We start from the raw sequence: 72,089 nt of genomic DNA, 5'->3' as shown, positions 1-72,089 counted from the left end.
TCAAGAGCTTCCTTCGAAGTTGTCAGAATGAAGCTGACTAAACTAGAAGACTCCTTCAGAATTATACAAACATAACGAAGCTGACTAAGAAGGAACTCAGCATGGAAGTTGAACATTCGAAGATAACGAATGAAGCTGAGTGACAGTCAGGAAAGCATGAAGGATTCGTTTACTAAAGGACAAAGTCTGCCACTCTTCTGCACCAATAATTGAAGTCTCAAAAATACAAAGAAGACTAATTCCAAGAAACATGGGTCAATGGATTATTGGTAAAAGACAACTGGCACAAAAAGACAAGTCTGATGCATGAAGACAAAACCTGACGCCTGAAGAAAACAGAGGAAGGGAATGGCGGAACAGACTGAAGCTGACCAGAAGCTGTCTGCTAAAAGAGCCGTTTTGGACTTAACGGCTAAATCATCTCAAATGATCCAATCTTCAGAAATTCATCTATAAAAGGACAATGATAGTTCTTGGATCATTTGCCGAAGTATCAAAAGAAAAATACAAGAGAGAAAATCTTGAAAGCACTCAATTACAAAAAGATCTTACACCAATTTTTCTATTCTCTGTGTAAATGCTAGATTGATTGTTTTGTAATCATCTAAGGTGTTCTTTAGTTGAAAAAGAACAAGTGTGTGATCAATAGGAATATTGAGAGTGTTGAGCTGACTACTTGGTTGTAAGTATTCAGTGGTAGAAAAATCTAAGTGCTGGGTTGTAGTACTTAGTAGGAGCTGAGTAGACGAATAGAGGACGTACTCTTGCATACTCACTGCCTTGTAAAGGGTTTGTGCTCTACCTTGAAAGAGCTCAGTATTAGATTGAAAATCCCAGGAGGAACTGGGGACTGGACGTAGGCAGAGAGGCCGAACCAGGATAAGTCGTGCTGAGTAACTTCTAAACTCTCTCTCTCAATATATATATATATATATGTGCATGTGTTGCTTGTTGTATTTACTCAGCTTATAAATTGTTAAAACTGAAACTGAGTAAATCTGAGTGCCAAGTTGGAAGCTGACCTTTCAAGTGTCAATTCCCAACTCTCAAGTCAAGCAGTCTTAGTCAGCATATAACTAAAACTATCTGACTAATCAAACGCCCGTGCTGACCAACACGCTGAGTTATCAAACTCTTAAAATAACATTAAGTCAGCATAATTAAAAGCGAAAAAGTTACATTAGTTCCTAATCCCCCCCTTGGAACTAATCACTAGGGACCAACAAGTGGTATCAGAGCCTAAGCTCACTACTCAAAGATCTAACAATCTTGAGCTGATCCCTAAAAATGGGCGAGAATAGCACTCGTTTCCTTCCAGGAAACCAAACAACACAGATACTCCCCGAGGGATTATCAATCACTAGACCTCCCCTATTCTTTGGGTCAAATTATACATTCTGGAAGAATAGGATGAAGAACTTTATACAAGCCACAAACATGAGTGCATGGCTTGCAATTGTTCAAGGTCCACATGTGCCATACAAAACTGTTAACAATGAGAAAGTTGTTAAAAGTGAAGCTGAGTGGACAGAGGATGACCTCAGAAAATTACAAAATAATGCTTCGGCTATCAATATGCTTCACTGTGCTCTAGATGCTGCAGAATACAATAAGATTTCAGGTTGTGAGTCAGCACAGGAGATCTGGAAAAAGCTGGAAGTAACTTATGAAGGCACCAGCAAGGTTAAGGAATCCAAAGTGAACCAACACATGCGATTGTATGAGCTGTTCGAGATGACCGACAATGAGGACATCTCAGCAATGAATGCCAGGTTCACCAACATAATAAATGAGCTTAAAAGACTCGGTAAGAATTTCACTAAAGAAGAACAAGTGAAGAAGATCTTACGAAGTCTTCCCAAAAGCTGGCAAGCCAAGAAGACAGCTGTAGAGGAAGCTCAGGACCTGACCACATACAAATATGATGAGCTGATCGGTTCCTTGCTGACCCATGAAATCTCCATGAAAAACTTTGAAGCTAAAGAAAAATCTGAGGACAAGAAACAGAAATCACTAGTGATGAAAGCTGACTCCACAGAAGCTGAGTCAACTGATGATGAGGAAATGGCCATGTTTACTAGAAAAATGAAAAAGCTGTTCAGAAGAAATGAAAGAAATAGCAAGTGGCCATACAAGAGAGGAGACAGATATAAAGCCGAGTCTAGTGACACCAGATACAAAAAGGACAGCTCCAAGCCCATCACATGTTATGAGTGCCATCAAACTGGGCATATTAAGTCAATCTGTCCTAATCTGAAGAAAGATAAGAATGGAGGCAAAAAGGCAATGGTGGCCACGTGGAGTGACAGTGATGAGTCGACATCATCTGAAGCTGAGCAAAATGAAACAGCCAACATATGTTTCATGGCAGATGATGGAGCTAACCAATTTCAATCTGAGCAAGCTGACCTCTGTAGAGATTCTGAGCAGGAGGAAAACAACAATAAGGTAACATCCTTACTTTTGCTTAGAAACGAAATGGTAAATGCCCTGAGTGACTTATATACACTAACTAAGAAGTGTAACAAAAAGATTAAGGCACTTAGCAGGCGCTGTGACGAGATTGAGGAGGTCAAGCTGAGTGACCTCCGATATCTCCTCTAGGACAACTCAGATTTACATACCAACATGCAAATCTTACATAAGTTTGTCACAGAGGTTCAAACTGAGTCAAAGAAACTTAGAAAAGATGTCACAACTTTACAGAACCAAATAAAAGGTTCAACTAAGAATAAACCCCATGCTGAGTACTCAGGTACTGGTCAGCATAAATAGTTTACTCAATGTAGCTGTTGTGGGAAGAAAGGACACACAAAAGCTGTGTGCTGGCATAACAAACAGACTGTCCAATGTGACTTCTGTGGTAAGAAAGGTCATACTACCAAGGTATGCTAGCATGCTCAGCACAACAATGCTGACCAGACTCAACATCACCCTCAAAGGGTAACTATGTGTGGCTTTTATGGTAAAAGTGGCCATACTACAAATGTATGTCGTCACAAGTTAAAATATGACTTTGCACCTGTTTACACTAACAAGAAAGGACCCAAAAAGAATTGGGTACCTAAAAACGAATAGTTTAAAATGCAGGTCAGCTTGACATGCGTGGAGAAATCAAAACTCTGGTATATAGACAGCGTATGCTCAAGACACATGACAGGTGATGAAACTCAGTTCATCACATTAGAGCTTAAACGAGGAGGTAGTGTAAGCTTTGGAGACAACGAGAAGGGCAAGATAGTCGGCTCATGAACTATCAGAGGTAACCCTAAAATTGAGTCAGTCTCCTTAGTTAAAGGTCTCAAGTATAATCTTCTAAGCGTAGCTCAGCTTTGCAAGAGTGGAAGGAAGGTTATATTTGATGATACTAAGTGTCAAATACTCGAGGGAAAAACAAATGATTTGATTTTAACAGCCCCTCGTGTAGAAAATGTTTACATGTTGAGTTTGGAAAAGGAATTTTCAAAAAGTATATGCTTGGTGTCAAAAGAGGACAACTCCTGGCTATGGCATAGGAGACTTGGGCATGTCAGCATGGACCTCCTTGCCAAACTAGCTAGAAAGCAATTAGTTGAGGGATTACCCAAATTAAAGTATGAAAAAGATCAACTCTGTAATGCTTGTCAGCAAGGTAAACAAATCAAAAAGTCATTTCATAGCAAAAAGGTTGTTTCAACCAAAAGACCATTGGAATTACTACATTTGGATCTTTTCGGACCTATCCAGCCACTCAGCATGAGAGGTAAGAAATTTTCCTTAGTTATTGTAGATGATTTCTCTAGGTATACTTGGGTCATCTTGCTGAGTAGCAAAGATGAGACATTTGATATGTTTGCCACATTAGTCAAAAGGCTTGAAAATGACAAAGACCTAAGAGTAGCTCACATTAGAAGTGATAATGGTGGAGAATTCAAAAACCAATTGTTTGATGAATTCTGTGAAACTAATGGTATTGACCACAATTTCTCTGCCCCTAGAACTCCTCAACAGAATGGAGTTGTTGAAAGAAAGAATATGACAATAGTAGAAATTGCTAGGACAATGCTGAGTGAAAATAGGCTTCCAAAGTATTTTTGGGGAGAAGCTGTCAATACAGCATGTTATATATTGAATAGGGCATTGGTAAGACCTATATTAAAGAAAACCCCTTATGAACTTTGGAAAGGACGAAAGCCCAATATTGGATACTTTCGTGCCTTTGGGTGTAAATGTTTTATACTCAACACTAAGGATAATCTGGCAAAGTTTGATGCCAAAGCTGACGAAGCGATCTTTTTGGGATACTCAACAAACAGTAAAGCATATAGAATTTATAATAAAAGGACCCAGGTTGTAGAAGAGTCAGTCCATGTAGATTTCGATGAAACTGACCCTGCAGGAAGAACAACTCAACACACAGAGGAAGAACCCAACTCAGCTCCTGCTGACCAGAATGGACATGCTGAGTCATCAGTACAAGAACTGACCAAAGGTAAAATCGAAACTGAAATTACCTTTGCTGACCAATCTGTCCATGCAGAGATTGTAGAAACACCTGTTCCAAACGACTCAACATTACCCAAGGAGATAAAAATTCCAAGAGGACATTCAGAAAAGTCCATCCTTGATGATGCAAACAACAAAGTAATGACTAGAGATCAGCTTAGGAAGTTCCTTAGCAACGTTGCTTTTGTATCAGTCCATGAACCAAAGAACTTTGCTGATGCTAAGCATGATGAGTATTGGATCAATGCTATGCAAGAAGAGCTTGGCCAATTCACGAGAAATGAGGTATGGGATTTAGTACCTAAACCTAGGAATCAAAAATCCATTGGAACTAAGTGGGTTTTTAGAAACAAACTAGATGAGCATGGAAATGTAATTAGGAACAAAGCTCGACTTGTAGCCCAAGGCTATAGTCAGCAAGAGGGAATTGATTATGGTGAAACCTTTGCACCAGTTGCTAGGTTAGAAGCTATACGTATATTGTGTGCATATGCTAGTTTCATGAACTTTAAATTGTATCAAATGGATGTTAAAAGTGCATTTCTTAATGGTTTTATAAACGAAGAGGTATATGTTAATCAACCTCCCGGTTTTGAAGATCCAAAATTTCCAAACCACGTTTATAAGCTTAAGAAGGCCTTATATGGCCTGAAGCAAGCTCCAAGAGCTTGGTATGAAAGGTTGACCAACTTCCTGCTGACCAGGAATTATGTCAGAGGAAAAGCTGACACAACCTTGTTCATTAAGAAAAAGGGTAAACATACCCTACTTGCACAAATCTATGTAGATGATATAATATTTGGTGCTACTGACGAATCCTTGTGTCAAGAGTTTAACAAACAGATGCAGACTGAGTTCGAAATGTCTATGATGGGAGAACTCAGCTTCTTCCTTGGACTTCAGATAAAGCAAGGTAAGAACGATATCTTCATTAGTCAGTCCAAGTACACCAAGGAGATGTTAAAGAAATTTGATATGGAAGATTGTAAGCCCATATCAACCCCTATGGGTACTGATACTGTCCTATGCAAAGATGAGAAAAGTAAGTCAATAGATAGTAAACTTTATCGAGGTATGATAGGCTCCTTACTTTATCTCATTGCTAGTAGACCTGATATACAGTACTCAGTATGTTATTGTGCAAGATATCAAGCTGACCCGAGGGAATCTCACTTAATTGATGTAAAAAGAATTTTTAGATACTTGCAGAGCTCAGTTGATGCAGGTTTATGGTATCCAGCCTCAAATGATTTCACACTCATAGGATACACTGATGCTGACTATGGACGGGATAAGCTAGAGCGTAAGAGTACTTCAGGAGGATGCCATTTCCTTGGAAGCTGTCTAGTATCCTAGTTCAGCAAGAAGCAGTCATCAGTTGCTCTGTCTACAACTGAAGCTGAGTATGTTGCTGCTGGAAGCTGTGTAGCTCAAGTCCTATGGATAAAGCAACAGCTTGAGGATTATGGAGTAAGAACTGAGACAATAGAGATCAAATGTGACAACAAAAGTGCCATTGATCTATCCAAGAATCCTATTCAACACAGCAGGATGAAGCATGTCAGCATAAGGCATCACTTCATTAGAGATCACGTACTAAAGGGTGAGATCAAGCTGACTTATGTACCAACAAATGAATAGCTCGCAGATATCTTCACGAAGCCTTTGGCTCGTGAACAATTTAACATACTAAGGGAAGCCATCGGTATGTCTAATCCTCTTCAATAATTCTAAGTATTTGAATAAATGTTGAGTGATTGTCATGCTGACTGATATCAATCTAGTAACTACTGCACATTGAGCTTAATAGTCTATGCTGAGTAGATACAAATGCTGAGTAAATATTCTGTGCTGAGTAGATAGACATATTGAGTAATCACCTTATGCTGAGTGAATGTACATGTTGTGTGATGAACGTATGTTGAGTCACTAAGATATAGGAAATCCATCTACGTAGAATTAAATACTCAGTATCATAAACGATTCATATTCTGGCAAACTGAGTAAATGCCCAGTTGCACCGATAAGCAATGACACGTGTAACAAATCATACCTAGGAAAACGCAAGTAATGATGAATACCCATGCGCCGAACCTGTCATAAATGGCAGAATCTTTGTCGATTAAAGTCCCAAGATGAAAACGGCTAGTTCATTAATGACTAAAAACTCTATAAGTAGTGGAAGGATCCCCACTCATTACTTTTTACGCTTACGATCTTCTGAAATCGAATTCTCCTCTCTCCCTAAATCTTAAAAAAAAACATTCCTCGATAACAATGGCTTCCGGCAAGAACGAAATCCCTAACCTCACCACTCAGCCTGGCCAAACCTCTGGCAAACCCACTCAAGCTGACCCCGCTGGTTCTTCGAGGCAAATCGAAAGGAATATGATCAAAGTCCATAAAAAGGTCAATAACTTGGAAGTATTGAAATGTAGATGGTTCTCTCCAGGTTTCGTCACTTCAGAGAAACCGTTCTGCGATTGGATCGAGAAGAACAAATGGACCAGTCTCTTCTCACTCGCCGGAAAAACGTACCCCAGGCTGGTCAGAGAATTTTACTCTAACATGCTTGTTGATGAGGATGATGCTGACTACTTGGAGACTACAATCAAAGGTCAGAAAATCACCATAAGCCCTGCCTATTTAGCTACTTTGCTTGATTTACCTGATGAAGGAATAGAATTTAGGACAACAAAAGAGAAAGTACCAAAGGAAAAACTTGACAAGATCAAGGGGTTCTGCAAACCCAAAGATCATAAAGGGGAAATACCCAGCACGTGTATAGGGAAAGACCAGAAGATGGCTCACTACATGCTGACCAACTTCATCTTCCCCAAACTCAACTCAGCCTCATCTGCCTCAAATTTCGAACAGTGCTTCATATGGCACATGTTGACCTACACTCCACTAAACATGCCCGTCTTTCTGGTTGGGGCTCTTCAACGCAGTGGAAAGAAGCTCAGGCTGGGTTCTTTGATCACTAAGATTATTGAGGACAAACAGATTGAGACAATCAATGAAACTGACACTTTGGGAAGTGAGATCACAGCAGCTCTGCTGGTTGGACTGTTGTACAATCAACCGTTGAAGGGATATGAAGAAGTTGTTGATGATGAAGCTGAGCTAGATATTGAGCCTGAAAATGAGCCTGAGAAAGAAGTGGAGGTTCCTGCTGAGTCACCTAAGGAAAAGAAGACGAAGAAGAGAAAGGCCATTGAAACATGCTCCAAAGACATCTATGCTGTCCCAAAGAAAGTGAGACTAGTGTCTCAAGAAAAGGTTAAAGCTGACAAAGCTAAGGAAAAAGCTGAGTCGGCAGAGAAGAGAAAGAGGCTAGAGGAGCCTGAGGATGAAGAAGAGGGTACTCCAGAATCCCCCTTGATGAAAAGGAAGAAGGTTAATTCCTTAAAGACAGTTGAAGCTGATCCCCTAGATTGGGTTGTATCGTCCAAAGGTCATGGAACTGACCTAGAAAAGGAAGCTGAGAAAGAAACGGAGCAACAAGCTGAGAAAACAACTGTTGAAGTAGAAAAGGAAGCTGACAAAGAAACTCATGTTGAGGAAGACATCCATACTGAGCAAGAAGAACATGCTGATGTTGAGCAACCTCAAGGTGATGTTGAGAAAAGAGTTGAGGAAGAAGAAAACGTTGCTGTTGAGGATCATGCTGAGCAGTATGAGCATCCAACCATGGTAGAGGAGACAGTTGATACTGATGAGGAAAACATTGATGCTGACCCTTCTCCTCCCAAGGAACAAAGGTTCAAGCGGCTTAAGAAGAAAGCCCATAAAACTCAAGTTATTGATCTTATTGCAGATTCTCCTCTTCCAGAACAATTCACTGTCATGTCTGAGCTACAGTTCGCATATTTTGCCAATGACCCTGAGTCTCCCTCAAAAGAAAAACAAGCCTCTGTTACTCAGGATGAGGAACAAGCCAAAACCCTTGAAGATCCAAATCCAACTGTTCAAGAAGGAACAAATACTGCTTCAACTTCACCCACTCAGGATGAGCAGGTCAACATGACTAACCAAACTCCACCTCCAACTCAGCATGTTGACAACTCAGCTCGTGAAGGTAATCTGCATCAAAGTCCAGTCACCAATCAAGGTGATCAATTTGGCAAAGAGCAAACTCCTCCACCATCAAGCTCAATTCCAGCCTCTGAGACAAATACGGCTCAATTCGCCTACTTGAATGCCACTGAGTCAGGCCGACGCATCATTGCCTCTGCTCAGTCCTTGCTTCAAAAATTGAACCCTCCTCAAGCTGATGCTGCTAGATCTTCTGATACTGAGTCCTCTCAACTTCCTGGAATTACTCAGCTTCTCACTGAGCTAAAAGGACTCAAGGATCTAGTAAGTATTATGACCACCATTCAGACTTAGCAACCAAAGCAAGACCAAATCACCAAGCTGACTGAATTGGTTCTCACAATGATGAACCATCTGAACTCGCTTGAAGGTAAAATTCAACAACCCTCAGAAGTCAATCCAGGGTACGCCACTTCTGCTGAACTTCAAGGATATTTTGCCAAGTTAACTGCAGAACTGACCAAATCAAGCGCACCTGGCAATGCTGAGTTTGCTACCTCTGCTGAACTTCAAGAATGCTTTACCAAGCTTACTGCTGAGCTGACCAGTACGCGTGACTTAGTATCTTCCTCTTCTCAGTGTACAATTGACCAACTGAGTGAAGCAGTCAGCCTACTCAACATCAACAAAGCACAGATGGATGTTGATCCAGTCTCCAACAGTGAACTCTTGAGCTTTTTCCAAGCAATAATGAAGGCAATGCGCATCAACAATGCCCAGCGCATATTTTATGACTCTGCCTTGCTCAAGATGTACCACCAATCTTTTGGTCAGCTCACCAGCTCGCTCACCTGGCTTAGCAAATCTCATGAATGCCTGCTTAGCATGATTATCAGTTCTCTTCGGGTTCCTCGCCATGTCCAAGATGACAGTGTTCCTATAATTGATGGCTTGCGAGAAAGTACTAAGCGGCTCCAGCGTTACTCAACTCACCTCTCCGCTCATGCTCGCACTGACACATTCATTTATAAACCCGATGATGGCAAAACGGGAGAGACAAGTCAAGGAGGAACTCAGCTTACAGGAAATGCCTCAGGAAGTAAAGATAAAGGCAAAGGAATAGCTAAAGCTGACCACCAAGCTCAGAAGAAGAAGAACTAGATATAGTCTAGTAAAAGTTTAGAACTTAGCATAGAAACCTTCATATATGTGTTTGCTTTATTTTCTTGTTTAATCTATGCCAAGTACTATTTTCTCAATATAGTCGATAAAATTGAACAAACAAATTAAGAAGTAAAACATACTCAGTATACATTAACACTAAAACACTTAGGTAATAAACTGAGTAACAACATACTTCTAATATTTTTGAAAGCTGACTTAAAATTCAAAAAGTTCAGATCCAACATTAAACTAAGTCAGTATACACAAATGTCTTAAAAATAATTCAATTAAATCTTGGAAGGTTTAGAATTAAGTTAAGACAATATGTGCAACCCTTACGGGGGAGTCATTTCAAAAATATATCAATCATGGGGTAACTTATAACTGAGTTCCATAATTATGTATTTTGCCAACATCAAAATGGGGGAGTTTGTTGAAACACCTTTCCACAAGATTTTGATTTGACAAAATCATCCATGATTAAGAGGCAATTAAATTTAAATGCTTTGATTTAATTGTACTAATGTGTTTGTTCAATATTGAGTGCAAAAATATATATAAAGTAAGACAGGTCAAAAGTCAGCATAAGCCAAAAGCTGAGTGGAACGGAACTCAGCATGAAAGAACTGAAGCTGAGTGAAGTAGAACTCAGCATCAAGAGCTTCCTTCAAAGTTCTCAGAATGAAGCTGACTAAACTAGAAGACTCCTTCAGAATTATACAAACATAACGAAACTGACTAAGAAGGAACTCAGCATGGAAGTTGAACATTCGAAGATAACGAATGAAGCTGAGTGACAGTCAGGACAGCATGAAGGATCCGTTTACTAAAGGACAAAGTCTGCCAATCTTCTGCAACAATAATTGAAGTCTCGAAAATACAAAGAAGACTAATTCCAAGAAACATGGGTCAATGGATTATTGGTAAAAGACAACTGGCACAAAAAGACAAGTCTGATGCATGAAGACAAAACCTGACGCCTGAAGAAAACAGAGGAAGGGAATGGCGGAACAGACTGAAGCTGACCAGAAGCTGTCTGCTAAAAGAGCCGTTTTGGACTTAACGGCTAAATCATCTCAAATGATCCAATCTTCAGAAATTCATCTATAAAAGGACAATGATAGTTCTTGGATCATTTGCCGAAGTATCAAAAGAAAAATACAAGAGAGAAAATCTTGAAAGCACTCAAATACAAAAAGATCTTACACCAATTTTTCTATTCTCTGTGTAAATGCTAGATTGATTGTTTTGTAATCATCTAAGGTGTTCTTTAGTTGAAAAAGAACAAGTGTGTGATCAATAGGAATATTGAGAGTGTTGAGCTGACTACTTGGTTGTAAGTATTCAGTGGTAGAAAAATCTAAGTGCTGGGTTGTAGTACTTAGTAGGAGCTGAGTAGACGAATAGAGGACGTACTCTTGCATACTCACTGCCTTGTAAAGGGTTTGTGCTCTACCTTGAAAGAGCTCAGTATTGGATTGAAAATCCCAGGAGGAATTGGGGACTGGACGTAGGCAGAGAGGCCGAACCAGGATAAGTCGTGCTGAGTAACTTCTAAACTCTCTCTCTCAATATATATATATATATATGTGCATGTGTTGCTTGTTGTATTTACTCAGCTTATAAATTGTTAAAACTGAAACTGAGTAAATCTGAGTGCCAAGTTGGAAGCTGACCTTTCAAGTGTCAATTCCCAACTCTCAAGTCAAGCAGTCTTAGTCAGCATAGAACTAAAACTGTCTGACTAATCAAACGCCCGTGCTGACCAACACGCTGAGTTATCAAACTCTTAAAATAACATTAAGTCAGCATAATTAAAAGCGAAAAAGTTACATTAGTTCCTAACCCCCCCCCCCCCCTTGGAACTAATCACTAGGGACCAACAATTTGAACATTAATAATTTGACAGAATTTAATACAAATTACGTCATGTGAATTACACTATAACGACAGTCACGAAAACAAAAATTGTCATAGCATTAACATAACAATTTCATTTTAACTTAATATTTTGACAGATTATTTCAATATGGTGTCATGAGAACATAAATACGGTGACCGTTATTATTAGATAATCCATCATATAATTAGTAGTTAGATGACTGGTAGCAATTTGGTCACAGTCAAGTGACGTTATTTCAGATGACAGATTCGAACCGTCATCTGAAGCATCATTAGACGACAGTAAGCTCCGTGACAGTTTTATTTTCATTGGGATGACGGTCGAAGAGAATGAAAAAGTTTGGTTTGCTCCCTTTTGGATTCTCTTGGTAGGTCGAAGAGAATGAAAACTTCTGAGCATGAAGCAAACCTAAACTTTTCTAATTTTTGAGGAAAAGGTAGTTGAGATACACAAGTTTTGATTTGATCTTTTATCTCTATCACATGATTTAGAATTTCAAATTTTGAACCGGGGTTGCTTACCGCTTCCGGTTCCTCACTTACCTCGAGTGATGCATGTGATAGTGGACTTGGTTCTACCTTTTTGTCATTCCTCAAAGAGATGGCTTGAGCTGATTCCCTTTGTGGGATTTCTATGTTTTCCTTTATGCTTGGGAGGGCATCTCGGGAGTGCTCTTGCATCTCATGGTTTATTTGAGCCAATTGGTTGCTCAAGTCCTTGCAAACCTCCTCATTGATTGTAAGTCGGGCTGATATTCCTTTCAAAAGGGACAGCACCTCATCTCGTGAGCTAGAGGGTTGTGGAGGAACTTGGCTTGCTTGCTCGTAAGGGAACATTCCCAATTCGTTTTCCCTGTGCTCATTAACAAACCTATTTGGAGGCCTCAGCATGTTAGGGTTCCCGTAGGACAGATTTGAGTGTTGAGGTCTCCTCCAATCACTACCATAAAAGCTGTAAGAATTGGGGTTAGAATTATACCTTTGGTGATTACCCACAAAACTTACACTTTCATTGGTGTTGAGGCTCAGTTTCGCCATCAAGATATCCATTTTCTCATTTAAGTCGGCCATGGAGGGATTGGGAGCCTCATTCTCCAGGGCATGAATGTATTGTCTTGATGGGATAGTAAACTTTTGAGCTTGCCACTCGACGTTTTCTTGCCAATTCATTGATCAGAGAATGCTGAGAAAAAGTGAAGTTCTAGCACAAAAGTTGATAAGTAACAGTATACAGATATGAACAAGTATAGAAAAGTATAAAGAAATTATATATCAACAAGTATAGACGATATAAACAAAGATATTCACAAAGGAATGCCTAAACTAACAAATCGACATTTGGTTCGATATTGCAGAAGAAATAAATCCCCGGCAACGGCGCCAAAAACTTGATTATTGGCGGTTGTCGGGATTTATAGAATTAATCTACTCTCCCCGGCAACGGCACCAAAAACTTGATTATTGGCGGTTGTCGGGATTTATAGAATTAATCTACTCTCCCCGGCAACGGCGCCAAAAACTTGATGCGCCCTCACCTAAGTTAGAGATGAGAACTCACTAAGGGATAAGTGTACCCCGTCGTTATCAAGTAATAAATTTCTAGTTTAAGTCCAGGTTATCGTCCACAGAATTTATTTCTGCAAGTACCGAGCTACTCGATCTCGGATGTTATCTAGGCTTAGGGGGTTTTGAGTTTGTTTGATTAAATTAGTCTACTCCTAGGTTGAATTACGCTACTCCTAGCTAAGTTATCCAATTCTAACTAAGTTATTCTACGCCTAATTAAGCTACTCTACCCCTAATTAAGTTAAACTACTCCTAAGTGATCTTTTACCAATGCAATTAACCGAAGGAACATGAAGGGATACGATGATAATGATAATAGAATGTTTAAACAATTGAATTGAAACCTAAGTCACTTGTGTCCAAGGCGATTAACCCGACCTATCCTCCTAAAGTCCCTAGTTCGTGATTCCCTTGTAAGGCCGAAACTAGCTCTAAGGCTCAGTAATTTGGGTTTAATCTTCTATAGGGTCGTCAATCCTATAGGCACTAACTAGGTCAGATTCAGCTCGCAATATGTGCCAACCTAATTTTGGGATTATCGAATGAGTTAAACCAATCAGACAAAGCGTAAGACAAAGATTAAAACATCAAAACAATTGAATAAACAAGAACTATAATATATATCAAAGATGGAAACATTGTGACGAAGTTACAATAAACCTAGAATTCATAGCATGTATCAGAGGCTAGACAGAATGTAAAAGAAGAAAAATCCCTTTCAGGGAACCTGTCTACCAATGCAGGCGTCTTTCTAGGATTTAAGGATGAAGCCTGAGCAATCCTCGGTGAATGGAGCTTCGGAGGTGTCTTCAATGGAGGTTTGAAGGATATGGAAGAGGTGGAGAGGATTTCTCAAGGTGAAAAGCTAAGAAAATTACAAAGGAAAAAGATATCTAATTTACAATGGAAAAATCCTATTTATAGACGCGTCTCGGGCCTCGTTTTGACCTATTTTCGTGTCCTTGTTGGTGTAGGAAGACGTGGGGCCGAACGTGGCTTCGTAGGGGCGGAATTGGTCTTTTTGACCAATTCCCGCAGGGCTGCTCGCCGAGCAGGGAAGGCTGCTCGCGCCGAGCAGCCCCCTACTCGCCGAGCAGGCGCCTGGTGGCCTGCTAGGTGAGCAGGCACCTGGCACCCTGCTCGCCGAGCAGGCATAGCCTGCTCGGCGAGCAAGCCTCCAGGGGCCTGCTCGGCGAGCAGAAATGGCTCGTGGGGCCCTACTCACCGAGCGTTTTCGCCCGAAGCATGCTCGATTCATGCCGAGTGACTTCTATGCCCTTTTTGTCCGAACTTACACCTGCACACGCATAAAAACTCCAGAAAACATTAGTCCAAAAGCCAAATTGATCCGTCAATCGCCTATTTTGAGCAAACGCTTCGTTTGGTGCGACTTTTGACGGACCAATTAGCTTCAAAAGATAACGGAATTCTACTATGCATGCTATTTCGGCCGTATTTGCCTAAATTGATCATAAAACGAGCCTAAACGACGAAAAGTAAATAGAACGTTTCCAATTCCTAACTAACTCACACAAAAGCATTTAAATGCGAGAATTGCTCGCTTATTAACCAAATAACTCTAAAACCCGTCCTAAAACTGTACCCAAAGATAGGGGTTTTTGACCCCTATCAAACCTCCTCACACTTAAAACTTTACTTGTCCCCAAGTAAACTAAAAACTAAACCCGCCATCACAAGCAAGCTAGAAAACCTCCCGGTTTGACTAGGTGCTTGACACAACTTCGAGCATCTGTAATTACATGCATTCAGAAATACAAAGTAGAGACACGATATCCAAAAGCCGCATTTCAATTATCATGGGTCATAGTTTTAAGAAAATGGACACATGTTCAATTAAACGAGTTTAAGGGGATCGCTAAGTAAAACACCTCACCATAGGTAGTTCACTCATTCACACAATTTTGGTGGCTAAAGTGTTTACTCTCGGCTTATGTTCTTGCTTAGGATTATGTTGATTTTGCACGTTCATCCGAGTTCCTCTACTATGCTATATGACTCCGATGATATCAAAAACAGCCTCTAATTGGGGTTGTAATGTGGTTAGAGGGTTAAAGGTACAACAAGGGTTAAAAGTTCTAGCGCTACAAAAACAAAGTTAAAATGGCTTTAGCAAATACGAAGTGACTGAGCTTTTTATTCATCCCTTATTATTTTTTTCTTTTGGGATGTTTTCTTGAGACGTTTTTGATTTTTAGGAACTGGGGAATGAAGTTTTTCCCCTTTTGTTCGTCTCTTTTCTTTTCTTTTTCTGTTTCTGTTTTTCTCTTTTTCTTTTTGGGGTAGTGATGCTCATTCACTTCTTAGCCTTTTGGCTTGCTACTGAAATGCCATAAACAAAGGTAAAGCGCTAGAAGAAAGCAAAGGCTCAATTTCGAGCTTTGCAAAAACAAAGGTTAAATAGCGAACCAAGTTGTGGTTTGCAAAAATGGGTTAGAACGAAAGAAAAATCTACAAACTACAAAAATGTCGGCTCAAAGGGGCTTCCTAGAGTGGATGAAAAAGAAAAAATAAGGTAAAGAAAATGATTAATTCTAATGAGGCTGATTCATCGTTTATCATCTCAAATCATTGCATGTAGGTTCAACACAGTATTAGGTGCAAAATCTGTAATCTTCCACAAGTCAAAGCATTCACACAAAAATGTCAAGAAAAAGAGCTTTTTGATGTTCGCTCTTAGGCTCAAATTCAGCTCACAATTCTTTGGGTTTCAATTTTGTGTTTACTAGTTTTCCCCAAACTCAAGTTTAATATCACATGCCTTCAATTCTTAAGTTATCTACCTAAGTAATGATTTTAGCATTTCTTCAAAAGTAGGGTCTAAATGCAAACTTTAGCTTATGCTCTTATAGATACAAGGATTGTGTCCTACACCTAAACTAGTTGTCATGCAATATTAGATTCGGTTCTCAGCCCTCAAGTACAAATAACGAAGTTTGGATTCGAAGGAGGTTCACGGTTTTAGGTCCTAAACATGTAAAACATAAATAAAACCCGAAAAACGAAAAACTAAACTAGACACGACGCAACAAAAATTTAAAAATTATACAAATTTTTGTAAGTTTGTCTACCCCTCCTCCTCACACTTAAAATATGCAATAAGTTCCAACATTGCATCTAAAACCATCAAGCGCATGTGCAAAAAAGTTAGGGTGGAGAAGACAACTTACTAACCAAAGTTAAAAACAGAAATCTATAATTGAAAAAAGAAAAAAACAAACCTAGAAAAAGTTTAATCCAAACTTGGGTTGCCTCCCAAGAAGCGCTACTTTATAGTCGGTTAGCTCGACATGGAGTTCCTTCATAGGTGTAAGCTTCTACTCGCGTTAGGAACTCGAACTCCTTGAGAAATAACCCGTACCTACAAAACGGATTAAGAGCCTCTAATAAGTTTAATGAAAGCAGGAGGTCGAATTTAAACATATTATGAAAAAGTTTGGTTTGCCCCCTTTTGGATTCTCTTGGTAGGTCGAAGAGAATGAAAACTTCTGAGCATGAAGCAAACCTAAACTTTTCTAATTTTTGAGGAAAAGGTAGTTGAGATACACAAGTTTTGATTTGATCTTTTATCTCTATCACATGATTTAGAATTTCAGATTTTGAACCGGGGTTGCTTACCGCTTCCGGTTCCTCACTTACCTCGAGTGATGCATGTGATAGTGGACTTGGTTCTACCTTTTTGTCATTCCTCAAAGAGATGGCTTCAGCTGATTCCCTTTGTGGGATTTCTATGTTTTCCTTTATGCTTGGGAGGGCATCTCGGGAGTGCTCTTGCATCTCATGGTTTATTTGAGCCAATTGGTTGCTCAAGTCCTTGCAAACCTCCTCATTGATTGTAAGTCGGGCTGATATTCCTTTCAAAAGGGACAGCACCTCATCTCGTGAGCTAGAGGGTTGTGGAGGAACTTGGCTTGCTTGCTCGTAAGGGAACATTCCCAATTCGTTTTCCCTGTGCTCATTAACAAACCTATTTGGAGGCCTCAGCATGTTAGGGTTCCCGTAGGACAGATTTGAGTGTTGAGGTCTCCTCCAATCACTACCATAAAAGCTGTAAGAATTGGGGTTAGAATTATACCTTTGGTGATTACCCACAAAACTTACACTTTCATTGGTGTTGAGGCTCAGTTTCGCCATCAAGATATCCATTTTCTCATTTAAGTCGGCCATGGAGGGATTGGGAGCCTCATTCTCCAGGGCATGAATGTATTGTCTTGATGGGATAATAAACTTTTGAGCTTGCCACTCGACTTTTTCTTTCCAATTCATTGATCAGAGAATGCTGAGAAAAAGTGAAGTTCTAGCACAAAAGTTGATAAGTAACAGTATACAGATATGAACAAGTATAGAAAAGTATAAAGAAATTATATATCAACAAGTATAGACGATATAAACAAAGATATTCACAAAGGAATGCCTAAACTAACAAATCGACCTTTGGTTCGATATTGCAAAAGAAATAAATCCCCGGCAACGGCGCCAAAAACTTGATTATTGGCGGTTGTCGGGATTTATAGAATTAATCTACTCTCCCCGGCAACGGTGCCAAAAACTTGATTATTGGCGGTTGTCGGGATTTATAGAATTAATCTACTCTCTCCGGCAACGGCGCCAAAAACTTGATGCGCCCTCACCTAAGTTAGAGATGAGAACTCACTAAGGGATAAGTGTACCCCGTCGTTATCAAGTAATAAATTTCTGGTTTAAGTCCAGGTTATCGTCCACAGGATTTATTTCTGCAAGTACCGAGCTACTCGATCTCGGATGTTATCTAGGCTTAGGGGGTTTTGAGTTTGTTTGATTAAATTAGTCTACTCCTAGGTTGAATTACGCTACTCCTAGCTAAGTTATCCAATTCTAACTAAGTTATTCTACGCCTAATTAAGCTACTCTACCCCTAATTAAGTTAAACTACTCCTAAGTGATCTTTTACCAATGCAATTAACCGAAGGAACATGAAGGGATACGATGATAATGATAATAGAATGTTTAAACAATTGAATTGAAACCTAAGTCACTTGTGTCCAAGGCGATTAACCCGACCTATCCTCCTAAAGTCCCTAGTTCGTGATTCCCTTGTAAGGCCGAAACTAGCTCTAAGGCTCAGTAATTTGGGCTTAATCTTCTATAGGGTCGTCAATCCTATAGGCACTGACTAGGTCAGATTCAGCTCGCAATATGTGCCAACCTAATTTTGGGATTATCGAATGAGTTAAACCAATCAGACAAAGCGTAAGACAAAGATTAAAACATCAAAACAATTGAATAAACAAGAACTATAATATATATCAAAGATGGAAACATTGTGACGAAGTTACAATAAACCTAGAATTCATAGCATGTATCAGAGGCTAGACAGAATGTAAAAGAAGAAAAATCCCTTTCAGGGAACCTGTCTACCAATGCAGGCGTCTTTCTAGGATTTAAGGATGAAGCCTGAGCAATCCTCGGTGAATGGAGCTTCAGAGGTGTTGTTAGACGAGGTGCCGCGGCCTAATCTCCCGGGCGGATCGGGGGGTGGATAACCTCATGGCGACGTAAGCGGTGATTGGCACCGAAAGCAACCAATCATGGAATCAAGCTGCTCGGCAGGACCGGAGCTCGGAGATATGGAAGAGTCGCCACCCACGAATGGGAAAATGAACACCGATCCCTTGCGGGAGACCGGTGTGGGTTCGGGAAACTTAGGTACGAGCCGAGAAGGCTAGCTCCTTTCCGGAGAAAGGCTACTAGGCACCCCGACATCGCCCGGTTATGAACCACCGGCCTCCTACTCAGCATGTTAGGCGATAACGGACTAATCGTATACTTCTCTAAGTTTAAAATTCATTTGAAACCCTTTTCTTTCTCTTTTTAGAAACCATTTTGAGCATATATTATTGAAAAAGCCACATTAGTAAAGAATCACCCATTCATGTTTATACATACACAGAGAGGGGGAAGAAAGAAGTGATTTATTTACACCCGTATTAAATGTGATATTGTGTGTTCATTCTACATTAACTTATTTTCCCCCAAAACGAGTTCATTTACATGGTTCGCACCTTAATCGTCGTTGGAACGATTTAGGTGCGTTTTAAAACCCCGTTTGATGAAATTTACCCGAATCGCCGTTGGAACGACTCGAGTATTTGAAAACGTTTGAGATAAAAACCTTTTAATGAGAAAACATGGTTAAACATACAAGTCAATTTTATTTTGTACAAATTCTTTAAGAAAAATGATTCAAAAAGTCTATTATTCACAAAGAAAGCGATTTTAATTACAATGTTCGCTTAATCCGTCGTTGGAACGGGCTAAGGTTTTAAAACATGACCTTTCGAGAAGTGATTCGAAATGCTAACAAAATGACTCTATTTATCCAAATTAGGAAACTCTAAAAGTTCATTAGTTTAAGTTGAAAACTCTTTTTTTGGTGATTTATTTTCCCCACTTACTTAATGGACTCTTTAGCTATTATAATTACAATAAATTAGCATTTACACTCAAATGAAGCCCTTTTGGAACATGGGCCCATGAATGGGCCAAAAGAATAAAGAAAATGGTTTTAGACCATATATATATATGTATACATTTAAATTAAAAAGGAAGCTAAGAAAATAAGGTTTTAACCAAAAATCACTATATGTATATGAAGATAATAAACACAATATACCTTATACTTTGAAATGTGAAAATAATGAGTAAATCCTATAACCAAGAAAGTAATACTTATCTAAAAATAATTTAATTCAATAATCACTAAAATAACCCAAATATTCCAAAAAAAACTATACATATATATACATAATTAATATAGTTTAAATATCAAAAATACCATATGCTAATGTCTATTCATTATTTCTCAAAATATCAAGTAACTAATATTTAAATATAACCTAAGTTAATAAAAAAAGGAAATACATATATATATATATATTTATACTTATATTACAAAATAGAATAAAAAGAGATATACAAATATTCTAAAATAAATATATATACTAAAGTTCTAAAATAAGTTGAAAAACATGTATTACATAATTATATATATATATACTAAGGAGTAAAAGTCTAAAAGTTAAGAAAAAGGGACCGAAATGACATTTTTTTACATTTTGGCAGATTTACCGACGGAAAATCCGTCGGTAAACAGCATTTAGTGACAGAATTGACAAATTACAGCAGCACTCCAATATTTTCCAGATTTATTCAAAAGCTTTAAATTAAATCTAATTCAATCGTTTTGGACTTCCGAACTACCAAAAATGGATCATAGTCGAAAACGGAAGTTCCTAAAACAATGTTTTTATTTTAAAACGTTATTTGGAAATATCTTTTAAATTAAAAAACTTATAATTACAACGTTTTCGACACCCGAACTACCTTTTTATCGGATCACGGTTCGTATTGGGATATCAAAACGAGGTTTTTATTTTAAAACAAAACCGAATTTTATTTAACACGAAACGAAAATTAAATAAATACACTAATTAAATAAAATGTGACAAAATAAATAAATGACTAAATGAATAAAAACTATAGCATAAAAAAATAAATAGAAGGAGAGAATAAATTAAATAAAATAAAGAGTCTAGTCCTCGGATAATACCTTTAATTCAGTATCTGACAGTCGAAGCCGATTGATTCCACGAACCGCGAGCTCCCGTTTATAATGAAAATTTAGTAAAAAATTGAACTTAGGAAATTTGGAATTTTTGAGGAAAAAAATATTTTTCTCAAAAAAAATTCACTCTCTCTCTCTAAAAATGTTTAGAGTGAGAGAGTTTATCCAAAAATCCCTCCAAAAGCCTCCATCCTTTTCACCTTGGGATCCGTGCCTTTTATAGGCCCACGGATCCCAGAACAATGGGCGACGCCCAAAAAATTTGGGCGTCGCCCATTGTGGTTGGGCGGCCGGCCAACCAAGCGTTGGGCTACCGCCCAACCTTGTTGGGCGGCCGCCCAACAAGAGTTGGGCGGCCGCCCAACAATAGTTGGGCGGCCACCCAACAATATTGGGCGATCGCCCAACGGCGTTGGGCGAGCGCCCAACGCGAGGTTGGGCGCCCGCGCCCAATCCTCATCGGGCGTTCAGCCGACGCGTTGGGCGTTCGCCCGACGTGTTGGGCGTTCGCCCGACGTGATTGGACGCCCGCCCGACGACCCTCGGGGCGTGCCCTGCGCCGTCGGACGCGTGCACTCCGTGGCCGCCGAGCGCGCGTTCCGCGCTGCCAGACGCTCGCACGTCGCGGCCGCCGAACGCGCGCCCCGTGCTGCCAGGCACGTGCGCCCAACGGCCCACGAGGGCGCGCACCGCCAGCGGTCCCAGGCATCGCTCGGACGTCGAGAGCGTGCCACTCGCGGTGCGTCCGACGGACGCCGCGTGCACGTCTCGAGTCGTCGAGCGGGCGTTCGACCATCGTCGCCCGCGTGCGGGATGCCTTTGCGCGCCCGCGCCGTGCCGTTAATTTTCCTCCGCTTATTATTCTTTATATATTTTTCAAAACTTCCGGAATCAATCACTTCGACCGTCTCGTTTCAGGTTTTCGTCACAGGTCCTCCGACTCGGTGTCTACAGTTGCCCCTACTTTTCTATTTTGACAGTGATGTGTGTGGTTCGAAAACGTTTTTTGCTAACGTAACACATGCAATGCAAAACATATAAAAGTAAAGACACGTAAAGAGTAGGAGGGAACGTACCTGACCTTTGCGCTGCACGCTCCGGCGTTGTTTTCTGGCTTTTTCAGACTCTGCTTTGGGGTTGCACCCTAGTTCACGACTGCGGGGATAATGGCTAAATAGCTACCCTAGTTTATGAATGCGGGGATGATGGCTAAACAGCTACCCTGGTGTACGACTGCGGGGATAATGGCTAAATGGCTACCCCTGTTCGTGATTGCGGGGATAATGACTAAACAACTACCCTATTTTGAGATTGCGGGGATAATGGCTAAATAGCTACCCTTGTTTGTGATTGCGGGGATAATGGCTAAACAGCTACCCTATTCGGGGATAATGGCTAAATAGCTACCCTATTTTGAGATTGCGGGGATAAAGGCTAAATAGCTACCCTGATTTACGACTGTTGGGATAATGGCTAAATAGCTACACTAGTTTGTGATTGCGGGGATAATGGCTAAACAGCTACCCTATTTTAAGATTGCGGGGATAATGGCTAAATAGCTACCCTATTTTGAGATTGCGGGGATAATGGCTAAATAGCTACCCTGATTTACGACTGCTGGGATAATGGCTAAATAGCTACCCTAGTTTGTGATTGCGGGGATAATGGCTAAACAGCTACCCTATTTTAAGATTGCGGGGATAATGGCTAAATAGCTACACTGATTTACGACCGCGGGGATAATGGCTAAATAGCTACCCTAGTTTGTGATTGCGGGAATAATGGCTAAACAGCTACCCTATTTTAAGATTGCGGGGATAATGGCTAAATAGCTACCCTGATTTACGACCGCGGGGATAATGGCTAAACAGCTACCCTATTTCAAGATTGCGGGGAATATGGCTAAAAAGCAACTCCGGTCAGCGACCACGAGTCAGATGGCTAAAAAGCAACTCCGGTCTGCGATCGTAAGTCAAATGGCTCAAGAGCAACTTCGGTCTGCGACCGAGAGTCAAATGGCTCAAAAGCAACTTCGGTCTGCGACCGAGAGTCAAATGGCTAAAAAGCAACTCCGGTCTGCGACCGCGAATCAAATGGCTAAAAAGCAACTCCGGTCTGCGACCGTGAGTCAAATGGCTAAAAAGCAACTCCGATCTGCGATCGTGAGTCAAATGGCTAAAAAGCAACTCCGGTCTGGGACCGTGAGTCAAATGGCTCAAAAACAACTCCGGTCCGCGACCGTGAGTCAAATAGCTAAAAAGCGGGGGCTGTTTCTGGAATTTCTTACCACACTGTTGTCTGTATTTTCTCACTGGAACTATCATCTCGAAGATTCGATGGGCACGTGTCTTAGTCTGAAATGATATAGACTAACGATTGTTTTTCTGTTGACTGTCGTCTGTATTTTGACTGGTGTCACTGTTCTGTAAAAATTAGCTGTTGTCTGGAGTTGATGTTTTGACGATGTTGGTTACTATCTGGGAGAAACGCAGGCTGAAACGGACTGCAAATCGGAGGTCTGTGCACCTGGTAATTAATTATTTACTTTTTACCTTTATGTCAAATCGTACTTTTTTCACTATTTACGGGAATGCCATTCCCTTTTCCTATATAAGGTGGTGGGGTTTCATTCCAACCCCACACCTTCTCTCTCCTCTTTCTCTCACTAGACTTCAATTTGGATTATTCTCGGGATGAATTTAGACGAATGGGACGGCACTAGAGGCATGGACGAGGTTTACGTAAACCTGGATAGAGTGGATACCTTCCACGACCCTACGACACACTTGAGCAGGACACGCTGCAACGAGGTAAATGGTTTCTCACTTTTATTTGATTCGAACTCTAGGCTTTAGCACTCCTATACGAACATGATTTGCATGCTAACTCTTAGACTGCCTTAGAGGACTTTAGCTAGAAAACGTGAATTCCTTTATTTACACGTAACACCTGTTTATTTTTGTAAGAATGCGCGCTATATGCATGTGAATAGTGACACTACGAATTTATGCATGCTAACAGTAAAAACGACGTGAATAGTGAAGACGTGAATAGTGCAAATGAATAGTAAAAACGTGAATAGTAAAGACTTAGCTAATGCACGTGAATAGTGCACGTGAATAGTGCACGTGAATAGTAAAACGTGAATAGTGCACGTGAATAGTAAAAACTTAGCTAATGCACGTGGATAGTAAACGTGAATAGTGAAAACGTGAATAGTAACAACTTAGCTAATGCACGTGAATAGTATAAATGTGAATAGTAAAAATGTGAATAGTGCACGTGAATAGTGAAAATGTGAATAGTAAAAACTTAACTAATGCACGTGAATAGTAAAGCCTAATCTATGCTCCTCGTCACCGCAGACGAGGGTGGATCAAAGAATTGACTAAACCTTACGTGAAGGACCCTACAGGAGAGATTTTTACAGAAAATTGGTCCTAACTGACCGGATGTCTCTAGGTTAGAAAATGAAAGAATACCTAGTCTTAACGCGTTCTTATCAATTGCATGCTTTAGGAGCTGTATTTAAATTTTCTTATCTCGTTCCTCTTTAGCTCATCGAGATTTCCGGGACCACTGCCGAGGTTCTTTCATGGTATGATAGGCTGAGCGCCGCGGCGAGAGCCCGCGTGCAGGAGTTGGGCTTCGGACCCTTCATTGCAGCACTGCCCCGCACCAACGGGGTGTGTGATCCCTTTGGCCTACGGGCCCTGTGTGAGCGGTGGGTTGACTCGACCCACACCTTCCACCTTTCCTTCGGGGAGATGACCATCTCGCCCCGAGATTTTTCATTATTGACCGGATTACGAGGGAGCAACACTCCCGTCCCTTTCCATTATGGCATGATGCGACCGCGGGTCGACCTTGCTAGGCTCGCTGTCTTGATTGGACCGGGAGTTCGTCTTTGCGCCAAATCTACTCCAGCGAAGTTTATTTCCACCGCGAGCCTCTTGAGTCAGCCAGATTTCTGCGAGACAGACGATACCAACTTGGCGGTTCGCAGCTTCTTAGTGTATACTCTGAGTGAGACGATTTTCCGCACGAAGGGCGGAAAGGTACACGCAGGTCTCATTCAGGCGCTCAGCGATCTAGATGCAGCGGCTTCCTACAATTGGGCGGGGGTAGGCTTAGCCTTTCTCTACAAGTTTTTGGATCTGACTTGCAGGAAGCGCAAGGATTTCGGTGGTTACACCTTTGCTCTGCTGGTACGTGACGCCTTCTTGACTTGCCCGTCTTATCTTCTTCGCGTTTTTCACACTCCTAGTCCTTGTTTTTACCGCAGGTGTGGGCGTATGAGAGGCACATCCTTCCCAGCCGGTCTCGATCTCGACCGAGAGTACCGAGGCCGCCTTTCATGACTCGATAGAGGGATTTTGACTTGAGCACCGAAAGGAGTCGGACGGTGCCACGGCTCCTAGATTGGATTGACTCGCTGACCCTCACACAGGTAGATTTTGCCTAATCATGCTCGGTTTTTGTTTGAGTCTTTCTGACTTTCTCTTTGTGCATTTTTAGATTAAGTTTAGGTGGGACGACCTCGACTTCGGCCCCGATTATACATATGTATCGATGATCCAGGAGCAGCAGTGTGTGCTCACTGACCCCTGCGTGCGGGCATGGTATTTAGGGGATCGAGGCATCACTGGAGTTAGGGACGCTCACTGGACACCGGGTGAGATCCCTGTCTCTATGTTCGCGGTGCGGACCATGCCCTTATCGACCGTTCGTCGGGACTTGACCCGTCGGTTTGTTGGTAGAGCGGTGTGGATTCACGCCGGGGGCCGTGAGCCTTACTTATCTACTCTGCTGAGCGCGAGGGATGCCCCGGCGGCAGCGATGGAGGTGGATCCGGTGGCAGATGTATTTTCGAGGGAGGCTTTCGCGGCAGTCTTCGGTCAGGAGGAGGTCCCGGTAAGTGGTTCCATCCCCTTCTTATTTTACCTTTCATTCATGAGATGTTTAGGGGTTTTTATTGTGTTTTTTTTTTGCAGGAGGGGTCCTAGAGGAGTGCCCATTTATCTGATTTCTTTGATGGTACTCGAGCTCAGACGCCTGTGTGCGAGCAGCCCTACTACGTCGGCGAGTCCTCCAGCACTGCCCGACCGGAGAGGTCTTCCCTAGGCGTGCCCCTACCAGACTACGGGAGAGATTATGCCACGATTTGCTATGACGAGTCCGGGGCAGCTTATGCGGGATTCGAGGAGGCTCCTCCTATCTTCTCCTCGAGGGTCCCATTTGATCCTTCAGACGCTTTTCTGACCACGAGGGAGACTTGTACGGATTACGTGGGGCTGTCTGGTTACCTACGAGATCGCCTCAGCTTGCGCTGCACCGATCACCTGGTATGTATCATTACTTTACTTTAGTGTAGTGGAATGTATGCATGTATGTATGATTTATGTTTTTGCCTAAGCTGCTTTTTATCTGTTCTTCTTTTTTTCTTCTTTTTCTGTAGAGTGATCTGCATGCCCATGAGCGGAGGCAGAGCGAGTTGGTGCGGGAGGCCGACGCTCGGGTTGGTCAGGTGTATCAGGAGAGAAATGACCACTGGTCAGGGATGATGCGACGGGAGACTGAGGGTCGCCTTGCCGTCGAGGAGAGGGCGCGTGATGAGTCGATCAGGCGCCTTGCTGTAGAGGAGAGAGCACGAGCTGCTGATGAGAGATCACGCGCCTCTGATGAGAGAGCGCGAGTTTCTGATGAGAGAGCGTGTGCTGCCGAGGAGGCACTATCTGCGGAGCGGGCATCACACCTGAGAGATTTTGAGGACTATTGGGACTTCCCTCCGTATTAGGCTCGTTACGTATTGCTTTGTAGCTTTCATTATTGCTTTGTAGCTTTTATTAGAATTTCCCCGATGTATAGCTGATGTATAGGGAGTGGGGTGGATAGTAGGTAGGCTTTTTGTGAAAAGTAGGATTAGAAATGTATAACTCGTGATTCATATTACCATGCATTCAGTAGATTATGATGATTCCAATCATTCTCGTCAAATATATTCATGCCTTTATTTATTTACAAACAACAGAAATACTTAGTCTCTTATACATTGTTTTTATAATTGCTCAAGTCATAACTATTGTTACCAGGATCCGCCTTTCGGTTTTCGGATCCCGGAGATTTTTCTCCTCTCCTTTTACTATCCCGGAATTTTTAAATGAGTGCCCTTTCGGGTTTTCACCCATTGGGATTTCCCTTATTGTTGCATAGGTCGCCCTTTGCGGGTTTTCAACCTATCGGGAATTTTTCTTTATTTTTCTTTTTTTTTTTTTTTTTTTTTACGAAAAGTATTTCTTAAGCCTATCCAGGTTGGTAGGTTCGGAGAATTCCATGCCGTCCATTGTGGTTAACTTCACCGCTCCTTTGCTTAGTATCTTCTTTACGACGAATGGTCCTTCCCAGTTAGGCCTGAACTTCCCTCTCGGGTCGGTGTGCGTCACACGGATCTGTTTCAGCACAAAATCTCCTTCTTTGATAGGACTGGTCTTGACCTTTTTATTGAAAGCCCGAGCCATCCTTCTTTGATATAACTGTACATGGTAAAGCGCTTCCATCCTTTTTTCATCAACTAGAGCCAACTGTTCACATCGCTTCTTCGCCCATTCCGCCTCGGGAATTTCTGCCTCCACTGCGATTCTCAACGATCGCTTTTCGATCTCAATCGGCAAGACTGCTTCTGTTCCATACACCAAAGAGAATGGCGTTGCCCCAGTTGAGGTTCTAATTGTCGTGCGATAAGCCCATAATGCGAGTGGGAGCTGCTCATGCCAGTTCCGATGTGATTCCACCGTCTTTACGAGAATCCTTTTAAGGTTCTTATTAGCTGCTTCTACTGCCCCATTAGCTTGTGGACGGTACGGAGAAGATCTGTGATGTTCAATGCCATATTCTCGGAAAAGATTCCTTACTTCCCCCTGAAACTGGACCCCGTTATCCGTAATCATGTGATGAGGCACTCCGAACCTGGTGATCAAGTGTTTTTCAATGAACTTTCTCATTTGCTTGGATCCCAGTTTGCTAAACGACTCTGCTTCTACCCACTTGGTGAAATAATCGATGGCGATAGCAATAAACTTATGTCCATTTGAAGCGTTAGGCCTTACTTTGCCGATGATATCAATGCCCCAGGCAGCGAATGGCCAAATAGGTGCTAACACATGTAATTCCATGGCAGGAAGATGACTGCAATCGCCGTGGATTTGACAATCATGGCATTTCTTCGCATACTCGTTACAATCTCTTTCCATGGTGAGCCAATAGAAGCCTTGCCTTATGATTTTCTTTGCTAACACCGCTCCTCCCATATGGGCCCCGCAAATTCCTGAATGCACCGATTCCATCGCCTCGCGGGCTTCTCCCGCATCTAAGCACCTTAGCTGTAACCCATCGATGTGCCTTTTGTAAAGTAAGTCATCGTGGATGACGAACTGATGAGCTAACCTTCTAATCACAGCTTGATCCCTCGGTTCTGACTCTGCCGGATATGTTCCATTTTTCATGAAGTTCACGATATCGAAATACCACGGTTTTTCATCTGCCTCTAACAGCATTACTTCCTCGTAGCATGGTTTGTGAGATCTCCTTAATACCAACGGTTTCGAGGCAAGGTTCCGGGGGTTGTCCCAAACTGACACCAAAGTGGCCAAAGCATCCGCCGCCTGGTTCTGCGCTCGAGGAATGTGATAGAAACGACACTCCTTGAATCTTTGTGCCAACCCTTCTAGCTGATCTAGATATGGACGTAGCCTTTCTTCCCTCACTTCCCAGTTTCCTTGTGCCTGTTCGATGATCAACTTGGAGTCACCCCAAATTTCGACATATGATGCTCCCAGTGCCGCTAATGACTCTAAACCATAAATGCACGCTTCATATTCGGCCATATTATTAGTGAGAGGGAAGGATAACTTCTTGGCCATCGGGGTCCTTTCTCCTTCCGGTGAGGTAAGTAGTACTCCTACTCCAGCTCCATTCGAATTAACTGCTCCATCGAAGAACATTTTCCACGGTATAACTTCGATTGCGTTCAAGTGTTCATCGGGGAAATCATAGCTTATCTCTTCTTCCTCTGCATTCAGAGGTTGGTTGGCCAGAAATTCTGCCACGGCCCTCCCTTTGATAACCTTCTTTGTCACATATTCAATGTCAAACTCGGATAAAAGCAACAACCATCTGGCTAACTTCCCCGTCAAGGATGGAGTTCGGTATAGATACTTCACGGGGTCCATCCGAGAAATAATGATCACTTTATACGATTGGAAATAGTGCCGCAGTTTCTTTGTCAACCATACCACTGCCACACATGTCTTTTCGATCATGTTGTACTTGAGCTCGTACTCCAGGAATTTCTTACTCAAATAATACACCGCGTGCTCCACACCGGTGTCTCCCTCTTGAGCCAACATTGCCCCAATAGATCGCTCCTCAATTGCTACGTAGAGGAGAAGCGGCTTTCCCAGTTTAGGCGGTCTCAGCACTGGCGGATTAGACAAATAGCTCCAGACGCTCTCCAAAGCTTGCTGACACTTATCATTCCAAACAGCGGGTTGGTCTTTCCTTAGCAACTTAAAGATTGGCTCGCAGATTGCGGTGAGTCTTGCTATGAACCGACTGATATACTGAACCTGCCCCAGAAACCCTCTCACTTCCTTCTCATTTCTCGGCGCCGGCATCTCCTGTATAGCCTTCACTTTATCAGGATCCACCTCGATTCCCTTATTTCCGATTACATAGCCTAAGATTTTCCCCGACGAAACGCCGAAAAAGCACTTCTTCGGGTTTAACCTTAGCTTGAATTCTGCAATTCGGGCCAAAAACTTCTCGAGCGCGGCAAAATGCCCTTCTCTTGTCTCTGATTTGACCATCATATCGTCCACGTAGACTTCTACCTCCTTGTGTATCATATCATGGAATAGTGCTGTAGCCATTCGCTGGTAAGTTGCCCCGGCATTCTTCAAACCAAACGGCATTACTCTGTAACAGTATGTCCCCCACTCAGTTGTGAACGAGGTTTTTGCTTTGTGCTTTTCGGCCATCTGGACTTGCATGTAGCCCATGAAACCATCCACATTCGTGTGTAATACACTTGACGCTGCACTGTCGATCAATACGTCGATGTGAGGCAATGCGAACTCATCCTTGGGGCATGCCTTGTTAAGATCTCTGTAATCAACGCACATCCTCACTTTGCCGTCCTTTTTCGCAATTGGTACCACATTTGCGACCCAAGGGGGATAGTCGATCACTTCGATGAATCCTGCTTCTAACTGCTTCTTCACCTCCTCCCTGATCTTATCTGCCCATTCGGGTCTCATACGTCGGAGCTTCTGCTTTACGGGCTTTGCTTCGGGATAAGTTGGAATGCGGTGAGTTACGATAGATTGATCAATTCCAGGCATGTCTTCGTACGTCCAAGCGAATACAATTTCGTATTTTTTAATTATTCTCTCAAATTCTTTTCTCTCTTCAATAGTTAAGGCTTGAGCAATTTGTATAAGTTTAGGATTTTCATCCGTACCAAGATTGAAAGTTGACATTTCTATCGTATTGATTTCAAATGTAGGCATGTTATATGAATGAGAATGCATGGAATGATCATGATCGACATCAAGCAAGTAAGCAAAATCAAAATTTATTTCATTGATAGCATGGGTGATTACATCATCTGATTCAAACAAAGCAGTAATACAATTTTCATCATCAGGGTTCTCGGGCTCCTCATGAACCTTAGAGGTACTGGGCTCGTCCACCGCTCCTGCAGTCGCTTCGATGGTGATGACCTGCTCCTCGGCATTTAAATCCAGCATCATGATCTCCTCGACAAAGCAGCTCGCCTTTCCTTTGCCCCAGTCGGCAACATCATTGAAGATTTCGAACCCTGGCAGGATCTTCCCTTCCGTGCTAGTCCATGCCTCGGGGGTTCCTGAATATGCCTTCCCATGCCCCTCGCTCACAAAATACTTCCTCAAGCCTACTTTTCCTTCAGTACTCGCATTGGACGGACTCCCCGGCTCATATCCCAAACCTCTCCGGGTTTTCTGACTCTTAAAGTCCGGAAACTCTGGCAGCCCCTGATGGTATGCTCCTAAACCCATTCCCGGGATGAAACTTCCCTTCATCATTTTCACCACATCGGTGGTCATGCTCGACTCGTAAATCCCGAAGACTTGGAATCCGGAGAAAAGTTGAGGCTCAATTCCCAGTGCTGCCACCGAGCTCAATTTCTCAGCTCTGATCGTCACTATCTCCTCCCCGAAGGGGAACTTAATCATTTGGTGGAGCGTGGAGGGCACACCTCCTAACTTATGGAACCAAGGGCGTCCCAACAGCACAGCAAAAGTTACCGGGATATCCAACACCGTGAACTCAGTTTCTTCCTCGTGCGGCCCCACTTTCAACTTGGCCTTGAAGACTCCTTCAATGTGCCTACGGCTGTCGTCATATGCTCTAATCACAATTTCAGAGGCTGTCAAGTCTCCTCTCTCCACTCCCAACTTCGACAAGAGTTTCAACGGACAAACATTAATGGCCGATCCATCATCGACCATCACACAGCTAGTCTTCTTCCCGTTAATTTCCGCTCGGATATACAATGGCTTATTATGAGCCTTCCCCTCTTCTAGGAGATCTTCGTCAGTAAATGTGATCTCAGTCTTCTTTCGGGCCATAATTGCCCCTATTAGCGCTGCCGGCTCAGTATCGGTGGAAATAACCAGATTCTGCAATTCTTTCATCAAGTTCTCACGATGGTACTTAGAATGGCATAGAACTTCCCAGACTGTAGATTTAGCTTGTGTCTTCTTCAACTGCTCCAGAACTTGGTCATCGGGCTTAGGAGCCGACCCTTCTCCAATCTCAGTTTCTATCATAGGTGCCTTTCCCTCGGCCACACGACCTGATCTCGTCATTACCGCGATTTCCGGCTCATCATCCGATTCGTCCCAAATGTTAATAGGAATCCTCTGATTGGCATCTTCCTCGTCCGAAGAACTCTCCCAAATGTCCACGACCATTAAATCCATGACGTGAGGAACATTCAGATTCAAGTAAAAGGGATCCGCCGATCCATACAAAGCCCAACCTATCAACTCATCATAGTCACGGAGGGACACTCTGCTCATCCTTCTTGCGGCCAACGGAATAGCACCTCGTTGTATGCACATAAGCTGCACCTTATTGCTCATTGTTTCGTTACACTGTTCATAACGGCGTCTCCACCTTCTAGCATAATCCACAAACGGTTCCTCGGGGAATTGCCTGATCCTATCCAGATCGTCCAGGGATCCCATCCACGGAATGTACATTTCATATCTTGACACAAAGGCACTTCTGAGCGATATCCAATGACCCATCTCCTCCTCTGATAGACCCTGATGCCATAATAAGGCTTCACCCATCAAGGTTTTCGGAAAATGTTCATGCAACTCAAATTGCGGAAATCCGGCGTCATACATATGATTGCGGAATAACCTCGCGTGCTCAACAGGATCCTGGTATCCACCATACCTAGGCATCGCTAACACCGCATCAGGCGTTTGGTAAGATGGGGAATCAGGGGTTTGCTCCGTCAGCATCCATACTGTATACTCCTTGATAAATCTATTCGTCATTGCCGGCCAATCGGTCTTAACATACATCGGCAACGACATGTACCACATTAACGGTTCACCCATCAATGAATTGCAAAACAAGCTAGTGATCTCTTCCTCTTTAAAACCCAAGGGTGCCATAGCCGACAAGTAGAAGTGAAGGTGCTCCATAGGGTCCTTATTGCCGTTATACTTACTAACCCTCGGTAACGGACACTTGATAGGTCCAATCTGCATCGCAAAGCGCTCCACAGTTCTGTCTTCAGCTCTTTGGTACTTTTCTAAAAACAAATCCGACAACCGATCCCAATCGTGCTTGCAAGAATCGGGTAATGAGTGGAACCATTCCAAAGGTTCGCCTACCAGCGAGTGGTGGAACCATTGAGCAATTTCATCTACTCCGAAGGATTCAATAAACATGTCGTGCATATATTCACGCAAGTGCACCTCGGGATCTCTTCCTCCACTAAACAAACCCAAATCTGGCATAATAGTCCGAGACGACCCTTCTCCGGTCTCTTCAGCACTATCCTCATCATACGGTGCTCCACCATCCGAGCCTTCCCCCATCGGTTCATCCTCTTGTTCTTCACCAAGGAAGGACACATACAGACCATTTCCTACATTGCTCTTTTTATCGGAGTCCAACAACTCCTCTACATTTTCCTCGAAGGATTCCATCACTATAGTTTCTATCAAACCAACTCCGATCGTACTCACCCTATGATTAGGCAATGGATTACGCCTAATGGAAGGGTTCGCTGACGAAGGATCAGCTATCTTCTTCTCTTCGATTAAATCTTGGATTTCGTGTTTCAACCTCTCGCAATTCCCAATTGTATGCCCATAACTGCTATGGAATTCACAATACCCTCTAGCCTGTATCTGCGGAGTAGGTTGAGCTTTGTTGTATGGGGTAAGGGCTTTCAACAATCCCTTTTTTGGCAGACGCTCGAAAACTTTCACGTAGGTCTGATCGAACTTGGCGAACCGCCTCTTTTCAATAGCATTAAGATCAACCACTTTCACTGCTGCGGATTCCGTACTCGCACTAGGCCCTCCGACACTATATCCCGACTTCGTCCACTTGGTATAAGCTTTCTTTGGCTCCCCATCACCTTCGACAGTCAAGGCACAACTATACATCTGATTGAAATCCGTGAACGACATATACCGCAACTCATTCTTGATATACGGCAACGTGTTGCCAACCACCATTCGGATCTGATCCTGCTCGAGCGGCTTTTGTTTCATCACTGCGGCCTTAGCCCTCCATCTTTTCACAAAATCGGAAAAGGATTCCCCAGCCTGCTGCTTAGTGCTCTCTAACTCCTTCAAAGTGACCTCCAGCATGGTGTTAAAGCTATACTGAGCGATGAATGACTTCGCTAATTCTTTCCAATCCCTCTTTGTCACCATTGGTAACGCATGAAACCATGTGAGGGCAGCCCCCTCTAGGTAGGTGTTAAACAGCCCCAGGACTTGATCCTCAGTCAGGATCGTGTGCTTCATCACAGTAACATACTGATTCATGTGAGCTGTGGGATCTCCAGTTCCATCGAACTTTTTCATGTCGGGGAGACGAAATTTCAGAGGCAGAGCTGTTGCCGACAAACAATTCTTCAAGTTATAGAAGTCCTGATTTTCGGAACTTCCCCCACGCAAGTCCTGCACTTCTTGTGTGATGTGTTGCTTCCATTCCTCTTCCATAGCTTTCTCATTTTCCAGCTGTTTTCGGATATAATCCTGATAATCCTCCTCATTCCCAAAGCGAGGGCCATCGTTCACCTCATTCTCAGCACGCTTACTACCACTCTTGTTGTCCTTCAGTGCTAACTCAGCTAGCTGGGCCAAGATTGCGGCCAGCTGATCATTGATATTGTTCACAGAGTTTTCCAATTCAGCCACTTTCTCGTCGGTCGCAGACATACTGACGGAAGACTGAGTATACCCAGATGAAGATGATTCAGAAGCCACAACTACTGATTCTGAACTGTCTACTCGTAGCTGATCAAACTGTCTGACAAGCCGATCACTCTCGCGAAACCACGACCGCTTAATGATGACGTCTGCGTGAACGGTATCCATTAGTATGTATGCATGGTTTTATATGCATGATTCGTGGTGTGTGCATTTATTTATTTACGATTATAAGATAAGAAGAACAAATGTTAGTTCTAATTACACGTATCACAACATCTCTCTTCCACCCTTATTCCTCCACACACTCGTTGGTCCAGGTCTCTTTCCTAGGATTTTGGTTAGGGGCTCACATTGCGGTCCAGGGGACGCGTGATGCCGTCGATTATTGCGGGAAAGTAAATCATCCATCAGACAATACAATTCGTTTTGACGTATCAACGTTCAGTGACTAAGAAATCGACCAAGTTGGATTGTCCTTTCGGAATAACTCGTCTTTCGTCCTTTCATGAGACACATTAATTCGGGTTTTGACTCCCTTTGAGCGCATCTCAGTTTTTAGACGTGGTTCGAGTTATTCTTCTAGTTCAATCGTTCGTTATTGTCGATGACTCGTTCCCTTTTGTTCGCGTGGGTTCATGTCTCGATTTTGGATTACAACGGGATCTTTTGGATCTATCGAGAGACGTAACCACATGTTTATTTAGTGATGGAATCACTTTTGGATTTTATTTTAGGAAACGGGTCGCGTAACGCGTTTGTTCTTAGCGTCGAGGATCCGTTTGCTCATTTTAGCTACGTGAAAAAGACGGCGAGTCTTATTTTGAGCGCACGGTAACCTTTCGGCTAGCAACAGTTCGTTGTTCTTCCCAATCCATGGGATATATCATCTTAGTGTGGTTATAGAAAATCAACGTTTCGTTGAATCGCATGCTCATTCAAAGCGAGGACATCACCGTTCTCTTTCCTTTAGGCACGATTTAAGCAAACACGTACATCGGGCCATATTTCTTGCAGTTTTGGTAACGGTCGAAATGATCGAGTCGTTAGTCAAAACCCGCAGTCTCGTCCATATGGCGCAATTATATGGTTTGGCTTAATTCGGCTTCGAGATTTTAAACGGGGTATACACTCGTCCGAGGCACGTATTCAACGACATTGGTTTATTTTCTTTAACTACTCTCGGTATTGATATATATCATAGATTCGGAATGATTCTGGTCGTTTAGTTCATTTTTCTCTTCTTTATTTTCTTAGTCATCTGTACGGACACATCCATTTCTCTTAAGAACGACACGAGGCATAACGTAAAAGCTCGTCTTTCATTCGGAAGGGACGGGCTACTTGTGCGAAACTTTTCACGTTATGACAGGGTCGTTCAGGACAGAAATGTTCTTCGTTTTCGTTTCGTCTTGATCTCGTTTTATCCCAATTTATTTAAAGAATGTGAATAACGGCTATTGTTAATATAGTCTTTTGTATCGAAATGTAATTATCCTTAACACCGAACCGATTCATACTAATACGTGCTTACGTCATAACGTATTTCCTGAACACGTGCCTTCGTCGGGACACCGAAAGGGACAAGGCGGGCCGTACATGTTCATTCATATGAGATGACTAAGTCGTCTTTAGTTCAAATCGTTTCGATGTTTTAGGGTAATTAGTATGTCGATTCATGAGTATATATTAACGCATCGTCTCATTTTCTTTACATAATTTAGGATTAGACACGTATCATGGCGGTTTGAAAACACGAACTGATTCATTTATCACATCAAAAATAGTAACGGGTAATCCTATGGAAACTTCTAAGGCTACTATATGCTGACACGGCTGACCGCGGGACCTCACAGGACCGCACAGATTCGCCCCTAACGAATGGATGGGGACCCTCTGGCGCCTTACTGTAAGGGGGAACTTACGCTAGCCTCTTTCGAGCGACGAATGGACTCTCGCTAGAGGTTTCGCGGAAATTACCCAAAGGGTTTGCAATAATGCATATGAGTGCATACGAAAAGAAGTAAAACGATCCGTCCCCGTTAAGGGCTTAATACACGCCTTCCGGAATCAAATTTCTCGCTTCCCCAGCAGAGTCGCCACTTGTTAGACGAGGTGCCGCGGCCTAATCTCCCGGGCGGACCGGGGGGTGGACAACCTCATGGCGACGTAAGCGGTGATTGGCGCCGAAAGCAACCAATCGTGGAATCAAGCTGCTCGGCAGGACCGGAGCTCGGAGATATGGAAGAGTCGCCACCCACGAATGGGAAAATGAACACCGATCCCTTGCGGGAGACCGGTGTGGGTTCGGAAAACTTAGGTACGAGCCGAGAAGGCTAGCTCCTTTCTGGAGAAAGGCTACTAGGCACCCCGACATCGCCCGGTTATGAACCACCGGCCTCCTACTCAGCATGTTAGGCGATAACGGACTAATCGTATACTTCTCTAAGTTTAAATTCATTTGAAACCCTTTTCTTTCTCTTTTTAGAAACCATTTTGAGCATATATTATTGAAAAAGCCACATTAGTAAAGAATCACCCATTCATGTTTATACATACACAGAGAGGGGGAAGAAAGAAGTGATTTATTTACACCCGTATTAAATGTGATATTGTGTGTTCATTCTACATTAACTTATTTTCCTCCAAAACGAGTTCATTTACATGGTTCGCACCTTAATCGTCGTTGGAACGATTTAGGTGCGTTTTAAAACCCCGTTTGATGAAATTTACCCGAATCGCCGTTGGAACGACTCGAGTATTTGAAAACGTTTGAGATAAAAACCTTTTAATGAGAAAACATGGTTAAACATACAAGTCAATTTTATTTTGTACAAATTCTTTAAGAAAAATGATTCAAAAAGTCTATTATTCACAAAGAAAGCGATTTTAATTACAATGTTCGCTTAATCCGTCGTTGGAACGGGCTAAGGTTTTAAAACATGACCTTTCGAGAAGTGATTCGAAATGCTAACAAAATGACTCTATTTATCCAAATTAGGAAACTCTAAAAGTTCATTAGTTTAAGTTGAAAACTCTTTTTTTGGTGATTTATTTTCCCCACTTACTTAATGGACTCTTTAGCTATTATAATTACAATAAATTAGCATTTACACTCAAATGAAGCCCTTTTGGAACATGGGCCCATGAATGGGCCAAAAGAATAAAGAAAATGGTTTTAGACCATATATATATATGTATACATTTAAATTAAAAAGGAAGATAAGAAAATAAGGTTTTAACCAAAAATCACTATATGTATATGAAGATAATAAACACAATATACCTTATACTTTGAAATGTGAAAATAATGAGTAAATCCTATAACCAAGAAAGTAATACTTATCTAAAAATAATTTAATTCAATAATCACTAAAATAACCCAAATATTCCAAAAAAAACTATACATATATATACATAATTAATATAGTTTAAATATCAAAAATACCATATGCTAATGTCTATTCATTATTTCTCAAAATATCAAGTAACTAATATTTAAATATAACCTAAGTTAATAAAAAAAGGAAATACATATATATATATATATATATATATATATATATATATATATATATATTTATACTTATATTACAAAATAGAATAAAAAGAGATATACAAATATTCTAAAATAAATATATATACTAAAGTTCTAAAATAAGTTGAAAAACATGTATTACATAATTATATATATATATACTAAGGATTAAAAGTCTAAAAGTTAAGAAAAAGGGACCGAAATGACATTTTTTTACATTTTGGCAGATTTACCGACGGAAAATCCGTCGGTAAACAGCATTTAGTGACAGAATTGACAAATTACAGCAGCACTCCAATATTTTCCAGATTTATTCAAAAGCTTTAAATTAAATCTAATTCAATCGTTTTGGACTTCAGAACTACCAAAAATGGATCATAGTCGAAAACGGAAGTTCCTAAAACAATGTTTTTATTTTAAAACGTTATTTGGAAATATCTTTTAAATTAAAAAACTTATAATTACAATGTTTTCGACACCCGAACTACCTTTTTATCGGATCACGGTTCGTATTGGGATATCAAAACGAGGTTTTTATTTTAAAACAAAACCGAATTTTATTTAACACGAAACGAAAATTAAATAAATACATTAATAAAATAAAATGTGACAAAATAAATAAATGACTAAATGAATAAAAACTATAGCATAAAAAAATAAATAGAAGGAGAGAATAAATTAAATAAAATAAAGAGTCTAGTCCTCGGATAATACCTTTAATTCAGTATCTGACAGTCGAAGCCGATTGATTCCACGAACCGCGAGCTCTCGTTTTTAATGAAAATTTAGTAAAAAATTAAACTTAGGAAATTTGGAATTTTTGAGGAAAAAAATATTTTTCTCAAAAAAAATTCACACTCTCTCTCTCTAAAAATGTTTAGAGTGAGAAAGTTTATCCAAAAATCCCTCCAAAAGCCTCCCTCCTTTTCACCTTGGGATCCGTGCCTTTTATAGGCCCACGGATCCCGGAACAATGGGCGACGCCCAAAAAATTTGGGCGTCGCCCATTGTGGTTGGGCGGCCGCCCAACGGCGTTGGGCGAGCGCCCAACGCGAGGTTGGGCGCCCGCGCCCAATCCTCGTCAGGCGTTCACCCGACGCATTGGGCGTTCGCCCGACGCGTTGGGCGTTCGCCCGACGTGATTGGGCTCCCGCCCGACGACCCTCGGGGCGTGCCCTGCGCCGTCGGACGCGTGCACTCCGTGGCCGCCGAGCGCGCGTTCTGCGCTGCCAGACGCTCGCACGTCGCGGCCGCCGAACGCGCACCCCGCGCTGCCAGGCACGTGCGCCCAACGGCCCACGAGGGCGCGCACCGCCAGCGGTCTCAGGCATTGCTCGGACGTCGTGAGCGTGCCACTCGCGGTGCGTCCGACGGACGCCGCGCGCACGTCTCGAGTCGTCGAGCGGGCGTTCGACCATCGTCGCCCGCGTGCGGGATGCCGTTGCGCGCCCGCGATGTGCCGTTAATTTTCCTCCGCTTATTATTCTTTATATATTTTTCAAAACTTCCGGAATCAATCGCTTCGACCGTCTCGTTTCAGGTTTTCGTCACAGGTCCTCCGACTCGGTGTCTACAGGTGTCTTCAATGGAGGTTTGAAGGATATGGAAGAGGTGGAGAGGATTTCTCCAGGTGAAAAGCTAAGAAAATTACAAAGGAAAAAGATATCTAATTTACAATGGAAAAATCCTATTTATAGACGCGTCTCGGGCCTCGTTTTGACCTATTTTCGTGTCCTTGTTGGTGTAGGAAGACGTGGGGCCGAACGTGGCTTCGTGGGGGCGAAATTGGTCTTTTTGACCAATTCCCGTAGGGCTGCTCGCCGAGCAGGGAAGGCTGCTCGGCGAGCAGGGCTGCTCGCCCCGAGCAGCCCCCTGCTCGCCGAGCAGGCGCCTGGCGCCTTGCTCGGCCAGCAGGCTCCTGCTCGCCGAGCAGGCCTCTGGCGGCCTGCTCGGCGAGCAGAAATGGCCCGTGGGGCCCTGCTCGGCGAGCAGAAATGGCCCGTGGGGCCCTGCTCGCCGAGCGTTTTCGCCCGAAGCGTGCTCGATTCATGCCGAGTGACTTCTATGCCCTTTTTCGTCCGAACTTACACCTGCACACGCATAAAAACTCCAGAAAACATTAGTCCAAAAGCCAAATTGATCCGTCAATCGCCTATTTTGAGCAAACGCTTCGTTTGGTGCGACTTTTGACGGACCAATTAGCTTCAAAAGATAACGGAATTCTACTATGCATGCTATTTCGGCCGTATTTGCCTAAATTGATCATAAAACGAGCCTAAACGACGAAAAGTAAATAGAACGTTTCCAATTCCTAACTAACTCACACAAAAACATTTAAATGCGAGAATTGCTCGCTTATTAACCAAATAACTCTAAAACCCATCCTAAAACCGTACCCAAAGATAGGGGTTTTTGACCCCTATCACTAACATGGATAATTCCAAGCCAGTTGCAACCCCTCAAGCAACTACTCTCCATTGACATTAACAGGGATAGCTCTACTATATCCCACTGAATATCGTGCTTTGATTGGTAGCCTACAATACCTCAGTCTCACTCGTCATGATGTTGCTTTCTCAGTTAACAAATTGGCTCAATATATGCATCGTCCCACTGAAGATCATATGCAAGCTTTGAAGAGACTTCTTTGCTACCTAAATGGTACTTTGACCACATGATTAGTTATTTACAAAAACTCTCTGCTTCAAATCCATGCTTTCTCTAATGTGGATTGGGCTCGTGACAAGGATGAATATATTTCAACCACTTGTTATATTGTTTATCTTGGTAAAAATCCAATCTCCTAGACTTCTCGAAAACAACTTACAAGAGCACATTCCTCCACTGAGGCGGAATATCGAGCTGTCGCAAGCGCAACAACGGAAGTACTATGGTTGTGCAATCTGTTTCAAGAATTAGGCTTAAGTTCACCTATTGCTCCAGTTATTCAAAGATCAAGCAACTTGCTTTGGACTATCATTTTGTTCGTGAAAATGTCCATATATTTCTACCAACGATCAGCTTGCATATGCTCTTACTAAACCTCTGCCTCGCTCTACCTTAGCCAACTTAATTTGCAAAATTGGTCTCTCATTTTGGCCGACCATTTTGAGGGGGCGTGACAAGGATTGATGTGATATTTGAAACTATCCTTTAAGATATTTATCTTCTGATATTCTCTCTAATCATCTCTATTTAATATAGCTGTAATTAATATTGTTATAATTAACCCTATCTTTTCTTAGACTTGTTCTTAGGGCTGTAATCTCTACTTATACGTTCATTATCAATGAGAAACTTACTTCTTCTCTATTTCTCTATATATATAGATCCTTTTAAACCGTGTACAAAATGCAAATCGGCATGTGAAAGATAAGGTTCAAATTTTCCACTAACGTTTTATGGAAACTGCTCATATAGCAAATGTATAAAAAATGATAAAAAAAAAAATCTTAACATTTTCAACTTGGAGGCAATTTTTAATACATGGAGTAATTTTGAATCTAAGTAATAGACCCATAAAACATAACTTCTACCTAGGCCGAGGGACGAGTGGGAGGGGCATGTGATGCCGACGTACTCCGACCATCAATGAAAGGTAAGAAATGTTTAAGGTAACCAGCCTTAAAAATGGCACTGTTATAAAGTGAAACTGTCACTAATTTGTTTTTTGCTATCATAGTTAAGGTAACCACCTCAAGGTCATTAAATTCTGATTAGACATTAGGGTTGAAGAAATAGTTTCATCCAAATCAAAAATTGAGAGTTTTGGTACAACAGTTAAGAATTTGAAAGAAACATTAAAACTAGTTATAGAGTAAATAAGCAAGAAGACAAGCAACATATTGTAATTTGTATCAAATGAATATTCTCATTAAGCAAAATTGGATGATCCTGTAACAATATATATTTACATTGGATTGGCAATGATCGCCACATTTGTTTTTTATCTACTCAAGTTGGAAATAATATCATTGAAAGTATGTCGGCTGCAAGGAATTGTAAGGCCGCCCATAGGATGAATGAAACCAAACTCTTGTTCAGACAAATGAAGTAAATCTTGAAAGGAAGGTTCATTCAAGTATGAAACTGGTACCAAACATCTCTTCTTTTGCAAGAACACTGGTAAGCGAATACCCATTTTATATTTCTTCAAAGAAGAGAACAAAAACTGGAAATTTTCTTAGAGAGTTATCTTTGTTTACTGAAATGAAATAGGCAGAGAATATGTGAATTCTAAGTTGAGTAGGATGTAATTGATTAGTAGGTATATATAGATGAATATTGTGTGCAGGATCAGATGGTTAGCTAAAAATAATTTTCTTGGGGTCACGGCTCATAAGGGTATAACATGGTTCTGTTTGTCACCTACTCAGCCAGGCCACAGGCAGAGGGCCTACTACTGTTGGAATTTGAAATGGATGGATGAGTAAGATTACAACTATTTGTTTCATTTTGAAAACAAATACTCTTTAAGTTATGCTAAATAAGCTGCCCTACAACTCACATGCTTTGCCTTCCTTTTAATTAGAATTTGTACACTGGTTGCATTATTTCTGCTGCATTTAGTCTTGACTTGCCCTACAACTTAACACATAAAAAATACATTTGTATCATGTCCTGTTCAATTAAAATGAGACTTCAACTAATAATATTATTATTAGAAAGAAAGTCTAATAATGTTAGTCTAATATATATTCAGCTACAGACGAATGGTATATTACTCTTTGAATTGAATGGACACGAAAGAGATGTGAAACTCATTCCTGTACTTTCCTTACATGAGCTGGAAAGACTATTACATAACATTTATGATATCTAAACTTTTATGAATTTGATCTCTCAATTTGTTAACAGTCCAAAATCTAATTCACATGATTCATACCCTACTCAATATATCAATGCCCAACATAATTTTGGACTACTTTATCCTTTAGCTTTTGCCGAGTAAGAATAGTATTCACGGATAAGAAAGCATGAGAATGATTCTTCTACGAGATGAAATCAAGCACAACTAAATTATACTGCATCAACAGAATTTATGGAAATGAAGAAGAATCCAGCAGAAACAATTAAACAGAAATAAATAGTCAAACTTCAGACTAAGCCAGTGGTAAAACAAAAGAAACGAAGAAAAGAAACTCTTAATTGAAGCAATGGTAAATGAAATGAATATTGGAGACTGAAACAATTTATTCCAGATGATGAAATAATACAATAGTTCATAATTTATAGACTGAAGACTTAACCTAAAACTCATAAAAAAGGAACATAATATCCTAAAAGAAACAGAGCAGATAATATCCTAACACAAACCGAGCATATAACTCTTAGGGCTCGTTTGGTCCGCGGAATAGAAGGGAATAGAATAGCTATTCCTAACTTTGGTTCAATGTTTTTTATGGAATAGTTATTCCGTGGAATCTCTATTCCTTGTTTTCATGGAATAACTATTCTTTAATTTATTCAAGGAATAGCGTATTCCTAACATTTATTTTTGTAATTTACAAAATTATCGTCCATTAAACCCCTAATATTCTTTCTAGCCAATTTCTCAAATCCTATATATTTTGGCGAATCTATACTTTATATCATAAAAAAACATGAAAAAAGGAAAAATGAAAAAAAACGTTAAAAAATTTAAAAATACGAAAAATATGAAACATGAAAAACGTGAATAACGAAAAAAAAGTTACAAACACGAAAATATGCAAAAAAGTGTGAAAAACATGAAAACGTGAACAAACGTGAAAAACAAGAAATTGCAAAAAACAAACAAACACAAGAATAATGCGAAAAAGTGACAACACACGAAAACGTTAAAAATTTTAAAAATACGAAAAATATGAAACACGAAAAACGTGAATAACGAAAAAAAGTTACAAACACGAAAATATGCAAAAAAGTGTGAAAAACATGAAAACGTGAACAAACGTGAAAAACAAGAAATTGCAAAAAACAAACAAACACAAGAATAATGTGAAAAAGTGACAACACACGAAAAACACAAAAATGTGACAATATGTGAAAAACGCAAACAAAACACAAAAACATGAAGAACACGAAAAGGTAAAAAAATGCGAAAAAAACAAAAACGCGAAAAAACGAAAACGTGAAAAGGGAAAAACCGAAAAACTAAAAAGTGAAAACACGAAAAAAAGAACAATTCAAAAAAAAAAATACAATAACGTGAATAACACGAAAACGTGACAAAACGGAAAAAATAAAAAAATATGAACAAATGCGAAAAACAAGAAAACTTGGAAAACACGAAAAAACGTAAAAAAAAAAAATACAAAAAAACGTAATAAACACATTTTTCACATTTTCGTGTTTTCTTCTTTTCGTTTTTTTGCTTTTTTCACGTTTTCCGTGTTTTTCCACTTTTTCATATTTTTCTGTTTTTAATATTTTTTACTTTTCGAATTTTTTCACTTTGTGTGTTTTCACGTTTTCGTGTTTTTAACAAATTTCCACGTTTTTCTATTTTCCATATTAAATAATAATATATATTAAATATTTGAACAATTTATAGGAGTAATTATAATTTTATAAGAAATAAGACATTACATTTGAGGGTAATGTTTTCTTTTGAATAAAAAAATTATCCATTACATTCTATCTTATTCCACCAACCAAACATAAGAATAGTTATTCCTAGGAATTTCTATTCCATTCTTTGCTATTCTATTCTTTTGGAATAGCAATTCTATTCCATTTGATTCCATTCCGCAAACCGTTAAGGTTTTGACTAATTCTCAAAGCAAAAAAAAAAAAAGTAACTAAAAGTAACAGCAAAGTGAGCAAGTAAGATGCACTAAATTGCAACACTCCCACTTAGGGGTTATAGTATAATTTTAACAATGATGGGTTGGGTTATAGTGGGTTTGATGGGTTATTGTATATTTATCATGAATTGTACATAACAATTCAACTCAATGTTTTTTATTGAGCTGGTTTTTTTTTTAAAGCTGTTGATTTTTTTTATAATAATAATAAGTAAATCTTAAAATCATAGTTAAACGATAATAAATCAGTATATGAATATCGAAATACAGATCGATGAAAAATATAAAAAATAAAATAAAAGCCAAATCAATCAACCATTGACAAATCTTGTTTCACGACCACAGATGATCTTGCCTTTTCGAACTCTGAAAAGTAATTAAAATCAAAATTAATTAATAACGAACAAAAACAATGATGAAAAATAAAAACATAAAAAATATGGGATAAATTATTACCTATCTCGAGTTCTTTATATTTTTCTACTTCATCCATCGCACAACGAATGTCAATGGGAATCGGTTTTTTTCGTAGCCAATTTTGACCGCATATAAAATATTCCACAACTGTTGCAAATAGAGAGCTCCGAAAAGGATCAAATATTCGACCTAATGTGCTAAAAGCAGACTCTGAAGCCGCGGTAGAGATCGGAACAACTAGCACATCTCTAGCTAATTGTGAGAGAATTGGAAACGTAATTGGAAACGTAATATATTGAAGTTATATAAATTACTAGATTGTATTATATAAATTGCTAGATTGTATTGTATTTTCTGTATTGGGGTAATAAAATTAAAATAGTTATTCTAGTTATAAGTTTATAAAATATAAATATATTATATTTTGGATTACATTTGGTTGGATTTTAAATCTAACCAAACTTTCAATATATTATTAATTCAACCGAATTACAAAAAAACATAAAAAAACTTAAATTATCCTTTTTCGTTTTACATTTTCCACGTTAGTCTTTTCCATTTGGTATGTTCTGTTTTCGTTTTCACGTTTTTTCCATTTTCACCTTTTTTGGTTTGTCACATGTTTTCCATTTTTAGGTTTTCATGTATTTTCCATTTTTGACGTTTTCATATTTTCATGCTTTTTCTCATTTTTTTCTTTAAGTTGGGTTGGCGGGTTAATTAGCTGGGTTATTATAACCCAGTCCATGTAAGTCAAATAAATTTTTTTTTATAACCCATCCAACCCATGGAACCCATCTTTAACCCATCTATATACATATTCCATGGGATGGATGGGTGGAGAATGGATGGGTTATAATAACCCATCCATATTTGAACACCCATACCACTTAGTGCATGCTTACTATCAATAATTCCAAGAGCCGCTCTGAAGCTTTCAAACTTAGGCTTAGCTAGAGCCTTTGTAAATATATCAGCAACCTACCTCATCGTAGTAAACGCCCTTCAACTCAATTTCTTGATTCAACACTTTCTCGTGAACAAAATGATGATGAACTTCAATGTGTTTTATTTTCCCATGAAAGACCGAATTTGAGGCAAGTCTGATTGCACTTTGGTTGTCACATCCATGCATAGTTGTTCTTACAAAAAATGTCTCCTATTAATCTCTTTAACCAAATACATTTTTGTGCTGCCATTGTTGATGCCATGTACTCAGCTTCAGTGTTTGAAAGAGCAACATTCCATTACTTCATGCTACACCATAAAATTGCTGCTGAACCAGTGTTAAAACAATAACCAGAAGTTGAGCGACGATCATTCACGTCACCTGTCCAATTTGCATCAGTAAAACCTTTTAACAGAAAATCAACTCCCTTCTTATACATGAGGCCATAACCAATGGAACCTTTTATATAACGCAAAATTCTCTTAGCAACATCTCGGTGTGGGATTCTTGGACTTTGCATAAATTGAGATATTACACTTACAGAATATGCAATTTCTTGCCTAGTAATCGTCAAATAAATTAAGCTTCCAACAAGTTGTCGAAACCTTTTAGGATCTTTCAGTAGCTTTCCTTCTTCCTTCTTCAATTTGAGATGTGGCTCCATAGGAGTAGCCATGACTTTAGACTCCCCCCATACTGAAACGCTCCAATAGGTTCTTTGCATATACTGTTTGAGATATAAAATATCCCTGACATGTTTTCTCCACTTCTAGACCAAGAAAATATTCTACTTCTCCCAAATTTTTCATTTCAAAACCAATTGACAAATCATTTCTCAAGCGAGAGATCTCAGCTTCATTACCTCCGGTAATTAACATGTCACCAACATACAATAAAACCAACAAGTGTATGTTTGATTCTAATTTAACAAATAAACTAGAATCTGAATAAAAAACGGTGAATCCGCAAAAGATGAGATACTGAGCAATTTTACTGTACCAAGCACGTGGTGCTTGTTTGAGACCGTACAACGCCTTCTTTAGTCTACAAACGTGATGAGGAACTTGCTTTGAGATAAAACCTTGAGGTTGTGCTATGAACACTTCACGATCCAATTCTCCGTAAAGGAATGCATTCTTTACATCAAGTTGCCATAACTTCCAACTTTGAAATGCAGCGAGAGAAAAGATTGCTCTCACTGTCACCATTTTCGCAACAGGACTAAAGGTCTCCTCATAGTCCAATCCATAACTTTGAGAGAAACCACGAGCAACAAGTCGGGCTTTGTGTGTGTCGATGGTACCATATGATTTTTTCTTCAACTGATAAACCCATTTGCGAGTGACTAGTTTGCAATTTTCTGATTTTGGCATAAGCTCCCATGTATTATTTCTTCTCAAAGCTTCAATCTGCTCTTGCATTGCTTCTTCACTTTTTGGACAGCCTTTTCCTTCTTCAAAACATGTTGGTTCTTCTCCAATGTTTCCTCCAACGAAAAAGCACGAAGTAACACTATAATGATTCAATCTCACTTCATAATCTTTAAGATGGTCTGGTTGTCTTCTATCCCTTGAAGATCTTCTAATGGTTTGATCATCACCATCCATTCCTAGAGTGTTTATTTTAGAGCTTGGAGATTCAGTACTTCCTTGATGTCTATAATCACCATTGTCTTGCTCATCATTTTGAGGAAACACCTCAAAAACATCAGGACCATTAACGAGATTGGCATATTTTGGCATTAAATTTTCAATAGGATTCCATGATGATACTTCATCAAAGACAACATCCGTGGATGTAACAGATTTCTTTGTCATTGGATCCATACACCTCCACCCTTTCCTGCGTACATCATAGCCAACAAAAATACATTTCTTTTCCTTCAGGTCAAGTTTGGGTCGAGTTGTTTTAGGAACGTGAACATAGCATATTGAACCAAATACCCGAAAATAATTTACATTTGCCTTTGCATTATATAATATCTCAAATGGAGCTTTTTCTTTACCTGGCCAAGGAGGTAATATATTGATAACATAGCAAGCACATTGAATTGATTGCCCAAAGTTCTCTTGGAAGATTCTTATCATGTACCCATGAAAGATTTGTCGAAATAAGATATGCCAACTTCCTTTCTGCAAACCCATTTTGCTGCGGGGTACTAGGACATGTCATTTGTCGTTGAATTCTGTTATTGTCACAATACTGAAAGAAATCAACTGACATGAACTCCCCACCGTTGTCACTTCTCAAACATTTGACTTTTTGTCGAAAATCATTCTCCACCATTTTGTTAAATTCGATAAACTTGGACATTGCTTCACTTTTATGTTTCAAGAAATATGTCCAAGTGTACCGTGAATAGCCATCCACTAGAATCATGACATAATGAAAATTGCTGCAACTCGGTGTTTTTGTCGGTCCCATTAGATCTGTATGAACCAATTCAAATGAAGCCAACCTTCTATTTGATGAATATTTGAAAGGAAGTTGGTGTGATTTACCATATTGGCAACCTTGACAAATTAGATCTTCGTGGACATTCTTCAGAATTGGTAAACCATCCAGTAGCTTCTTTGAACAGATTTTTTTGTAACATTTGATAGCATATACATGACCCAAACGAGCATGCCAAATTGCTGCATTGTTAGTTTTACTGGTTTTCTTCACATATGCCTCCCCTACTGACATTACAAATAAAGAGCCTTTCATTTCACCAGAAAGAACAACATCAGCTACAACATTTTTCATATTATCAAGTGCCTTTACATCATTTGGACCAAACAACACATATTTTCCAGCATTTGTAATCTGAGAAACTGAAATTAAAATTTTCTTCAAACCTGGTACCTGATAAACATCATTCAACTTGACACTTGCATAATCAACATCAATCTTCACATCACCTTCCTGAGCTACTGGATATGTTGAGTTGTCGGTAGTGATAATTACTCGCTTTCCATTATATTGACCCATTTCTGAAAATAATGAATCATTTCCTGTCACATGATGCGAGCAGCCAGAATCAATGATCCATTCTTCTTTGTAGTTGGCCTAGTTGACTTGATCTGTTGTTTCCTCAGATACTTCAGTAGTGAAACACTGCTCCAAGTTGAGCATATCCTTCTTCATCTTCTAAGGCAACATTTGCTCTTGAGGGTTTTACGCGACAATTTCTCCTTATATGCCCAGCTTTTCCGCACTTGTAGCACTTGAAAGACTTATTAACTTGTAGATTTTTGCTGACAACCTTTTTTCCAGTTGTATCTTGCTCAACATTATAGCTTTTAGCCATTTGCTTAGCTAGAGTCTCTTGATTTGAGAGTAGATTCTCCAATTCTTCAACAGATGGCTGCTTTTCCCATCCTTGAACCGAAAATATATAAGGATTTAACTCCTTCAAACCACAAATGAGAAATCTCCTCAAACGAGCTTCACTGATCTTCTCATCCGAATCTAGTTCAGAAATTTTAGCACATATATTTTTTATTCGCAAAAAATAATCTGAGATCGACATACCTTCTTGAGTCGTCATAGCTAATTCATTTTCCAAAAACTGCAACCTTGCTGTATTTTTCTTGGAAAATAACCTCTCAAGAATATCCCATACTTCCTTCAGAGAGCCAATATGGCAAACATGATCAATGAACTCTTTATTGATCGATATTCTCAGGGCGAACAAGGCTTTCCCGCATTTGATCTTCCACTTTCCTCTTAGTTCAGCATTGTGTGGAGTATTAGCTAGAATCGTCGTATTAGTACTAGCAAACAATTCCCATGAATCATGTCCTTGAAGATAAGCCTCTATGCACATCCTCCAATAGTTGTAGTTTGTACCAACGAGTTTCTCGACACCATATTGGGTGTTTACTTCCTCCATTTACTAGACCCATATGACAAAATAGGAATTTCAAACTTCTCAAAACAAAGAAACCAAAACCTTATTCAGGCTCTGATACCATAAAACAAAAGAAAGGAGAAAAGGAACTCTTAATTGAAACACTAGTAAATGAAATGAATATTGGAGAATGAAACAATTTATTCCAGATGATGAAATAATACAATAGTTGATGAATTTATAGACTGAAGACTTAATATAAAACTCATAAAAAAAAGGAACATAATATCATAACAGATATAGAGAAGATAATATCCTAGCAGATAATATCCTAACAGAAACAGAGAAGATAATATCCTAGGAGATAATATCCCAGTAGAAACAGAACAGATAATATCCCAACAGAAACAGAACAGATAACTCTTATGTTTTTTACTAATTCTCAAAGAAAAAAATAACAACTAAACGTAACATCAAATTGACCAAGTAAGATACACTAAATTGCAACAAGTGTCTGAAGGAGGAATCTATATCTGGGGCTAATTTCAGTTTTGTCATCTTAGAAAAAAGCTCTTAAACCAATCAATTATTGAAATAATACTACATCTGTTAAATATAAACTAATATTCGAGAGGGCTAGATGTGAAAATCTAATGATACTCAAGAGCGGAGCCAATGGCCGGAGGGATTCGGCCCCGGGGCCATGGGCTAGTTTCGTCCATGGGCTAAGCAGTCATTGGCTCTGATCTTTAAAGAAGGCTATATAGAGATGTAATTTGTTTATTTTTAATAAAAAGAAAACAATTGGGAGCTAGTTTTCTATCTCAAATATTCAAATGAATTATCATGCTATGAGAGCAGGAAAATTCAAAACTCCTTAAATGAGTCACCCAAGATATGCTAATGCTCTAATTGGAGAAGAAACAAATAAATATCCAAAAGACTCGGGTACAAGCAAATCGAAGCATGCTTATTCAACTAGAGGAGGCTTGCACGAGAATTTCATTTCTTGTAATTTTGTTGGCTTTTTATGCGTAAAAGAGAAAAAAAATGACAGAAGATTATAATACACTAAGATATTTGAGAATCATGTGTATTTTTAATATGAAAGAGAAAAGATATAAATTATTCAGAGTTGTATGCAGTTATTTATATTGGTAAAACACAACTAATTTAAAGAAAAATCTTCCTATAAAATAGCATAAAATATTTCCTAAAAATCAGTGAAAATCATAACTAAATCTATACTCCTTGAACCATTTATTAGCAACCTTAAAATTCAAATAACTCAGTACTCCTACTTGAATTTATAGGCATAGACATTATTATGGGGCATATTTGTAGGCATGGTTATGAGTATATTTTTTGTAGGCATAGTTATGGGGCATGGGCATGGGCGTAGGTATTGATAGAGCTAAAACTAACTCATCATCTTCTTGTTGTTGGATATTCATGGCTAGTTCTTGAATTCTCTTGTCCTTCTCATCCATTGTTTGACGAGCTTCATGTGGAGCTACTACAAAAGGGTGATTGTGGTCTTTCACAAATTTTGTTATCACCGACTTCCCAGATTTATCAAACTTAACTTGGATCATTGCCTTGCAACCTTCTCCTGTACTAGCGTGTGGCTTTCAAACATTTCCAAACTTTCCTCGAATACTAACATAATAACACTCCTTGTTACAGCCAAGTCGATGGGCAAGAATTCTTCCATCTCTTTCAGAACGACGACAAGACATCACACGCATTACAAACCCTATCTTTCGAGCATATTCATTGTAAAATCTTTACAGCATCTTCAGATTCAAATTCCATACCTTCATATGGTTCTACAATTGAATCACCTTCGTGCATAACTGATTCCCCTCCATGTCCAACCAAATCGTGACAGCTCTATGCAACATTACTCTCCGGCTTTTGTTTTTTGGGTTTTTTTTATTTTTGAACTCACAGATCCCTTCAAATCGAATTTGCTCTGATGCCACTTTGTTGGTTTTTTATGTGTAAAAGAGAAAAGAAAGAATGCCAAAAAATTATGATACACAAATATATTTGAGAATCATTTGTATTTTTAACATGGAAGAGAAAAAAATACAAATTATTCAGAGTTGTATGCAGTTATTTATAATGCTAAAATACAACTAATTGAAAGAAAAATCTGCCTATAAAATAGTATAAAATATCTCCTAAAAATCAGTAAAAATACTAACTAAATCTAGACTTTTTCAACCATTTATTTAGCAACTTTAAAATTAAAATAACTGAACAAACTTGCTGATCAATTCGACATCCGAAAATCTTGGATTATTTCTGGTCAGTTCATGGTTAACAAGTAACAACTACTTCTCATGGAGTCGAGCAATGTTGCCTTAAATGCTAAACAATTATCTGTTTATATTTTGAAGGCCTAATATTCCTCCAACCCCCTTAACTTGTCCAAATTGATCATTTTACCCCATCAACTTATCGAATGTCCTATTTAACCCTTTAACTCCATAAAAGTGGTATTTCTCACCCCCTCAACTTGTCCATTTATCCCCCCAACTCATAGAATATCCTACTTACCCCATTAACTTCATAAAAGTGGTATTTCTCACCTCCTCAAGTTGTCCATTTACCCCCTCCCCAACTCATAGAATGTCCTATTTACTCCCTTAACTCTATAAAAGTGGTATTTCTCACCCCTTACAATCCGTCATCGAGGCCTAAATTTATACATTTTTTAAACGTTAAACCTATATTGGTGTTATTTTGTACGTGGAACCTAAATTGATACTTCCCCAAAATCATAGGCTTATTTTGATACATTTTCCCTACATATAATGTCTTTAGCTTGTTTATATTAATTTTCTTGTTTTTTTATCCAAAAAAAAAAAAAAAACAAATGTTCTTGTTATTTGTATCTTTTATTCATTCTTTCTCTTTTCAACTTTTTTCGCTAGTTAAATTTTGATTATCTAATTATTGTAATACAATATTATTATAATAAACACCTGAATGATCGATATAATTATCCAATTAAAACAAAATAAAAAGTTGATATTAAAAATATATATTTTCAAACTCATTTGAATACGTGCTATTAATTTTGCACTATAAAGGGATAAGAAATACCACTTTTATGGAGTTAAGGGAGGTAAATATGTGTTGGAAATTTTCTGGATTGGGACAATTTAGCGGAAGCAATAATACAATTTTATTGAATTTATGATGTTTATAAGAGAGTGTTCTCTAAAAACTTTTAGAGTTACAATGAGATAAAACAAAAATAGTAGCACTCGTGTGTTTCCCAAAAATACCCAAAATAATTATCTTTACTATTTTTATCTCTCCCCAAAATAATTAGACTACCCTCTAAAATAAACTCTCAAAAACTCACAAGGCACAATTGTGCCTCCTCTCAAACTACATCTTTCTCAACTCCCCAATCTCTCTTTTTTCCCACCATTTGATACATTTGAGAAGTATATTTACATGGCTATTTACATGACTATTTATAGCCATGTAATGAACCCATTATTCAACCAAGTAGTTGAATAATTAAATGTGGGTGTCTCGTTTTTCAACAATGGAGGCACCCAATTTAGACTTTCATTTTTCTTTTTCTTTTTCTTTTTTTTTCATTTATCTCTTTGTTTATTTATTTATTTTAAATTAATAGTTAATTTTTCAACAATATTCCCCTTAACTATTAATTTAAAACTTTCATTTTTTTTAATATATGATGTTTGTAAATGAGTACTTCTCTCCGTAAACAATTTCTCAGAGTACTTCTCACCGAATCGATTTGTTGATGCACTTCTCATCAACCTTCAACTATTGGAGCACTTCTCTCCAATTTAAGCAAATTCTTCTTTGTTGACAAATGTGCCAAATTGACACTCTCTTCTCTCTTGTTCATGAAATTCCATTGCACGTGCCCGAACTTCTTACACGAAACATTGAGGCTTCCCCTTGCCAGCAGTCCTTCCCTCAACTGCTTGCTCATTTTCTCCATTTTCTCACGCCCAATTGATTTGGTGCGTGACGCTACATTGAACCATAACTCTGATACCACTGTTGAGAATTTTTCTGGATTGAGACAATTTAGCGGAAACAATAATACAATTTTATTGAATTTATGAGGTTTACAAGAGAGTGTTCTCTAGAAACTTTCTAGAGTTACAATGAGATAAAACAAAAATAGTAGCACTCGGGTGTTTCCCAAAAATACCCAAAATAATTATCTTTACTATTTTTACCTCTTCCCAAAATAATTAGACTACCCTCTAAAATAAACTCTCAAAAACTCACAAGGCACAATTGTGCCTCCTCTCAAACAACATCTTTCTCAACTCCCGAATCTCTCTTTTTTCCCACCATTTGATACATTTGAGAAGTATATTTACATGGCTATTTATAGCCATGTAATGAACCCATTATTCAACCAAGTAGTTGAATAATTAAATGTGGGTGCCTCATTTTTCAACAATGGAGGCACCCAGTTTAGACTTTCATTTATCTTTTTCTTTTCTTTTTTTCATTTATCTCTTGTTTATTTATTTATTTTAAATTAATAGTTAATTTTTCAACAATATGATCATAAGGGGTGAGAAATACCACTTTTATGGAGTTAAGGTGGTAAATAGGACATTTGATGAGTTGAGGAAGGGTAAAATGACTGATTTGGACAAGTTAAGGGGGTGGAAAAAACCATTTATATGGAGTTAAGGGGGTAAATAGGACATTCAATGAGTTACAGAGATAAAATGACCAATTTGAACAAGTTAAGGGGGCTGGAGAAGCATTAGGCCTATTTTGAAAGATGATTTAATGCCTACAATAGGTTCACGAATATGGAGCATGGAAATACAATGGCAATTTAGTGTTTTCATGGCTATTAAGATTTGGTTGAATCATTCCTATTAATTTGAATGAGGTAATAATTCCATTAACCCTTTAATTCTCATCAAAAGAAAGACTCCTAACTATTACATTTATATTCTATTGCCTAGGTTGTTTATCAAGTAAACTTGGTGGCTAAGGAAAAAAAAGAAATAACAAGTGTCCTACTATGGACCATTGATCTTAAGGGTTCATGATTAATGGAGGAGATGCATTTGAGGAGTGATCAAGTGTGCCAAGGAGCATGATGTGTTGATAAAACCTTTCTAGAATATACTACAGTTTCGGAAAGGACGAAACTGCCCCTAGCACATGCGTAAAGACGCATGTGCCCCTGGATTATTGCGTGTAGAAAGACTTAAAGTCTTTCACTTCCTCTGTACTTGCTCATTTGCTCATTTTCGAGAAGGAAACCCAAACGTTTCCTCTTCCTCTTCTCTCTCATGTTCGAAACTTGCTTCTTCTTCCTGTAATTTTGCATTCAAATCTTCAATACTCCCCCTCAAACTAGACTTGGTATTGGTTCTTCAAGCCTAGTTTGCTCAAGAGAAATCGTAACTGTGGTGCATGTTGTGCCTTTGTGAACAAATCGGCGAGCTGTAAGGCCGACGGGATGGGCATGAGTCGGATGAAGCCGGCTTGGACTCTTTCGCGGACAACGTGACAATCGATGTCTATATGTTTCGTTCTCTCGTGAAAAACGTCATTCTGGGCAATATGCATGGCCGATATGTTGTCGCAGAAGAGGAGAGAGGCTGACTCTGGCGGTGAATGGAGATCCTGGAGGAGATTTGTGAGCCAATGAAGCTCGCAGGAGGTGGAAGCCATGGCGCGGTACTCCGCCTCCGACGAAGAACGTGATACCGTGTTTTGCTTCTTTGATCTCCATGAGATCAAGGCGGATCCGAGGAAAACCGCATATCCGGTCACCGATCTTCTTGTTTCTGTGAAAGTTCCCCAATCGGAATCTGTAAAGGCCTGTAATTGAAGATCGTTGAGTACCGGGAAGAAAAGCCCTAGGCCTATCGTCCCCTTGAGGTAACGTAACACCCTCTGAGCTTTATTTTGGTCTTCCTTTGTTGGCTGCACAAGATGTTGTGATAGCTGGTTTACTATGAAGGAAAGGTCTGGTCTCGTATGCGTAAGATACAGTAGTTTGCCAATAAGTTGTCTGTATGATGTGTTGTTTGGTAGTAATGTCTCATTTTGACTTGGCTTGTGATTTGGTAATGCTGGGGACGAGGCTGGCTTACAGTCGACGTACCCCATTTCTTGCAACAGCTCTAACGTGTATTTTCTCTGTGACATGTGGAGGCCATGCTTGCTGCGAGAAAATTCAAAACCAAGAAAGTAGTGGATGGTGCCCATGTCCTTGATACTGAAGGTGTTGTTTAGGTGCCCCTTGACCTGAGAAATGGCATGCATGTCGCTTCCTGCCAATATAACATCATCAACATATACTAAGATGGCTGTCGTGTGGAATGCTTCCCTTTTGGTAAACAAGGATGGGTCTGCAATAGACTGTGTAAACCCAATCTGTTTGATGGTTGCTGTAAGTTTAGCGTTCCACTGCCGTCCAGCTTGCCGGAGCCCATATAGGGCTTTGTTGAGTTTACAAACTTGTCTGCTGTGTTGTGGTTCAATCCCTAGAGGCAGGGCCATGTAGACGTCTTCACTCAAATCTCCATGTAAGTAAGCGTTGTCAATGTCTAGTTGGTGTATGTACCAATCTTTGTTTACAGCTAAGGTCAGAAGCATTCTAATTGTCGTAAATTTTGCAACAGGTGCGAAGGTGGCTGTGAAGTCGACTCCCTTCTGCTGAGTATACCCCTTTGCCACGAGCCTAGCCTTATATCTCGCGATGCTTCCATCCACCTTATGCTTGATTTTGTAGACCCATTTGCATCCTATGGGCCGCTTTCCCTCAGGTAAGGTAACTAGGCCCCATGTTTGGTTAGATTCTAGAGCCACGAGCTCATTATCCATAGCTTTAACCTAGTTAGGATCTAACTTAGCCTCTTGATATGTTGCAGGTTCCTTCTGACAAGCAAGGTTAAGAGAGAAAATTCTCTTAGCTAGTGAAAGTTTCCCGTAGGAAAGATGCTTGGAAAGATCATACGGAGAATTTGTTAGACAAGGCAATGATGATCCTTGTGCCAAGGCTAAATGATAGTCCCTCAGATAAGTTGGCGCCCGTCTGGTTCTCTGTGGTCTTTCTCTGGTTGCCTGATTATTTGTGAACTGTGTTTCTGTGAGCTCATAATTTTCTGTCTGTGTTGCATCTACATGTTGCATGATGCTTTGAATTTCTGTTTGTGTTTCTGTGTCTGAGGTCTCGTCCTCGTCATCTGTCATGGTTGCAATATGTAGAGAGTCTAGCTCTTCTTCACTACAGAAATTCTCTGTTCCTTGTTTGGCTTTCGAAAAAGGAAAGCATTGCTAAAAAAACTTGACATGCCTGGAAAAGAAAAACATGTTAGTGTTTAAATTTAGGAGTTTAAACCCCTTTGTGCCGAGTCGGTATCCCATGAATACGCATTTGATTGCCCTTTCAGTGAATTTGCTCTTGTGTCTATCCAGTGATGATGCATAAGCTAAACACCCGAATACCTTGAGGTCCTCTGTGTTGCTTTTCTCCCCATACACTCTTTGGTAAGGTGTCTGCCCTAGGATTGGTGCCGAAGGCAACCTGTTTATGAGATAGACTGCATGACTGACGGCCTCTGGCCAGAATTCCTTGGGCAATGAACTTTGAAACATGAGGGCCCTCGTAGTGTTCATAATGTCTAGATGCTTTCTCTCCACTCTTCCATTCTGTTGTGGTGTTTCTGGGCATGATGTATGGTGAATGATTCCATTTTCGTTGTAGAAATCCCTCATGATGAACTCAGGGCCATTGTCCGTTCTAATCATCTTCACATCTTTGCTAAACTGTCGCTTAACGTATGTGCAGAACTGTTGTAATGCGGTGCTTGCTTCCCCCTTTGTTTGCATTAATGTTACCCATGTATACCTGCTATGGTCATCAAGTATGGTTAAAAAATAACGCTTGCTAGAGTGTGATTCTATTGCCGGGCCCCATATGTCTGCGTGTATTAAATCAAAGCATTGTTTTGCTATGGTATGGCTGTTTGAGAATGGGATTTTTTTCTGTTTAGCTTTTTAACAAATGTCACATGGCATTCCTTTAGATGAATCAAAGTCATTACAAGGTAAGTTGAGGCCCTTCATCCTCTCATAGGAGGGATGGCCAAAACGCTGATGCCATACATTTGCTTTAATTGAAAAAACAGAACTACTAGGCAATGGATAATCTAAATAATAAAGGCATTCACGCTCTCTAGCCAAGCCAATCCTCTTCCCACTTGTTGTGTCCTGTATCACACACACAAACCCGGTTATCACGATGCATAATTCACCGGTATCAAGTAGTTTACTAGTTGATATGAGGTTGTAATCAAAAGCAGGTATGCATAGTACATTGTGCAAGACAAGTTGCGGACTTAGAACCACAGTACCAACATGTTCTGCCTTAACCTTTTCACCGTTAGGCAGATTTACCCAACATTTGTCTATTTTCGTGCATGAGGAATATAATTTTGTGTCGTAAATGATGTGGTCCGTAGCCCCAGTGTCTATTATCCAACATGATGGGGCAAGATCTTGGGTTGTTGCGATTACCATTTTGCCTTCTTTGTGTAAAGCCTGCAAACGGATTGCCTTCATTTCCCTCTGTTTGTTTGACAGGTACAAAGCCAATCTACCGTTCATGTTGAGTGGATAAGGCGTAGAACTTGTTGAGTGATGGCAAAGGCTCCATGAGGAGTATTTGGGAGCATATCGTGGAATAAGATTCATTCAATCCTTGCAAGAATGTGATCACTTGATCCGCGTCCTGTTGATCTCTCAAGGTTTTGAAGGCACCGCAACCACACGCCGTTCGACAGGTACAGTGTGGCATAGGTCGTAGGTTCAATAACTCGTCATAAAGTATTTTTAGATTGGTGTAATACTCAGTGACACTTCCATTACCTTATTTCAGGCTGTGGATTTCTCGTCGAAGCTTCAGAATCCTTAAGGAGTCTGCCTGAGCAAAGCGCTCCTTCAGATCCGCCCATATATGCTCTGCCTTCTCCAGCCACATGACGCTACGAGCAATGGATGGTGAGATGGCATGGTTTATCCACGAGATAACCATATTGTTGCATCTCTCCCATTGGTTGTACATCAGATCATCCAAAGCTGGTGCCTTGATAGTTCCATCAACAAACGCAAACTTGTTTTTGGACATAAGGGCAACCTTGACGGCTCGAGACCATTGGTGGTAGTTAGGCCCGGAGAGTTCTTGTGAGACGAGGGATAACGCCGGAGTTTCATTCGGCGGAAGATGGTAGGGGCTGCCGGTACTGATTACGGGGACAGCCATTGAAGTTTACTCAAAGATAAATTTCAGATTTGCTCTGATACCATATTAATTTGAATGAGGTAATAATTCCATTAACCCTTTAATTCTCATCAAAAGAAAGACTCCTAACTATTACATTTATATTCTATTGTCTAGGTTGTTTATCAAGTAAACTTGGTGGCTAAGGAAAAAAAGAAATAACAAGTGTTCTACTATGGACCATTGATCTTAAGGGTTCATGATTAATGGAGGAGATGCATTTGAGGAGTGATCAAGTGTGCCAAGGAGCATGATGTGTTGATAAAACCTTTCTAGAATATACTACAGTTTCGGAAAGGACGAAACTGCCCCTGGCACATGCGTAAAGACGCATGTGCCCCTGGATTATTGCGTGTAGAAAGACTTAAAGTCTTTCACTTCCTCTGTACTTGCTCATTTGCTCATTTTCGAGAAGGAAACCCAAACGTTTCCTCTTCCTCTTCTCTCACAAGTTCGAAACTTGCTTCTTCTTCTTGTAATTTTGCATTCAAATCTTCAATAATTCCTTTATGCTTCATCTGTTAGAGAACTCTGGCTAGAGATAGAACATTGATTCCGAGAAAGTAATATGGACCATTACAATAGCATCTTAAGAGGTCTATTAGAACATTCCCTCAAGTAAGCCTAACACTAGCTCAATATTTCACATGCGATGTATCTAATTGTCAGTTCGCACAGAAAGTGAAACAATACAGAGAAGAGGAGAAACTAATGCAATTTATACTTGGATCAATTCATATCATGGATGGAATAAGTACCAACAAAAAAAGCTGGTTGATTATTTTGTTTGAGCCAATTAGGTTCATAATAATTTGCCAATAATATATCTTTGCAAGCATCTATAATTAGAAGGGTAAAAACTGTAAGAAATTATGACTTAAAAAATAATTAAAAAATAATGAATGGAATGGTATAAATTAAAGAAAGTTGATCAAAATTTTGTATTTAGTAAATTCTCAAACTGCATAACTGTCTTTGTACATCTAACTCTTCTTTTCTGAAACTACATATGTACAAAAGTTTAAAGAAATTAAAATGCTCTTCAAGGTTGAACACAGTTAAGGAAGATGTCTTCTCTGCAAGGAAGTGTAAGAGCACCCATTGGATGATCAAATCCAAAGTGTTCCTCAATTTTTGGAAAGAAGGCTGATTCAAGACAGAAATTGGTAAGACAAATCTCTTCTTCATTTCGCTCTCTCCAACATATACCGCGAAGAAACCTTTTGGAACTGAAGCTGCAGCTTTGCTAGCTACCATATTTGATCTTGAAAGAACTCGCATAACACCACCAAAAAGAATAGCCATTCTTGTTTACTCCACGAAAATAATAGTTGAGAAGGAGTATTTTTAGTTTCAAGACTTGTTGATTTGGTTATGGACTTGTACATGAGCTAATGTTATATATATATATATATATATAATAGTAAGATCTGGGATTAATGTGTGAATGAGTGGCCAAGAGGCCTTCAAGTGGGGTGTACCTAGAAACATAAGTAGCTGAAGGATCCAATGGCTTTGTCTTCCAACTTATGGTCAATAACTTGGTAATGAATCATTCTGTATATATTTTGTTGGAATACCAAACTTGAATTTTATTTCCCTTGTTTAAAATTAGGCCTAGTATTGCACCCGAATATGACTAGAGATAACAAGCATTTATGGGGTGATTCAGATATGGACCACCCTGCAAAACAAAACCCAGACAAGGTTTTGTCAAGTGCATGTGAAGGAAGTAGGAATTGCTTTCCCCAATTATATATATGTGGTAATCAAAGATGAATCGATTGGCTAATATTTGACAATTTTAAGACATTATGTATAAAATATATATGGTTTCTATATTTCTACAATAATTATATAATGCTGTAAGATTAGTGTTGTCTGACCAGTACAGAGAAGTAGTAGTAAGGTTATTGTACAAAATTGAGTTTGGCTCTTGAATTACACGCCAAATTATTATCACCAAGGCATATAATCAACAATAGGAGCAAACATCTTATAGGCACTAGACACATAATATATATCATTGGCATTGCCTACACAAAACATTATCCTCAACCCTTGTTTGGGTCATATTAAGCTTTTAATTGAATTGTTGCATGACAATTTGAACATGAAACTGAGACACCAAAGACTAAGTTTCAAGAGTCCGATCATCACTTGAATAAAACTCTATTAGAAAATGTACTCGAACTTATAATGTGGTGTGTTAGAAAAATTGATTATATGCAAAATTTGATTCTTAAACCATGTAATTAATTAATATATATAGATCCTTTTTTTTAATGAAAGATTGGGACGCGATTAAGAGGTTAGACATTCCAACTAGGTTGGCACCCCTAACGCACTTAACCAACCTTGAATATTAATAATAATAATAATAAAAAATTACAAAATGGGGAGAAAATTAAAGGAAACGAATATGAGCAACATTACAAAGGTCATCGAAGACATGAAATTGGCAAAAATAAGGAGCAGAGTGCCACCAGTGGAGCGGTGACGCAGATTTGCCAAAACATGCAAGACGATCCGCAGCTTGATTACCTTCCCTGAAGATATGAGTGATTTTGCAGTTCATAGACGAACAACGTGATAAGAAGCTTAACCATTCTTGCTTAATCCTCCATGGAACCACAGTAAATTTTTCACTTAGCAACTTAACCGCATATGCCGAGTCAGATTCAATCCACAAATTGTGCCAGCCTCTTTCCCAGGCAGCTTCAATAGCAAAGACGATCGCCATCAGCTCAGCCGTATGAGCATAAGAATCGGCAATGGAAAAGGCGAAACAACCCGTTACAAAACCTCTTCCGTTTCTGAAAATCCCCCAGCGCCAGCGATGCCAGGAGCACCCTCAGCAGCCCCATCGATGTTAACCTTAATCCAGCTTGTCGGGGGCAGACACCAGCGCACCGTAATGAAGTCCGGTTCCGGAGGTGATCTGACCTGAGACGTTGAAGAGGAGGTCCATTTAGGCTCATGGAAAAGGAAGAAGAGACGGTTCAGAAGAACTTGGATTGAAGGGAGTTCGCTTTCAAATACAGCCAGGTTCCTAATATGCCAAACCGTAGTAACCGTCTCCAAGTTCCACAAGCTGCGTTTCTTCGATCGGAAGCCAACCGCTCTAATAACACTAAATAAAGCCTCAAAAGTAGTCACAAAGCAGAGAGTAACCGCAAAGTTATTAAAGACTATCGCCCAAAGACGTCTCGCAATCCAACACGTAACAAAAAGGTGATCCAAAGTCTCGATATTGCAATTACACAAGGCACATCTATATAGATCCTTTTAAACTGTGTACAAAATCCAAATTCACATGTGTGAGATAAGGTTCAAAGTTTCCACTAAGGTTTTTGCGAAACTGCTCATATACCAAACCTGTCACACCCGACCCTAAAACGACCTCAATCGGCATCGAGCGTGAAATAGAAATATCACAATCAACACTTAACAGTCTCCAAAATTACCCAAATATCATAAATATCACACTTTCAAGATTCTTCTTAGATATATTCTGAAATAATAACTCATATTCCTACTACATTAATCCTTCAAGAAGCTCCAACATATTTTCCAACTGCATTATATTACAATTGAAATACTAAAGTTCTAATGATAATTCTAACCGTAAGCCTCAACTTTCAATCCTCGCCTAATCGGCCGATAACATTCTCTCTATCATGTACTTTCTCACCTAAAACATTAAAACATTTAAAAAGTGAGACAGAAATCTCAGTAAGCAATTATCAACTACATAAAATACTTATACTCAAAATAACTATATATATATATATATTTTAATTTCCAAAATGCATCATATAAAACTCATATTCTTAAAAATAAACATTTTATGGATTAAACCATAATAAAATACTCAAAGTAGTACTTTTAACCAAATATGCAATTTAAAATATCACAAGCTTGTTATAAACATTATTTATCGAATATCACACATTCTAAAACTATATTAAAATACTTAATATCAAAACTTATATTCAAAATAACCGTAAATCAATAAATACTTCACAAACTGTGTTTCGATAAACACTTCATGAACCATATTTCAATAAATACTCCACAAAACGTATCTCAATAATTACTTTCCAAATCGTATCTCAATAAATTCTTCACAAATCGTATCCATCCGAGAGATAATCCCCGTATGTATCAATCCCCACAATATATAGAACCGAGATATCTCATAATTTTGCCTAACCCGCATGGTCTTACTCAACACTTCTTTGTCATACCCGCTAGGTCTTTCAACTGTGTACACAGGCCATATTTCTCACTAAATACGGACTTTAATAAAAACCACCTATCCGGATTACTCTTGATGGATACTAAAAATATTATAATTTCATAATATAATTTAAAATCAGAAATTTATATATATATCAAAATATATATAACTCATAAACAACATCATAAAGTTTTATCAACACCTTTATTCAATCAATTTCCAAAATATTCCATCATAAATCATTATTGTACTAAAATCATCAATAAATAATTTAAACATATACTTTATTTCAATAAATCATAAATTCATAAAAATTGCAACTTTAACAATCTTTATTTAAAAACTAAATTTAAGAAATAAATTTATAGAAAATCACTTAATATATAAATATACCCTTGTTCATAAATCAATTATCAATAAAGTTTCTCAACACATTTTTCTTTGAATTTTAACTCTTCAAAATATCAAATCTTACACAAATATTAATCAAATATACTAAGTTCATCAAAACCAAACTTAAATCATATATACATAAACATATATTATAGGTTGAAGTTGACATGCAAATACATATATAATTACTTGAACTTAACTTTAAGCTCATGTTAACAACTAAATCATAAAAACTCCAATTAATCAAATGCATGTCAAAAATCACCACAAAAATTTAATTTCTGGAAAATATAGAGTTGTATATACATATATATATATACATAAAAACTTTAAAGGGTAGTTAATAATTACTTACTTCGATAATTAATCGACGGAAGACACAACCCGAGTCTCAAATCTGTCTAATATATATACAACCCCGTCTTAAAGACTTTGCACTCCGATCTTCACCATTTAAACCATGGAATGAAATGTCTGGACATTCTCCATTAACTTAATTATTACTAATTTTCTCTTATTCAAACTCTTAATTTCACTCTCTTAAGCTCTCTCTCTTTTCTTTTCTTTTCCTTTTAATAGTTCTCCAGGAAAACAAATGTAGAATATCTTTCTTTTTTTCAAATAGATTTCTACTAACTTCTATGCATGGATGCCACATCTCTTTGCATGCATGCCACATTTCATTATGCATACTATTTTATTATTTGATTTTTATTATAAAAAAAATGCATGAAAGTTACCACTTCTTTTATTTAAAATGTATATTCACCGTAACAATTTATAAAAAGTCATTTTTAGTAATTACTTATTTTTGAAATAAAATTTAGAACTTACTATATTTTCTTTTCATTTTCATTTTCATGATATAAAATTCTAAAATAAAATATTGCTTAGAGATAGGATAACCCAATGTCTTAAATCAAAACCATTATTTCTATGAAAATATTATATATATATATATATACACATAATACATGATAAATTGAAAAGTAACTAAATACTTTAATATAGGATTAATATGCTACATATATAAAATTTGACCAAAATAAAATTATTTATTGAAATATTTTATATGCCATGTGACAATTAAAAAAAAATATGTCAACCTTATAAAGTTATAGTTGAGTTTTCCATAAAATTGTCTTCTTGACAGGAGAGATTTGTCTTTCCAATAAAGGCAAATATCCTTTTGGTTCCTCTGTAATTTAACTTCTTTTAAAACTTACCCTAAACTTTTAATTTTACACTTAAAAGCATGAAATTAATCTCCAAACTATCTCCATAATGTCAAATTAACTCTTCAATCAATAATTAACTATAATATAACCTAATATTAGGGTATAATAACTAAAATTAAGAACACGGACCTGACAATTCTCCCCACCTTAAAGAATTTCGTCCTCGAATAATCTCCAAGATTACGAAGTTATTTCAAATTATTAATATTCCTCATAACCATCATGAAACCACAAATTCTAATTTTTCCTTCCATTAATTTTATTAATTATCAATATCAACATCTTTGTAACAATCATTTAAATATAACTCTTAGTAACTCTAAACTTCAACCTAGTCAATTACCTCACTAATAAATCCACAATAAAAATTCAAATATCATATATTCAATTTTATATAATATTATGCACTTTATATTCGGATTTTTCTAGCATTAGATCCAATCTCACCTTAATAGATTTAAATCACAATTGATTTCATCCGTTGCATATATATCAAATATATTTCACCTATCTCCAAATTCTATAGATTGCTATAAAAAAAATCACTTTTGAACCACCAATATGTACGATATTATATTTTTCTTAAACTTCAAATAATTTGAATCAATGATTTACATCGATATATAATCTTATTTCATCATAATGGGCAATTCAATTCGGGTATTCAACGAGTCATCGACCGATGAACATAATCATCCACGTAAACTACCGGCAATAATACTTGTATCTATAATTTTTCACTCCAATTTATATTATAATCTTCAATCATCATCGTCAATCAAATATAAACCTTATTATTATAATACAATTTCCAATCAATAAGACTTACTTCATAAAACCTTAATATTCACGTCATTTTTAAAATTTTCCATTTATTTCCTCAAATTCAATTGAGCTAATGTGCTATTTTTTTTATAATCACCATTATATATCATTTATCAATCTAAATAAACTTCAATTTTTTTTCTACAAACCATATAACCAATTAATATAGAGTACCTAAATTACGATAATCAATGTTTTTACAAACTCCAAATGATATCCTTACATATATAAAAGTCAATAAGTCTATAATGTCATTCAATTTCCTTATTTGATTTATAAACACTCAATTTGGTCTTTATATAAACTTAGTCTATAATCACCCAAACTTCAACTATAAATAACTTGACTATTAACAATAAATATACTATATAAATTCAATTGTCAATATATATATCTTCAACTATTCATGCTAACTCCAAATTAGTGTCTATTATAATCTCCAAAATATTAATCAAACTCCATAATAATTAGTAAGAATTTTCCATATTTTATTTTCTTCAAGCTTGTATCTAATATCTCCAATTCCTCAATTTATCATTTCATCGATTACTTATACTCTTAAAAACATAAACTCGTCATATTATTCCAAGTCTTCTAGCCTTATTTCTCATCTAATATGTATAGTTCTAAACTAACTATTAAACTCCCAAATATCAATTCCAAGTCATACTTAATATCATGTATATAACTCATGTCACCAATATCAAATAATATACTAATTTTCATACACCCAATATATTACTAACCATAAAATCTCATTTTTTACGGCTCATTAACTAGTTACTCAATCCTCAAAAATTTCAATTTATTTCTTAGCTATCTCCAAATATCCATATTCCTTAATTATTATCAACTATTTCTTACCTATCACCAAATATCCAAATTCCTCAATTACTATCAACTATTTCTTAGCTATCACCAAATATCCACATTCTTCAATTACTATCAACCTTAGGTCCGAAGAATTTAACCTAGAGCTCTGATACCAAACTGTCACACCCGACCCTAAAACGACCTCAATCGGCATCGGGCGTGAAATAGAAATATCACAATCAACACTTAACAGTCTCCAAAATTACCCAAATATCATAAATATCACACTTTCAAGATTCTTCTTAGATATATTCTGAAATAATAACTCATATTCCTACTACATTAGTCCTTCAAGAAGCTCCAACATATTTTCCAACTGCATTATATTACAATTGAAATACTAAAGTTCTAATGATAATTCTAACCGTAAGCCTCAACTTTCAATCCTCGCCTAATCGGCCGATAACATTCTCTCTATCATGTACTTTCTCACCTAAAACATTAAAACATTTAAAAAGTGAGACAGAAATCTCAGTAAGCAATTATCAACTACATAAAATACTTATACTCAAAATAACTATATATATATATTTTAATTTCCAAAATGCATCATATAAAACTCATATTCTTAAAAATAAACATTTTATGGATTAAACCATAATAAAATACTCAAAGTAGTACTTTTAACCAAATATGCAATTTAAAATATCACAAGCTTGTTATAAACATTATTTATCGAATATCACACATTCTAAAACTATATTAAAATACTTAATACCAAAACTTATATTCAAAATAACCGTAAATCAATAAATACTTCACAAACTGTGTTTCGATAAACACTTCATGAACTATATTTCAATAAATACTCCACAAAACATATCTCAATAATTACTTTCCAAATCGTATCTCAATAAATTCTTCACAAATCGTATCCATCCGAGAGATAATCCCCGTATGTATCAATCCCCACAATATATAGAACCGAGATATCTCATAATTTTGCCTAACCCGCATGGTCTTACTCAACACTTCTTTGTCATACCCGCTAGGTCTTTCAACTGTGTACACATGCCATATTTCTCACTAAATACGGACTTTAATAAAAACCACCTATCCGGATTACTCTTGATGGATACTAAAAATATTATAATTTCATAATATAATTTAAAATCAGAAATTTATATATATATCAAAATATATATAACTCATAAACAACATCATAAAGTTTTATCAACACCTTTATTCAATCAATTTCCAAAATATTCCATCATAAATCATTATTGTACTAAAATCATCAATAAATAATTTAAACATATACTTTATTTCAATAAATCATAAATTCATAAAAATTGCAACTTTAACAATCTTTATTTAAAAACTAAAATTTACTTTGAGAAATAAATTTATAGAAAATCACTTAATATATAAATATACCCTTGTTCATAAATCAATTATCAATAAAGTTTCTCAACACATTTTTCTTTGAATTTTAACTCTTCAAAATATCAAATCTTACACAAATATTAATCAAATATACTAAGTTCATCAAAACCAAACTTAAATCATATATACATAAACATATATTATAGGTTGAAGTTGACATGCAAATACAATATAATTACTTGAACTTAACTTTAAGCTCATGTTAACAACTAAATCATAAAAACTCCAATTAATCAAATGCATGTCAAAAATCACCACAAAAATTTAATTTCTGGAAAATATAGAGTTGTATATATATATATATATATACATAAAAACTTTAAAGGGTAGTTAATAATTACTTATTTCGATAATTAATCGACGGAAGACACAACCCGAGTCTCAAATCTGTCTAATATATATACAACCCCGTCTTAAAGACTTTGCACTCCGATCTTCACCATTTAAACCATGGAATGAAATGTCTGGACATTCTCCATTAACTTAATTATTACTAATTTTCTCTTATTCAAACTCTTAATTTCACTCTCTTAAGCTCTCTCTCTTTTCTTTTCCTTTTAATAGTTCTCTAGGAAAACAAATGTAGAATATCTTTCTTTTTTTCAAATAGATTTCTACTAACTTCTATGCATGGATGCCACATCTCTTTGCATGCATGCCACATTTCATTATGCATACTATTTTATTATTTGATTTTTATTATAAAAAAATGCATGAAAGTTACCACTTCTTTTATTTAAAATGTATATTCACCATAACAATTTATAAAAAGTCATTTTTAGTAATTACTTATTTTTGAAATAAAATTTAGAACTTACTATATTTTCTTTTCATTTTCATTTTCATGATATAAAATTCTAAAATAAAATATTGCTTAAAGATAGGATAACCCAATGTCTTAAATCAAAACCATTATTTCTATGAAAATATTATATATATATATATATATATATACACATAATACATGATAAATTGAAAAGTAACTAAATACTTTAATATAGGATTAATATGCTACATATATAAAATTTGACCAAAATAAAATTATTTATTGAAATATTTTATATGCCATGTGACAATTACAAAAAAACATATGTCAACCTTATAAAGTTATAGTTGAGTTTTCCATAAAATTGTCTTCTTGACAGGAGAGATTTGTCTTTCCAATAAAGGCAAATATCCTTTTGGTTCCTCTGTAATTTAACTTCTTTTAAAACTTACCCTAAACTTTTAATTTTACACTTAAAACATGAAATTAATCTCCAAACTATCTCCATAATGTCAAATTAACTCTTCAATCAATAATTAACTATAATATAACCTAATATTAGGGTATAATAACTAAAATTAAGAACACGGACCTGACAAAACCTATAAAAAATAATAAAAATTTGTGATCAATATTTTCAACTTGGAGCAGTTTTTAATATTTGGGTCTAAGTAATAGACCCATGAAACACAACTTCTAGCTAGACTGAGGGACGGAGTGAAAGGGGCAGGATGATGCCGACGTACTCCGACCATCACATTTAACTACAGATATGTCTATGAGAAGAATAAAGATAACCGGTCTTAAAAATGGCAATGTTAAACCGTAACTAATTCGTTTTTTTGTATAATAGTTAAAGTAACCACTTCAAGGTCATTAAATTCTGATTAGACTTTAGGGTTGAGGAAATAGTTTCATCCAAATCTAAAATTGAGAGTTTTGGTATAATAGTTAAAAATTGGAAAGAAACATAAAAACTATAGTTATAGAGTAAATAAGCAAGAAGAGAACCAGCATATCGTAATTTGTATGAAATGAATATGAATTAGGCAAAATTGTATGATCCTGTAACAACATATATTTACATTGGATATTGGCAATGATCGCCACATGTATTTATTTATCTACTCAAGTTTGAAATAATATCATCGAAAGTATGTTGGCTGCAGGGAATTGTAAGGCCGCCCATAGGATGATAAAACCAAACTCTTGTTCAGACAGATGAAGCAAATCTTGAAAGGAAGATTCATTCAAGTATGAAACTGGTACCAAATATCTCTTCTTTTGCTCCTCCCCAACATAAACTGCTATGAATCCTTTTGGTACAGACTGTCGAAATATCTGCTTAGCAAGAACACCAGGCAAGCCAATACCCATATTGTATATTTGGTCAAAGAAGAGAAGGAAAATGGAAATTTTCTTAGAGAGTGAGTTATCTTTGTTTACTGAAATGAAGTAGGCAGAGAATATGTGAATGCTAAGTTGAGTAGGATGTATATATAGATGAATATGGTTTGCAGGATCAGATGGTTAGTGGCTAAAAATCTTTTGCTTGGGGTCACGGCTCATAAGGGTATAACATGGTTCTGTTTGTCACCTACTCAGCCAGGCCACAGGCAGAGGGCCTACTACTGTTGGAATTTGAAATGGATGGATGAGTAAGATTACAACTATTTGTTTCATTTTGAAAACAAATACTCTTTAAGTTATGCTAAATAAACTGCCCTACAACTCACATGGTTTGCCTTCCTTTTAATTAGAATTTATTTTTACACTTATTATATTATTTCTGCTGTATTTAGCCTTGGCTTGCCCCACAACTTAACACATAAAAAATACATGTCTGTTCAATTAAAATGAGACTTCAACTAATAATATTATTAAAAAGAAAATCTAATAAATGTTAGATATATATTCAGCTATTACCCTTTGAATTGAATGGACACGAAAGAGATGTGAAACTCATATCTGTACTTTCCTTACATGAGCTGGAAAGACTATTACTTAACATTTATGATATCTTAACGTTTTTAGCATTCCAAAATCTAATTCACATGATTCATGCCCTACTCAATATACCAATCCCAACATAATTTTAGACTACTTTATCCTTTAGCTTTTCGGAGTAAGATTAGTATTCATGGATAAGAATCCATGAGAATGATTCTTCTACGAGATAAAATCAAGCACAACTAAATTACACTACATCAACACAAGTTATGGAAAATGAAGAATCCAGAAGAAACAATTCAACATAAATAAATAGTCAAATGAATAGCCCAACCTATGCTATCGCTCTGACCAGAGAAGGGCGGACTGGTGCACTAAATGTGTATTGCGGGCGAGCCTTCCCTGCCAATTTTTTGGCAAGAGGCCGCTCTGACTGTAGAAGAAATAAATAAATCTCCAAAAGACTCTACTAAAAGCAAATCGAACCACGCTTATTTAACTAGAGGAGGCTTTCACGAAATTTTCATTTCTTCTAATTTACTGATCAGTTCTGATTAGTTCTGGTCAGTTCATGGTTAACAGGTAAAAACTACATCTCATGGAGTCGAGCAATGCTGCATTAAATGCTAAACAATAATCTGCTTATATTTTGAAAAGATGATTTAATGCCTACAATAGGTTCACCAGAATATGAGAAATGGAAATACACGGGCAGTTTAGTGTTTTCATGGCTTTTTTTTTGAGTGAAACTGAGTTTCAAGGAGGGAAGGAAGAAGGTTAATCCCAACTAGGTTGGCATTAACCAAGCAACCAAACCCCAACCAAGAAACCAAAAAAGCTTTATTAAAGAGAAAAAGAAAAGAAAAGTACAGTACAATGTAAGCAAATGCCTACTTAACAAAGCGAAAATATTCTGTTCTATTTGCATCTCTAAACACAGTATTAGAGCAAAAGTAAGGAAAAGAGTTCCACCAACAGTCAGCGGTAGCTGTGACAGCAAACTTGGAGAGACAATCTGCAACTGCATTCCCCTCCCTAAACACATGAGAAATTCGAACTGCACGAGTACGAATAATGTCAAGACAAATCAACCAATCTGAAAGAAGGCTCCAATGAACATTTCTCGATCTCGATTTCAGTAACTTAACCGCATAGATTGAGTCACTCCCAATGCACAAAGGAAACCAATTCCGCTCAGCTGCTTTGAGGATAGCAATGGTCATCGCTTTCAGCTCTGCCATGGAAGCTTGTTGTTGTCCCAAAGGATGCGTAAAAC

General features: G+C 38.3%; 1 protein-coding gene across 1 annotated transcript; it reads right to left on the bottom strand.

Moving 5' to 3' along the window:
• Nucleotides 1-41,698: 41,698 nt before the first annotated feature.
• On the bottom strand, nt 41,699-60,444 carry LOC136222654 (auxin-responsive protein SAUR20-like). The gene is made up of 2 exons (XM_066010388.1): nt 60,313-60,444; nt 41,699-41,927 (listed from the first exon to the last, which is right to left on the bottom strand). Exons 1-2 carry the CDS (start codon nt 60,442-60,444, stop codon nt 41,769-41,771), a joined length of 291 nt encoding a protein of 96 aa, XP_065866460.1. The 3' UTR covers nt 41,699-41,768.
• Nucleotides 60,445-72,089: the final 11,645 nt, after the last annotated feature.

Source organism: Euphorbia lathyris, chromosome 3, assembly GCF_963576675.1.
Source record: "Euphorbia lathyris chromosome 3, ddEupLath1.1, whole genome shotgun sequence".
Taxonomy (NCBI): Eukaryota; Viridiplantae; Streptophyta; class Magnoliopsida; order Malpighiales; family Euphorbiaceae; genus Euphorbia; species Euphorbia lathyris.
Note: the sequence above shows the minus strand (reverse complement) of the source record. Positions and strands in the feature narration are given on the sequence as shown.

Excerpts from the sequence above, each read along its gene's own strand:
- LOC136222654 (XM_066010388.1), bottom strand. The coding sequence starts at position 60,444 with ATGGCTATTCTTTTTGGTGGTGTTATGCGAGTTCTTTCAAGATCAAAT. Across the intron at positions 41,928-60,312 it reads GCGAAATGAAGAAGAGATTT|AGATGTTTGGTACCAGTTTC; the intron begins GTCTTACCAATT and ends TTGCAAAAGAAG.